The sequence below is a fragment of the Muntiacus reevesi genome, chromosome 3 (genome assembly GCF_963930625.1).
Source record: "Muntiacus reevesi chromosome 3, mMunRee1.1, whole genome shotgun sequence".
NCBI classification, from domain to species: domain Eukaryota; kingdom Metazoa; phylum Chordata; class Mammalia; order Artiodactyla; family Cervidae; genus Muntiacus; species Muntiacus reevesi.
In genome coordinates, this window is record NC_089251.1 from 224,977,889 (window position 1) to 225,049,977 (window position 72,089).

The following is a 72,089-nucleotide window of genomic DNA, read 5'->3' on the forward strand; positions in this document are numbered from 1 at the left end:
CTTTTTAAAACTTGGCTCTGCAAACATACAGCATCCATCATTATAAATATTGACAGTTTAAACATCTCTAATTTTTTTTCTCACAGTGTATATATGTATGTATCTAAATTTTTGAGACAGAATTCCGTTAGATCTGGTGTTTGTGTGTTGGGTTTTGAGGTACTGCTCATCTAACTAAAGGAAAATGATTTAAAATGCCAATAAAAAGTTTGACAGATTTCCCTGGGCATGTAATGACTGATTAAATCTAAAGCAGTGAATTCTATGATTACCTAAGTTAACACACTATCTGTGTATTAACAGCTAGTGGGAGTAGTCCTTTTATTTGCTTTGGATGTTATGAATTGTATGTGATGGTTTTATTTTTCCTTCTCCAAAGTTGTGGTTAGATTAAGTACTAAAGTGTTCTGCCAAGCACACCTCCTTTTGAAGTGGCTTTATACTTCTAGGGAAATTCATTTGGGGGGTAATTTTTATTGTTTAGATGTTCACAAAATTTGCACACAGCGATTAGATCATAATAACAGCTAAAATTTGCTGACCTTTTCCTTAGGGAATGGTAGCAAATGACTTAAATATATCATTTCTCCTAAACCACACAATCTTCCCATTAGATGGGTGTTTTCAGAGACAGAAAGTAACTTGTCCAAGGTTGGAAAACTTCTAAGTGGCAGAACTAAGATCTAAATCCTAACTCAGGTGTCTTCCAAAGTCTATTACTTAATAGCAATGATTCTATAAAGCTCTTTGATTTCCCTTAAGTGTCTGGATATCTGAACTCAATGATATTTCATGGCATGGTGTAATGCTGAGAATTTCAGAAGCCCAAACCGGCTGGAACTTTTAAAATGAGCATGAAAATATTATAAGTCACTTGATTTCCTAGTGAAAGTGTCGGTTGCTCAGTCGTGTCCAACTCTTTGCGACCCCATGTACTGTACCTCCAGGCTCCTCTGTCCATGGCATTCTCCAGGCAAGAATACTGGAGTGGGTAGCCATTCCCTTCTCCAAGGGATCTTCCCAACCCAGGTATTGAACCCGGTTTTCCTGCATTGCAGGCAGATTCTTAACCATCTGAACCACCAAACTCTGGGTGATTTCCTAGAAACAAATAGAAATGAAAATATCAAATTGCCATCAAACATCAAACATGAGAAAATAAAAGACAAGTAGAATATTGCTTCTGAAAGCTCTGGTGAGGAAGTCTGTCAGCATTATTCCCAATGAGGCTGAAAATCTTTGTCTTGATCCCACATCCAGCCACATCCCCTCCCCCGGACAATGGAAAGTCAATGGGTTAAATTCTAATCTCAAATTCAGTAAAAAAGTGTTTTCAATACTCAAGTTAGTTGAGTGAGGGATGCATAGCATTCAATTCTGTATCTTCAATACTGACTGTTCTCTGAATGCTAGATTCCCACCTCCAACTACTTGCTAGATATTCCCATTTGGATATTCACCACCATTTCAGCTTACTGTACCTAAATTTGAGGACCAGTTATAACCCACAAACTAGTACTTATTAATGAGACCTTCAGGACAGGCATTAGACTGTGGGGCCTGATTGCTTATGTTCCAGACCTGGCTGTCACGCATTATCTGTGTGTCTAAATATATCATCTAAGCTCTCTTTCCACTGCTTCAAGTTTCCCATCTGTGCAGTGGAAAGTATGTTTATTTCATGGAGTTGTTAAGAAGATTAAATGAATTATTATGTGTAAAGCACTTAGACAAGTGCTGGGCACATAGTAAGCACCATGGAAATGTTGGTGGTTATTGCTACTCTTATTCTCCATCCTCCAGGCTGAAAACTACAGTCTGTATTTGGGTTGCTACTTGTGGGAGCAAGGTGAGAGCCTGGTCAAGGGAGCAGGTAGCCTCCAACTACTTTTGGTACTTCTTTTGGAATATTTATCCCATTTTCAAAAGCCACCATCTTTATTTAGGTTTTCTCCATCACAATAGTAGTCTTCCTGTTGCCAGTTACTTCTCTCCTACAATTCATGCCCTATCCCACCAGATCTATCTTTTTGTGTTGATTTAACAGAATTATTCTCCTACTCAAAAAACTTTGTGTTTAATGCTACAGCATATATTGCAAATTCCTTACTCTGGGACAGAAAATCCTTTCAATCCAGCCCCAACCTACTTTTTTAACCTCATCTCTCTGGCTTGCACGTCAAAGGAGCTACAGGCAAACCAGTCCACTCAGTGCTATGTGCTCTTCTTCACACAACATTTGTGGGGCCTGAATATCCTCTTCTCACTCTTCAAATCCTACCTGCACTCTTGGGTCAGCTCAAATTTTGTCTTCTCCGAAGACTCCAGACATGCCATAAGCACTATGAATTAGAGCAGACATAAAGGGCATCAGAATAAAAAGTCAAAGTTTACTAATCCAGAGTGCACATGTGTGGGAGAGGATGATTAAGTAAAAAGCAAAGAAAAGGTATGGGTTTTTTTTTTTTTTAAATAGTCAGTGAATTATAAAATTTTAAAATGACTCAATTATTTTCATATTTATATAGTGACCAAATAATGACCAAAGTAACTAGCAAAGGGCTTGCTTGCTGTAACCTAAGTATTTTAATAAATACATCCCATGTATAATTGACTGCTTGAAATCACTGTTCAAGATTAAATTAACAGCCCTCTCTATCTCCCTTGCCCATTCCACTATAATGTGAGTTACTCTCCTAAGAAATTTTACGTGCTCAAAAAAAAAAAGAAAGTCAGTGGAAAAAACAGGAGTTTCAGATTTATAACATTACTGAATAAGGAATTTCAACAATAAAGTTTACTTGCTTATAGCCATAGATGTATGGTTATAAAATATAGACATTACTGAGCAAATATAGTATTTTATTATATCAAAGATATTGGTCTTTCCATCTAGCATCAATAATAGAACTTCTTACCATTCCTAGCATCTTTGATATGATAAATTAAGCAGAACTGCCCAAGTAAAGCAAGAATGCTGTGGGCAACTTATAGTTTACTCTTCGAGAATGGGGCCGGTTCCTAATTAAAATTACAAATAGATAATCATGTAATGCAAATTGATGTCATAAAATTCTGTTATACTTGAATATTCTTTTGTTCATAGAAAATAAAATAGTAATTTCAAAACTACTTAGCTGAATTATCAGAAATTGCCAGTTACAGAAGGAGTTCCAAAGACTAAAGACTCAAGAAATCTGGATTTTAATGTGACCTTTGGCAAGTCACTTAAGACTCTAAAGATCTGAGTTTTCTCATCTAAAAAATAAAGGGTAGGCTAGATGGTTTCGCTATATCCTAAACACATTAATATTTCTATGCCTTTTTCTTTGCTTCCCTGTATACCTATAAACTATTTTATGTAAGGTTCTATTACTCACTTTCCATGACCTTAATGTTCAATGAAAGTGTCTATTCCCACATACCTTACTTTTCAAAGAACTAGAGTATAAATTCTTAATATTAAAATAATTATACATTTTGAATTTTCTTTTATGATTCAAAAGACATTTTGCATTTTGATACTTTGTTCCAAATACTGCATAATAACATAAAATATTCAATAGGCTCATTTTTTCATACTTTTTTCTGTATTTTACAGTATTCTATATTTTTAATGATTCTAAAACTGTAATATATTACTATATTTCCAAAGCCTAATAGTTTGCCCTTATTAATTTTTTGCTTTCACAATATTTCAGAGATAAAGTCTCTTTTATTAAGAGACAGGAGATGTCAAATAATTGCTTAACAAATGGAAATTAATATGAAATCTGAGACCATATCAGAACTTTTGGCTAAACTCAGCATTCCCTGACTACCGCAGGATTTCTTGGTTTGCCTTGCTGGTGAGTACAAGTCGACCGCCTCACACCAAGTCTCATCGCTGCCCCTTCCTTTATGTATTAGTAGCTAGAAGCCCTCCCCAGCTTTCTTTTCTGATTCTAGCCACTACGTGCATTGTGACACGCTGATACTTTTATAGGAACTCACAACTTAAAAAAGGAAAAAAAAGATGTTTATAACTGTTTGACAATTTGACTAACTGCACTGGAGATTTAATTTCTGTTTTCAAGATAATATAATTAGCTTCACAGACCAAACAATGGCATGTGGGTAATAGCATTAGGAAAATAAAATAGGCCAAGAAAAGAAGTCATCAACGACGTACAGGAATGTTTCATTCTAAACAAAGTAGTTTAAATTTCAAACTGGCAGAATTGATAAGGTAAGATATTCTTTACAATATCAGAGATCCTAAGTGCTTTGCAAAAGTAGAAGTCACAAATTTGAGAAATTCTAGGTAATCAGATGGCGACACCTATTGTCCAAATTGTATCACTGCAAGCCTATCATTTTAAATATCTGTCAGCAGAGGGTTGAATAATGTTGGTGAAGTCTCAGGGACAAAACCAGGGTTCTTACCCATATGAGATATTCACATTGTGGATACATTTTAATGTAACATTTTAAATTATATAAACATACCTCATATATCTAGCTATTTTGCTCTTAGAAGCTGTTTTGTCCACAAAGTGCGTGTGTATGCGTGTAAGTATCTATGTAAAAGGACACTCATTATTACATTAGCTCACTTTGAGCTATGAAACGCAAGGGCACAGTGGAAAGGCCAACAGCTAAAGGCAACCCTGGGCATCCAATAGCTTCTTCTACTGGTTGGAATCACACCATCGAGGACCAACAATAGAGATCTACTATCAGAAATGACTGAATGAAATTTTTTACATCTAACAAGAAATGTATTAACTTCAGTGCTTTTTAAATCATCCTTCATAATAATCCTAATGTCTGAAAAGTGGCTATATTCTACAGAGTTTTTAACTTGCCAGTGAAAACAAATTTTATTTTTTTGTTTTTATTTTTTTTTCATTTGTTTTTATTAGTTGGAGGCTAAAATTTTATTTTTAAAATGGAAAACAGGATTAGTCTGAGAAGCAGGCCAGGAGTTCTGAGTGTATCTCGTCTTTTTACTTTATTGCCACATTCTAATTTGCTTGCCAGAACCTGTGTCAACTGCTATAAACAAAACTTCCAAAACAAAATCCATAAAACTTCTTATAGTCTCAATTTTTATACTAGTTGTATCACCATTGTAGAGTCCTTGACCAATTTTCAGTTTTTTTCCAATATGCTAAAGCAATTTTTTGCCCCTTAGAGACATAATTGTCTTGAATCAGTGTAGTTTTGGGCTTATTTGCATAAAAGTGTTTAAACACTGTGTGTTGATCTACATTTGATTCTAAGGGAATTATATGAGTGAAAGTCTCTCAGTCATGTCCAACTCTTTGTGACCCCATGGACTATAAAATCCATGGAATTCTCCAGGCCAGAATACTGGAGTGGGTAGCCTTTCCCTTTTCCAGCGCATCTTCCCAACCCAGGGATCAAACTCAGGTCTCCCGTATTGCAGGCAGATTCTTTACCAGCTGAGTGACAAGGGAATTATAAACAGAGAATAAATCTAAAAGCCAAGTGCTCACCCAGTTGAGATTAATTGCCTCTTCCGGGTCACTAATTCGTACTCCAGTGTCCCAGTCGAGTTAATTTACCTCCCATGAGTGACCCCTTGACTCTGCAAAGGTATTTTAATGCACCCAGGCTTAATACAGGATAAATCGTTATTACTCTAACAGAGTTACACTGCGGTAAATATGGTTTCCCCTTCTCTTCCCCAGCTTGCTCACCCAGTGCCAGAACGAAGTCTTTCTTTTGACCCTACTGGTGATTTAACTCAGTTTGAACTGCTCCAAACCCAGTAATTTACAATTAAGATTGTGTGACATTAGAGGCGGAATTGGTATTATTTAAAATGACTTTAACTAAGGGTAAATGGAGTCACATGCTCTGTAAGCAAATTACAAATGGATCTCAAGCCTTCTATTACTAAACCGGACTGTGGAGAATAAAATTCTTCCACAAAATATTGTTGATTCCAGTATTAAGGATCTAACTTAGTCACAGTTTTAAAATGAACAGGAGAAATAAGCAATCAGTGAACAGCACCATGAACATTCAAAGGTAAAAACCTGAAACTGAAAAATGATGACAAGTCATGGAGGTTTAACCCTGCAAGTGCTGATTCTCCAGGGTGCTCAAAGCCTGTACTCTTTTTCTGTAACAGTGTGTATGTTTAAAAAATTTAGTTTGTAATTCTATTAAAATTCCTCTACAGTCTCACCATTAAAAATAAGTAGTGTTTGATAGCAGTGTTGTCATTCACGTAGAATAAAACAGAGGACTCAGGTAAATTCGATTTTCAAAAAAAAAAAGAAAGTAACTTTTTAGTGTAAGTAAGTACCATGCAATGTTTGGAAGGTAGGCAGTATATTCATTAAGTACACTGCCCCTATTGCACAGAAATTGCAAAAACAGATTGAAATAATATGAAACTAATTGGAAGATCTCTCTGTCCAAGGTTTTTCAGTGAAAATGGACACAAAGTTCCAATTTGATCCCATGAAATCTGAATTACTGTTCTGAACCATCATTAAATTGGTTAGTGTTTATTATATAATATCTATTACTGAACATGTGTTCAGTAATGCACTGTGCTGAAGCATTCTTCCAATAACAAAACTCAGCCTTTGGTAGGAACTTTTGCATGAAGTTTGCAATAAGTATGGCTTTTTACTGTTCAAAAACTATTGATTAATTCAATTTACAGCAGAATGGCCTAGACTGTGAGTACAAAACAGTATTTAAAAAGCTCAGTGCCTATTTTTGTATCATTAAATTGCTGTTTATGTAAAATATAGGAATATTGTTCCTTTAGACTGGAATGGGCAAGAAGTTGTAACTTAAATATAATCTTACACAAAACAAAGTCAAAGCAATTAGAGCCTCTTTTTGTATAGGACAATAAGATCAAAGCAGAATATAGCATCGCGACCTTATCTGTATGCTTTTGTTTTAAAAAAGCAAACTTAATGACTACGGCGTTTCATGTAAACACACTACAGTAAAATTTTAAGTATGACAAAAATGAAACATTTCATGAAATAATCAAATATGATGAAACATCTGTTAGATCAATTAATAATTAAAGAGGGATAATCTACAAGGTTGATGGAATGTTAGGAACTCTAAAAGAGAATGATTAACTATCCAAGGATTAAGACATTCTTGGAAAACTCTTTTGGCTCTTGGCAAAATTGACCATGTTATAAAAAGTATAAAATGTCTAATATAAAGGTGTAAGAAAAGTGAAATGCTTGAAAACTTGGTTCTTCATTTAATCTAGAAATTAATGTACAGTTGAAATTATACCTAAATATTTAAAAAGAAAAGCCATAATTTTGTTTCAGAGTTTCTCTGGGTTAACTATAAATTGTAATTCCTTCTTTAAAAGTAGATTCAATTTTCAGGGTCTTTTAATGGTATCAGTTATCTTTGAAACAGGTTTTACTAGTATCTTATGAGTGGATTTGGTAGTATTTTTAAAAAACTTTTGAAGTAAAATATGCATACAAAAAAGTGCACTTATCTGTATGAATTTGTACAATTAAAGCACCCATGCAATCTGTACTCAAATTAAAAAAAAAAAAAAGAACATCACCAATACCCCAGAAGTCTCCTTTCCCTTCCTCTCCGTCACTAGGCTTCCCCTTATAAGGGAGGGCATCACTCTGACTTCTAGCAGCAGTGTTGCTTCTATACTTCCTATTAGTGGAATTATACAGGACACACTGTTTGGTGTCTGGCTTCTTTCATCCTTATTAGTGTCATCACTTTGTTGCAAGTAGTCATAAACCATTCATTTTCATTATTATGTAGCATCTCACTTTGTAAGTACACCACAATTGATATATCCCTTTCAGTGCTACTGGGCATTGGAGCAGTGTCCTACTTCTGGTCATTATATAAAGGTGCTGGTATAGACTTTCATGGGTATGTATTTTGGTGATCAGATGTATGCATTTCTGTTGGATCTATTTACCTCAGAGAGAAATTGCTAGGTCCCAGATAAGCTAAGCTTTAGAACCAAAAAGTTTTCTGAAGTGTTTATATTACATTTTCCATCAATAAAAAGTTGTAATTACATTACATCTTTGTGACTTGGTACCTTAATTTTAGCCGTTCTAAGGACCTGCAGCGATGTGATGTTGTGGATTTAATTTGTATTTCTGAGGATTAATGAAGCAGAGCACCTTTTCATGTTTATTGGTCACTTGCATAGCTTTCTTTGTAAATGTTTGTCTTTTTTCTGTTGGGTTTTTTGATGATTTTACATGTTCTTTATATATATTTTGGAAACAAGTCCCTTGTTGGATATATATCTGGATTGATGAAGATATATATGAGATATACATATATATATATAGGATATATATATATATGGATTGATGAAGATATACATATATATATATATATATATACACACATATCTTTAATTCTGTTGGTTGCCTTCTCCTTTGTGATGTCTTTTGATGAACTGAAAAGTTTTTAATCCTAATATACTGTTTTCTTCCCTTGTATGGTCAGTGTTGTGTCCTGTTTTTAAAAAAATCCTTACCTCCTGCAGTGACAAAGATTTCTTTCCCCTAAAACTTTGTCTAATGTTTCACATTTAGATTTGTAACTCATTTGAAAGTGATTTTTGTATAGTGTATGATAAAAGCAAAAAATACATTCTTTTCCTATATAATATCCAATTGACCCCACAATATATATTGAAAGGATCATTCTTTTCTTACTGTACTGCAGTGTCACCTTTGCCATAAATCAAGTAACCAGTAACATGCAAGTCGATTTCTTGGACTTTTTTTCCTATTCATTGGTTTGTCCATCCTTGTGTCAATATCACTTTGTCTTAATTACTGTAGCTTTATAGTAGCAACATTGTTTTAAGTGGTTATAGCTTCTAGTAATATGATCAGAAGGCAAATGCTCAAAGTCTGAATTTGAATCTGAATAACTAAGATATGACTCTCATATATCCTACTGACACAAAAAAAGGAGGGAAAAGAATACTTATAAAAAAGTTTAAAATATCCTGGGTAGTAATGAGATGAGAATGAAGATTATTACTGCATTTTTAGTGTGGTGTTTATTAGGGAACTGGATGCCTACTTTTCAGGTATGGGAAGACAAGAAAAAATATAAAACAACTGTGTACAATTAGTAAATCCAAAATGGCATGGTATAAACCAAGTGCTCAACAAAGGAAGGGAAAGGAAAGAAGGGATGGAGCCGTTAGCAAAGCCTTAGTAGAGGAAGAATCCTTGAATTTGAACCCAACCAGGTCACTCTTAATGCAGAACATTAGAGACTTCATTTTTTGTTTCCTGGATCTCCTTAAATCCATGATCATTTCCTGCTGTTATTCCTTTAAATGCTTCTTTAATCTCTATTGTTTTCAAAACAGACTTATGGTTTGAATCTTGACTGTACATCTGAATCATCTGGAAAACTTTTAAAAAATGATGATGCCCAAGACTCTCCACACTAACAGAACAATCTGTGAGTGTGGGAGTCAAATCATCAGTGTGTTTAAAGGCACTCCCACCTGATTCAAATGTACAGTTGAAGCTGAGGACTGCTGAGTTAGAAGGTATACTCAATCAGTGGTTCTCAACTGCGGATAGGATACTGTCACATAAAATAAAGGACACGTTGGTTAAATTTTTTTCAGATAAACATTTGGCTCCTTGGGGAAAACTTGGTCACTTTAAGAGATATTTTTGTCATGACCAGGGGTTGCTACTGGCATCTAGAGGATGGAGGCCAAGGATGCTGCTGAACATCTATAATGCACAAGAACATCTCCCAGGACAAATGATTATCTGGTTCAAAATGTCAACAGTGTTGAGGTAGATAAATTCTACCTTTGTTGTTTCAAAACAGAATTTATCTACTTTGGAAAAATAAGAGAACCAGTACTAAGAAGAGGAAATAGAGTCTGGAACTAAAAGCAGAACTTTGTTCAAATGTAAGGATTATATTGATGGTACAAGTGACAGAAGCCCAAGAAATGAGTTTTAAACCTGAAGTTACAGCTGAACTATTGTGTGAAGTGTAAGATCTGTAATTGAATTTTTAGATACACTTCAGTAAATTTTCGAAGAAATTCAGAGCATGCAGACTTCAAGGGAATGAACTCAGAAGTTTATCTATGAAATGTGGCAGCAGTATTAGTTAACCTGAAGTTAAATTCTACAACTCTTTGATATTTTTAATTGCCAAATAAACTTCTTGATAGTGAGTATGAAGAGTCTCTCTTTATATATGTATGTATGTAAGTCACAGCCAAATTCCACCATTGGGTCTTAACACTAGCTTATGTAATCTGATGCATATTCCTGTTTTTCATTCTATTATAAAAGGATGGAGGTGGGTCAGGTGATCTGAAAGACTCCTTTCAGCATTTATTTTCTAAAAATTCTTGTCAAAATGCAAATTTTACAACAAAAACGTACTTTCAGTGATAGGTCTAAAATCAATTTCAATGGCTCAGTTTTTAAAAGGTAGCAAACTTCTGTTTAAGACAATAAATTTTACCAATTCTTCCTTTATGAGGTCCTAATCAGACTGTGAAGAAAGCTGAGTGCCAAAAAATTGATGCTTTTGCCAGCTGTGGTGTTGGAGAAGACTCTTGAGAGTCCCTTGGACTGCAAGGAGATCCAACCAGTCCATCCTAAAGGAGATCAGCCCTGGGTGTTCAATGGAAGGACTGATGCTGAAGCTGAAACTCCAGTACTTTGGCCACCTCATGCGAAGAGTTGACTCATTGGAAAAGACCCTGATGCTGGGAGGGATTGGGGGCAGGAGGAGAAGGGGAGGACAGAGGATGAGCTGGCTGGACGGCATCACCGACTCGACGGACACGAGTTTGAGTAGACTCCGTGAGTTGGGGATGGACAGGGAGGCCTGGTGTATTGTGATTCATGGGGTCACAAAGAGTCAGGCACGACTGAGAGACTGAAATGAACTGAACCGAACCAAACAAGTGTGATTAAACTAATACCGACAATATTTTCTTATTGTAGTACATAAAAGTTAAAACTACTTTCTACTAGGATTAGTAAGAATCCCTTGGATTATGTATCCCAAACCTAAATCTGCTTAAAACATTTCAAGGAAAATAAAATTAGTTACTGCTTCTTAAAAGTTTTGTTTTTGCAAATCCTGTTAGAAATCAAGATGAGAAAAGGAGCCCCAGTACTCTTTACCCTACCCCTGAAATAATACAGTACACAGCCATAGCCATTGATAGGGAGGAAGTATGCTTTTCAACCAGTAGACGGCACTTCAAAACTGTTAAAGCAGAGGGTGAAATTTCAAGGAACATGGCTCAAAGAATGGTGCAAGGTCAGAAATGCCTGAATAAGCAATATGCACACCAGAAATGAGTGATGAAAGGCAGTGGATCAAATAATTCTTTTTGTGGGAGATGTCCTTTGCATTGTAGGGTATTTAGTAACATCTATGGCCTGTACCTATTGGATGCCTACAGCACTCACCCACTGCAAGCTGTAACAAGCAAGAACTATCTCAACATTGCCAAATTTCCCCTGGGGGCAAAACTGTCCCAGTTCACTGAGAAGACAAATGCTATGCAAATGGACAATCTATAATTACGCATAGTAAGGAGGAATCTCGCATTGCTGAGTGAAGGAAGCCAGAGTGAACATGGTATATATTTCATATATATATTAAGCATCAGAACAGAAAACCAACTTATACTGTAGGAAATCAGGATAGTGGTTGCTTGTAGGAGGGGTAAGGGGAGGAAGTACCTGAAAGGGAAAGAGGATGACCCTCTGAGGTGCCAATAATGTTCTGTATTGATCTAAGTCCTCCTTACACAGATGAAAATTTACTGAGCATTTATACTTCAAAGTTTTTTTTTTTTCCCCAAACACTAGGGGAGTCACTACTTTATCTTTGTAACGAATGAGAACATTGTAGGTCTTACTCTGTGAATCGTAAGTAATACTCATTACCAGGCTATATGTTAATTAAGCAAAGAATTTTAAATGAAGTTATAAAGTTGGTCATCTCCATATGTTCATTTAAAACACAGGCATTTAATTAAAAAAAATACAGAAAAATCCATTTCAAATAATTCATTTGGTAGAAGCTACTTGTTCTCCTGAGATTTATCTCTATTTCTATTGACAAAAGACAAATCAAAGATAATTCTGAGTTTAAAATATTGTAAAAACAAGTTCTGTCCCCCATGAGGCATTTCTGTAAACTACTGCAGTTTCTATCTGTTGTTAAAATTAGAGAAATAGACTTAGCAGATGAGTTATAGTTTTGTCTGAGAATAAAACACTTATCTGTCTCAACCAAGGAGTTAAGAATTACTTTTGACTATTATATAAAGTTGAGATTCAAATTCTTTTATATGTAAAGATGTAGTATTATCCTTATTCTTCTTTCTCTGCACATAACATTTCAAAGTAATACTCAGACTGGTATCAGGACACTTGACAAGTAATAAAGAAAAAAGAAATTTTAACAAGTTAAATCTATACTGAATCCAGAATTCCCAACTGCATTTATTTAAAAAAAGAAAAAAACTTTAAGAACTGTATTTTAAAAAGACTGCAATAAAAAAACACACATATGATCATAGCCAAATGTATGATTTATTTTTGGAGAGGTATAATTAAAAGTGAGGTTTTTCCAATTAAGGGGAGAAATAACAATATGAGATCATACCCTGGTTACATGTTAATTATCACATTCTGTACAATGTGGATGTGCTCAACATGTATTTAATGATAATATGAGTATTTGAAATTTAAAAATTATAAACCACTTGCCAATATTGTAAATCCATAATGTTGAAATAAATACCTACAAGGGAGTAAATTTTAAAAACGGAAGCCTTTGACAATGCTTGTGGATCATCCCAAATGTTACAGACAAGCAGAAGATCAAATTAATTGACACTACTGCTAGTTTCCACTTAATTTCTTCATAATATGGCTGTCTGGTGTAGCATTAGTAAAGATACTTCCTACAACCACATGGGTACCCCAGAGACTGTGACGAATCACTTTACAGCAGCCAAGATCATCAACAGAGAATCCTAAATGTCGATAGCGTTCATCTGTTTCAAAAAGAGTGTTGTTTGTATATGGTCCAAAAAACTGGAAGAAATAAAAAATGAAGTCATATTTTTATTAACAAGAAAGATAATGGAGTATTAACAATTTTTATGTAAACATGAACACAGATCTGTATAAATACTGCAAATATTTAAAAGGTCAAATAATAAATAAAAGGGTCACATGCAACACCTAATTGCCCTAAAAACCTCTCCCCCTCAGTACTTGTGTATTCTGGAAATGTGAAATGAATGATCTAGCAGACTGCATGTTATCTAGAACCAAATGTATAACTTCACATGACTTTTAGAGATGAAATAAGTCTTAGGCAATCATCTATGGTTCACCTTTGTAATTTTTAAAGTAAGAAAACTATAGCCCAGGGTGTTTTTCATTTCTAGTACTCACTAAATCTTAACTTCGAGAAGAAACAGTATATATTTCTATCTTAAGATTAAAATAAAATTTATTACTATTTGTAACTGAAAGACATACACAGAATTTAAAATGTGACAATAGTGGCTCATTATTTTTTTAAAGTATAGCTTTATAAATGTTAATTTCCAAAAAGTTACTTTTCTTTACCATCCAAATTTTCTTAATTCTAAAAATAATTTTTTCTTCCTTAATGAAACTACTGAATGCTAATTTTTAACTAACAGTAAGCACACTAATTCAATGTAATTCAAATAATGTCTATTAGTAAGGATGGAAAAAGTAAAACTTGAAATTATTAAAAAAAAAATTTAAAGTGATGGAAAACTTTAACCAGGAGTGACAGAGATCCCTCAAAGTTGTGAATTCAATTGATTATTGGTACTTCTGTGCATAAAACTGTGAGGTTTTCAAGAAGTCCTAAATGATTTATTTTTTACCCAGGCTATAATTATAAAAAAGTAATTCCTACTTCAAATTTCAAATGGCTTTCAAAATGTATTTAATTACTCACTGCCAAACCAGATGATGGGTCAATAAAGTCAGCCCAATAGCCTTCAGCTCGAAGGGCATAGCAAATTTCCTTAGCACCGCTGATGAACTGCAAAGAAAAAGACACAAATACTATGCTCAAGATAGCATCACTACAGACTGTTTTATTTTTCAATAAATTTCTAAAATAAATATGTTTTGCCTCAGATAGAGAACACAAGATTAATAAAAAATTAAAACTAATGATAAATTAGGACTTATAGTCTTAAGACTACTTTCACTAGTCTAAACGATTAATGGTTGATATAACACTTTCATTTTTTTAAGGTCTAAATTGTACGTTTTTTCTTCTAAATTATTTGTTTTAGAAACTATTTCTAATCACTTTTGTGCTATTAACTCTAAAATTTGTCAAGGATTATAGACTATAGTTGGATTATAACTATAGTTTATACAGTTAAACTATATAAATTATACTTTATATAATTTATATAAACTATAAATTATTTTATATCATTATGGAAATTTCAAAATAAGGTAAGAAAGGGAAAACAAAATATTCATAGTGAAGAGATCTGAATCATTCATTAATTTGAATGGAAGTTGTTTAAAAACAGGTACTTGTTTGTATGTCCTTCAAAGATACACCTATCCAGTCACATAGTCATGAAATATTTCTGACAAAGCACATGTAAATAAGATAAATGGATAGACTGGGTACAGGGCTGGACAGCATACTTACTTTTCCCTATACACGTCTCTATTTTTCTATGTAGTGTATAAATATTACATACCATGTACATGCATTACCTATTCAAAATCCTGTGATGTCTAACTCCTATGATGCAAAGACTAGCTTTACCAGAACTCTAAGCAGTGAAAAAGACAACAAATATTAGAACCAGATTAGAATGTTAAAAAAAAAGGACAGACCATAAGTGCTTAAAAACAAGGGCACAACTCCACTTCCAGTCATAATAGAGTAATAGTTATCAAACTTGTCACCTGCTGAAAACTATAAAAACGACTGACATACATGATGCAACTGTTTTCAGACAATGAACAGGCAGACACAAAACTGTACTCTTCGAGAGAAGGGAAACAAAGTGATCCCCATATATGCTCCAGCCTTCTGTCTGAGGACACTTTCCTGTTGCAGGACAAAGAAGTGGAGCCCGAGCAAAGTGACACTGTCTGGTCTGCTGAAGCATCTGGACTCTGTGGGGTAGGGTGCTGGAGAAGAGGGTGAGGCACAACAGGGTTCCAGAGCAGTCTGCAGAGCAGTCTTTCCTGGTTCAGGAGCCTCATGCTAAGCTGTGCAGACACAGAGTGAGATTCCTTGAGGTCTAGCAGAGTGCCAGATGCAAGGCTGCAGCTGAGTAGTGTTATCAGGGGTCATGCAGCGCTGGGTAACATGAATTTCAGGCCCACCCTGAGTGATGAGACCTCACTGAGTATCTCTGGCATTCAGCTGGCTGAAAGTCCAAGCTAAAGTTAGGCACATGGGCCATTCTCTAAATAAGGGATGAGGAAGCGATAGTCAGAGGGCCATCAAACTGAGTGGCTGCCTGTTGGTATAAATACAATTTTGCTGAAATGTAGCCATGCCTATTCATTTATATACAGTCTATGGTTTCTTTAACAATACAAGGGTAAAACTGAGTAGTTGAGAACCTATGACCCACAAAACCTAAAAAGTTACCATCTGGCTCCTTAGAAAAAGTTTATTGATCCGTTCTATAGATATACAACCTAAACTAACCTATGCTCTCTAAATACAGGCATATCTCACTTTCTGACTTCACTGTGCTTCGCAGATAACATGTTGTTTTACAAGTTGAAGGCCTGTGTCCAGCAAGTCTATTGGTGACATTTTCCCAGTAACATTTGCTCACTTCATGTCACTGTGTCTCATCTTTGTAATTCTCTCCGTATTCCAAACTTTTTCATCTATTATTATATTTATGATGATCTGCAGTCAGTGACCTTTACTGATGTTTTACTGCTATGACTCACTGATGGCTAAGATGATGGTTAGCAATATTTAGCAACAAAGTATTTTAAAATTATGGTATGCATTTTTTAAGACATAATGCTATTACACATTTAATAGACTACAGTATAACATAAACATAACTTATATATGCAGTGGGAAACCAAAATATCCATGTGACTCACTTTATTGCTATATTTGCTTTCTTGTGATGGAGCTGAACCAGCAATATCTCCAAGGTATGCCTAAACTTTCTTGTAAACTAATGAAAAAATTGAAAAATACTGTATTCTTTAGGTTATCTACATAATATTTGCACTTACTGCTGTATTTCATTAATCCTCACAATTCTTAAAAAGCAGGAAAACTGAATATGGTCTAGAAGTCATTAAAATTATGTATCAATTTAATAAGACATACACAAAAACTACAAGGTGAACAAAACAATGTATTTAAATGTTTGCAAAGATTAAGAATGCCAAATGATCACAAAAAGAACCAGTTTAAATATTTATCTTATTCTGCTCATCAATAGGAAACACTGACATCTGCTGGAAAAAACTATAATAGATTTAAACCATAAAAGATAAAATATCTACTTGGACAGTAAAGTCATGTGTGATCCTAAAATAATCACAAACATATCTAAAATAGAGAGATGTTTTCTTTTCCATAAAAAATAAAACAGCTTAAGTCACTATAAAATTAAAAATCACATGAAAAAGTATAGTGCCATTTCAAAACCTGGAAATTGGTTATAGAAAACTGAGTTATATCTATACTGGGGTCAGTATCAAATGAGGCTCAGAATCTTAGACGAATCAAAAAGTACGACTTACGATGCAATATATATGTGAGAGCAAACTCACCAGCATCTAAATGATAGTGATGATAAACTACTCCTGGTCTTAATATATAAACAGAAAATGTTTACTGAGTTATTGTATATTGAAATTTCAACTCATCAAATTCAGATCTTCTAAAAATCAGAGATAATGTCTTATGCCTCTCTGTAACTTCTTTGTTAACTAGCATATAATTCATTCCTGACTGTTAATTACTACCTGGAATTTATTAGCAAAGCTGTATTTGGGATATTTAAGTGTGAAGTGATTATCATAAAATACTTTGTTAAGTATGTAAACAATATATTTATAAGTTGTGAGAACCATACATCCAACACTAAATAAAACATTAAAAAACTCCCAATATTATTCTGCATGTAAATTAGTAAAGAGAATTTTTTCAATTGTAGTTAGGTGAGCTGATCTTGTCATACATACAAAGGAATCAAACTCATATAATTTCTAAATATGAGATTTTAAGTTACTACTGATTTCTCAGGTTGATAAAAATGAAAAATAATGCTAACATCCAGGTTAAGAGTAACAACTTATATACTAGGATGATCTTTTTGGTGGACAAATTGGCAGTATATATTATAACTTAAATATACCCTTGATTTAGCAATTCCCTATTTAGAAATATGTAAGTATGAGCATAAAAATAAATGTACAAATATTTTCACTGCCTATAAAAGCAAAGGCTTGATTTTCAACTCACAAAAGACTAAAACATTTTTTAATAATTTAAAAAATTTATGGTTTGCCCATGTAATCTAATATTATACAGATTTTACAAAGAACGAAATATAATCTATGTGTAATGTGAAGGAAAGGTGTCAAAACAGATTTTTTAGCAAAGAATGGGAAAAATGTGGGTATGTACAATTATTATATTATTATTGTACTGTACACTGTTATTGTTTACACTATGAAGAAGGATTAGGTAATTTTCACTTTTTACTTGACATGCGTAAGAGACAGAAAGAGACATGGAGGGAGAGAATAGGATAAGAGAGGAGACAGGGATGGGTATGAAGAGTTAATTTTACATTTTTGTTGTTTACTGTATTTCCAAACTTCCTAAGATAGACATAAATTAAAAAAAAAAAAAAACTGACGAAGTACTGGACAGAATATAAATTTTTTAAAGATACTAAAAAAAACAAAAACAAAAGACCTGGCATTTTTATTTTCAGAAAACGTGTACATTTTAATACTGACATACATTAGGAGAGAACTAATAATGGTAAGAAAAGAGAGCTATCATTTTAAAACAGTATTCACTGGTGTTTAAATAAGATTATAAAACTAAACAGTCAGCAGTTGAAAGAATTACCTTTTCTAAGAGCACTTCTCTTTCATTTTCTACCTCCTCACTCCAAACAGTCATATCATTCTTAGTTTTCTGTGTTACAGTCAGAATCATTAGTTTGTTGGTGGCTACTTCTGGAAACAGTGATTCAAAATCTATAAATAAGAATAAAATTCCAGGAAAAAATTATTTGTTTTTTTTTGAAAAAAGAAACAGCGCGTAAAACACTTTAGAAAAATGACGATTAAGTCAAATCGCTACGGCATCAAGCTAGGTTTATAAATGCACATTATTGTTAAAAGGATGAAATAAATTTAGCTTTGGTTTAGTTCTGCTCCTTTTGGATGAACCAAAAATATACTACCGACAATTCCAAAGAGTAAGTTGGGTTACATATTGTTAGCCTTGGAATTAAAAAAAAGTTTATTATTAAGATTTTTCTCAGTAATCACTTGCGAGTAGGATGACTTTAGGGAAAAAGTTACTAAAAATTCTACTAATCCTATCTAATGGCAGCATGAGATCAGATGTCAGGGGACACTGGCTAGTCTTTTTCTTGGCAAGGCAATCATCATTTCCAGCAAGACATATTAAAATATTCAGTTACAAAACATTATAATTCCTAAGGAGTATATTTTTCAATATACTTAAATTAGTGACAGAATCTGATACACATTAGTGTAAAAATGAATAAAGCACAACATACCTCTTCGCAGCAACTCTGGACATGTTTGGATTGCACACTCTACTTTGGCACTTTCAAAGTAAGTTTCTGCACTGTTAATTTCTTGTTCAACAGGTGTATCATTACCCTTTAGGGGAATAAGAAATATAGATAAACAAAATCTGGAGTTCAAATAAAATATCCTGCACATTATAATCCTGTTTGTCTTAGAAAGCTTTTTCAATAATCTTAATCTAGCTGGTGATTAGGTAATAATCAGTATATTCTTACATACTCAAACTTTTCTCTATGATGAAAGTAATTTGAGAATTTTTAAAAAACGTTGAATTAAAAAAAAAGGAACATATACCTACTGATATTCTAGACATCATAGAAGTTGGTTAAAAAACTTAAAAATGCCATGATTGTATCTTATAATGTTACCTCTTCTGATATTTTGTTATATCTAACTATCCTTTCTTTTGTTCTGTAAAATGGGTATAAGAACATTAACTTACAAAGCAACGTGATTAAATATATAATCTGTCCAACAAAAAAAGCCTAGAGGCTCTTATTCAACTGAAATTTAATGGGTGCCTATTATACATCGGCCATTATAACAGGAGCAGACACTACAGTGGTAAAAATCCAGTCTTCACTCTTGGTATATAGGGGTTAGTAGAAGAAGAATAGCATGAACAAATAAATGCAATCCAATATGAAAAGTGCTACAGAGTTGTGAAGGAAGTCTTCTGGAGGTATAAATGGGGAAGAAACTTGCTTTGTTGGGAGAAATCAGGAAAAGGTTGAAATCACATTTGAGTTATATGTTAATTAATGTATGTGTCTGACATATAAAAGAATGGACAGAATACAGGTTAAGAATCCCAAAGGAAAAAAAAACAGTCTAGCAAGAAATAATAGTGCAAAGGCATGCAATGGTCAAAGAGAACAGTGTAATTTTCAACAAATGAAAAGTATGCTGTGATTAGAATGCAGGAGTAGGAAATCATGGGAGGTAAGGTAAGAAAAGGATCAAAACTATGGAAACCAATTTATGCCACATTACAAAATTTTGACTTTTATTTTAAAATTATTAAATAATATTAATAAATTATCCTTATTTTACATATAAAGAAACAGTCTCAGAAAGGTGAAGTAACTTTCTCAAATTTAATTAAATTTCTCACAAAATTAAGTATCAATAAATAAGAGTTAATCTCTGTATACAAATTTATCCTATCTCCACAGTCCATCCTACTATAATGCCTCTAAAAACTGAGGTAAGATAAGAAGGTGCTGAACTCTAATAGTATTAGTGAGAACTAAAGTGACACAAATTTAAAGGCTACTTTCAGAGATGAAAGCAATGTAATTGTCACTATTTATGGGGGAATGATGAAAAGAGGAGTCAAGGCTGTCATTGTAATCTTTATTTTTGGGACAGTACGAGGATGACTAAGTCACTTATACTACTGACAACATGGGAATAAAGACAAGTTTTGAGAGAAAAAAGGACTCATTCAGTTCTAGATGTGTACTAGTCCTAACTTTGGTACTTCTGAGACATCCAGATAAAGATATTTGGCAAGTGATACAGAACCAGAAATGTCAGAAACAGAAACGCTAAGTTAGGAAATATGAAGACAGCCTATGGAGAAAGCTGAGGACTGAAGTGACCAGGGAGCAAGTCAAAGCAGAAAATGAAGAACAGACATTTGGGAAATATCATATAACTGGTAGACAGAGGAAGAGCCAAGAAGACTGAGAAGGAATTATCTGAGATAAAAAGGGGAGGTCAACTGTGTCCCAGTGTTAGGTTACTGATATAACCCATAATTGTGAGCAGTTATTACTTTTAATAATATCATTTTGATCAAAATCTTAACCTGAAACTACATAGAAATATGAAAAATGATAAGGATCAGGGGTTTGACAAACTCTGAAATGCATGTAACTTCCCATTTGAATGAGCAATGATGCAATAATAGTTTTAAAACGCATTTAAAGAATTCATATGCAATACCAGTTCTAAAAAACTCATTAAAAACCTCTCAGGAATTGTTTTTACAAAACCTATTTAAAAATTTAAACTAAACTTAAACTAAAAATAAAACTAAAAACTTAAACTAAAAATTAAACTAAAATTTAAACTAAATCCTATTTAAAAATTTAAACTAAACTTTTTAGTTTAGTATTTCTGAAGAATTTTAGAGATCTCAAAATTTTTTTAAGTTTCTAAATGGCTAGAGGAATATAAAACTAGTTGGAATTTGGTCCATATATAAATTATAATTACTGTTTGTAAAAATGAAAAAAAAGAAAATCTAAATTTCCAGTTACAGAAATTAAGTTATTTATATTTACAATAAATATTTATTAAAAAAGATATTTTGAAGAATTCCCTAAGAGACTGCAATGTGAAAAATTATATAGCAAACACTATGTATAGGACAACACCAAGGTTTTAAAAACTATATATTGCTTTTCCTGTATATATTGGACTTTAACAGATTTTTTTACTTTTTCAATGAAAGTAATACTCTCGTAGTTATCAGAAATAAAGCTTTAATAATTAGAAAACAGAATAAATGATATTAACAACATACCTGAAATTCATTCACATATTGTGCCATAACAAACTCATGTCTTTCGCTCGATAAAGGTTCTGCTAGAACATCAGGTAAAGTTTTATGAACCTGGCTTTTCTTCTGTGATGCGGTCCCATTGAGGTGACAGTCAAAACCTATGTTCCCAGGAAGCTGGAATCTCTGATCCTGAGGTCCAAATGGTCCCATGGTTTCATCAGGCCAAACTGTTCGAGAGCCTGAAGAGGAACAACAAAATGAACCATTTTCTCCTTACAACTTAAATGCACTGGTAGACTGAAAGAATGTGAAAGATGCTGTTCTTCCAATAAGTTTTTTTTTTTTTTTTTTTAACCTAAACAAGAGATCTTTGAAGTTTGCTTTACTGGTTGAATATGTTAGTTGGTTTCATGTTATTTCCAAAACACTAGTTGAAGCAACCAGCTGCCAAGTCATAGGTAATCCCCTTATTAGGGAACGGATTCAATAAAGTACTGTTAATCCATACTATGTAATTCTTTTTTTTCTGGCTTCAATGTGTGGCTTGTAGGATCTTCGTTCCCCAAAAAGGAACTGAACCCAGGCCATGGCAGTGAAAGCCTGGAATCCTAACCATTAGACCATCAGGGAACTTCCATACTATGTAATTCTTAATAGTCATTAGTAAATCTTTACATATGATGAAAGAAGTTCACAGGATAAATGACACTAAAAGAAAAAGCTAAGTCCAAGAACAGTATATGTGACATTTATTTTACATGCTTATAACAATGCTTTAAACAAAAAATACTTGAAAGTAAAGATACCAGACTTAGGAGTGGTTACACACCCTGGGGTGTGTGTTTATGTTAATCGCTTAGTCATGTTTGATTCTTTGTGACCCCACGGACTGTAGCCCGCCAGGCTTCGCTGTTCACGGCATTCTCGAGGCAAGAATACTCGAGTGGGTTGCCAGTTCCTTCTCCAGGGTATCTTCCTGACCCAGGGATCGAACCTGGGTCTCCACAATGCAGGCAGATTCTCTACCATCTGAGCCACCAGGGAACCCTTCGGGAGAGGCATTCAAGTGCTGTTACCTGGTGGCACAGAACATTAATGGACTGGGAAAAACTTTGTAACCAATGTGACATAATGCCCTGTTTACCAGTCACATGCGTGAATATGGATTAAATACATACAGAAGAATACACATTACTTTATTCCTATAAAATTAAAAAAAATCCTAATGTGAAAAATTTAAAAAGATCCAGAAAAAAGTAACTTAGAAAATCAAATGAAGAAATACTCAGAGTAGGAATTTTGTTTAGAGAAAGCAAAGGATGGCTGCAGACTTTAGTTGGCAATAAAAGTAGTTATAAATTTTCTGCCAGAACTAAGTGACTAAAAATGGTCATGTCATTACGGCTGCCCTTATGTGACACCCATATCTCTCTTCCATACCTATGACAGATATTACCTATCAATTATGGAACTTTTCCCTGCTGAAGCCCAGACACTGTCACATAATTCTCAACCCAAACACTCTAGCCCAGCACATCTCAAATTATTAAGTATTTAAGAATCATCTGAGAACTTCTCAAAATGCAGATTCTGATTTACCAGATACGGAATGGGGCTCAAAACTTGCTTCTAACCAGTCCCGGATGATTCTGATGCTATACCATGCCATGCTATGCTGGTCTGCAGATCACACTGAGGGATGAGGCTCTAGACAGCCACCAATGACCGACTGGAGTCAGTTCACAAACTAAAACTTACCAGCTGTTCTGAACCACCTGGGTTTTATAGATTATTCAGATCTGTGTCTTCAAATAAATACTCAATATTAATACTGGATATGAGCATATTTTCAAATGTTTATTGGTCATTTAGGTTTTCTCTTACAGAAACAGCCTGTTCAAACTCATTTTTGAAATTGTTTGGTTTTCTACTGGGTTATGTTTTCCCCATTGATCTACAAAAATTATTTATTTATTTATTTTACAAAAATTATTTATATAGTTTTCCCTAGGTATTCACAGGGCAATGCTTCCTGGATCCTCATGGATACCAAAATCTGCATATGCTCACGTCCTTATATAAAAAGGGTTTAGTTCAACTGACCTTTGAGCAACTCAAGAGTTAGTTGTTCAAACCCTGCAGTCAAAAATCTGAGTATAATTTAGAGTCAGTTCTCTGTATAGTCATTTCTACATCCTCAGAGTCAAGGAACCGAGAACTGTGTACTACTGTAGTTAGTTATTATTGGAAAAAGCCCTGTGTATAAAACAGATATGCACAGCTCAAACCCATGCTGTTCAAGAATGAACTGTATGTGCATATATGTAACCTATGTACATCCTCCTGTATACTTTAAATCATCTCCAGATTACCTATAATATCGAACACAGAGTAAATGATATGTAAATAATTGCTGGCACATGACAAATTCAAGTTTTGCTATTTGGAACTTTCTGGAATTCCCCACCCCCCTCAAATATTTTCAATCTCTGATTGGTTGAATTTGAGGATGCAGAACCCATGGACAGGGAAGCCAAGCTGTATATTCACAATACAAACCCTTAACTATTCTGAGTGACAGACCTTTCATTTATGATAGATCTATGTTTAGCCTTCAGATCAAGAAAACTGAGGAATAATCAGAGATAGAGTTCGAAAACTGAGGTAAGAAAACTAGGGGAGGTTTTGCATGCCCAACTGAATGGACATTACACTGTAAGTAATGCATTGAATGAAAAAAGGATTCCATGGGCAATCACTTTAGAATACATTAGATAAAGTTTCTAAAAGCCCTCCCTTAATATTTTAGTGTGCTTTATAAACCTCTAAGATAGGACTTTGGCATAAAGCAGTTCTCAAAGTTAACTAATTACAGAACTTAAAAAAAATTTTTTTTTAGATCTTGAACAATGATTCATAGTTTGTGGATAGTTTAGGAACGGCTACTGAAAGCAATGGGAGATAATTGAGGTTTATGATGGAAATTTCATGATTTACAGTATTTTAGAATGATTAATGTGATATAGTGGTGTGCAAGGTGGATAAGAGAAAGCAGACTGATTTAATAAACACTCGTTAGTAAAAAGTGATGGCTACATTTAGGAAATTCAGCAAAGAGTGGCAAGAAGTAGTAACATAGTTTAATAGGATCAAAAGAAGATTTGTTTCAGGGAAGACTGTGTGTGTTTGAATATAGATTAGAAAAAAACGTAAAGTTCAAGAAAGTAAATTTTAGAAATCAATATTCATTCTTTTTTTTTTTTTTTTTAAGTATTGTAATTTCCTGGCATAAATATTTAGGCAGAGCTCTGATTTTACTTTCAAAGGGATAAACTCAACTTTAGAAGATCAGTAAAACTTCAAGAAGAAATATTACAGGAAACATAACAAATCTTATGAAACAATTGTAAGTAAAACAAAAATAAGTTTTACTTACAGATATCTGGAGGTGCAGTGGCCACATGAGACTCATCAGAACCTGAAGATCCTGCGGTTGAAAAGGCTCTGGGATTGACAACCCTTTTAACTAAAGAGCAAAATCCTGGGAGATAGGAAACCAGTCTGGCTCTGTTACAGAGTACCTAAGAATGACACAAAAACCAAAATTATTCTGGATATAAATGTTATACTAACACAGACAATCTTGGGCAAATCCTCACATTGCAATGTATCTTTTAAAACCAACATTGATTCTACTGTTATTGAGCACTTGCCAATAACACATGAGCATCACACATATTTATAATTTTAAAAATAAACACAATTATTAAAAAAAAAACAACACAAGTACTAAGTTATTTGGGTAAAAATATATGGCTTTCCTAGCAAGGCCAGAATCAAGAGTGCCATACGGAAAGAACAGGAACTTTCAAAAGTTGCTCCGTTCAGCAGCACCACTAAAAAAGTGGCACAGCTAGCAAGTCTTCTATTCTCAAAATAAAGAACTTTCAAAACCTCTCCTAGGAAAAAAAAAATCGACTTACTTTCTAACTCTTCTTTTACTGCTATCAGATTGTGCTGATTATCTCCCATGCTATCTTTCTCTTGATTTCATGGCAATGTCCACTTTCCTCCAGTTTAGCATACATCTTTATGATACCTTTTCTGCTCCTATGTTCATTTCCTAGACTCAGGTCAGTTACCATATGAATGTGTGAACATCTTTCATGTATAAACTTTAATCAAAATAGCAGAGTCAGAATAACTTTGATGCAGGGGTTGGCAAACTATAGCAGACTGTAGCCTTCTGTCTGTTCTGGTGAATACAGTTCTACTGTAACACTGCCCCACCCATTTATATATCGTCTATGGCTGCTTTCATGTCATAATTGCAGAGTTATTTCAGAGACTCTGGCCTACAAAGCCTAAAATATTTGCTACCTGGCCCTTTATATTTAAAAACACTGCTGATTCTTAGATTAGAGGAAAACACTTAAGAACAAATACCATATCATCTGTGAAATTCTATTAAAAGATTCGAACAATTAAGACGTCCTTGAGGTCATAGGAAAAGTTTCATGAAGGATATACTGGGTTGTGAAGAAACAGAAATTTAGGTACTCATTTCAATGAGTGCCTTTCAGGAAGAAAGGTATGGAGGTCATTTTCAAAGAGTGGCAGGTTCACTGAAGGTGGATATAAAGTAATGCAGTAAAGAACAGGCTTGAAATTTAACTTATGAGCAACTATAAAAGGCTTTATACTTTGTGACACAGATAGGAAAGGGCCTATTACAACAAGATAATACATCAGAATTTTAACCTGTAGGCAGGGAGGAAGAGAGTTAACTGATAAAAATAAAGGATGTCTTAAGGAATGTACAACTAAGGGCAGTGGAGAGAAAAGAGTGGGACTAGAGGGGTGGTATGGAAACTAGTTACCAGGAGGCTGAAATAGTCTAGCCATTTGATACTTTGGAATCATTCTTCTTCCCTTTCATAGAGTATTCTGAAATCCAACCTGTCTGTTCTTTGACTGGTCTTGTCTACCTCTCTGACAGAATTTCTTACTAATTTATCTTCCCTTCTCTTACTCCACTTTTCAGTCACATAAAAATACCTACACATTTCCATATTTCTGTCTTTTATACTGCCATAAGATTTCTTCCACTAAAATACCCTTTTCCTTCTCTTAGGCTGGATAAATTCCAACTTTTTCTTCAAGATCCAGATAAACTGAACCTCCTCCAGATGTCTCCAAAATGCAAGGCCTGTCTCTAGAGCATTCTGTCCACCTGAAAATTTAAGCATCCTCCCCTGGCCCTAGAGTCTCATCATTAGATTATTAATGTATCATATTCAACTACAGGAATATTATCCTGGCTAACTGTTACTATATTAATTTTCCTAACACACAACTCTAATTAAATCACCAAAATTTAAAGACTAAAGTCCAAATTACCAAGTCTATCATTCAAAACTCTTTGCTAGTGGTTTAGTTGCTAAGTCGCATCCGACTCTTTGTGACCACACTGGCTGTAGCCCACCAGGCTCCACTGTCCATGGGATTTCCCAAGCAAGAATACTTGAGTGGGTTGCCATTTCTTACTCCAGGGGATCTTCCTGACCCAGGGATGGAACCTGAGTTTCCTGCTTGGCAGGTGGATTCTGTACCACTGAGCCACCTGGGAAGCCCCAAGACTCTTGTTACTTGATCCCAAATCCTCAATCCAACCTTATTTCCCACTCATCTCTTTCACACATCTTACATTGAGGAAGACAGAAATGACTTCTTGATTTTTGAAGGGGGGCGGGGCCAGGGGGTGTCTTTGAATATACCTGTTCTGGGTGAGGTTTAGATAATCTCACCCATCTTTCAAAATTCAAACGCTTCTCTGTTTAAGTGAACCCAAACCCCTACTTTTCCCTCTCCACAAAGCTTTGAATCTGTATTGTACCTCTGTGTAACTTTTAAAATTGTTTCTACTGTTACTATAATAGTTTTCATGTATGTTTTATGACCCCTATGGCACGATGCGTTTAAGTTATCACTGGACAGTTACCGTGAATAAATACCTCTGGTCTATAAGAATAATCTCTCTTGCTCTCATTTTGTAATAACTGTAAGGTTACTTCCTATACTAAAACTGCTACAAAATCTTCAGTTTACCTAAGGAAACAGAAACTGGCTTAAAAATAGATTCTAAGTATTTACAAAAATAATGCCTTTTAAAATTACTGAAAGGATGCTGGCACTGAATTTATTTCTCAAAAGGAATTGCATAAATAAATAAAAGTATTGGGAAATATGTTTGTGTTCAAACTACCTTCAAGGCATATTGACCTAATTTCACACCCCTTGCTTCCCTTGACATTTTTGATTCACCAAGTACAAGAAACATTATGCCATCAATGCCATTATAATTAAACCCGTCCCTCCATTTCTTAACGAGTGCCCAAAATAATTTACTACTGTACTGCTTCTTAAGAGACTAATTTACTCACATTGGCCATTTCTGGTGGAAAGGGCAGACGAAAATTATCTTCCCTTTTGTAAAGTTATTCCTGGGAAAGGACAAAACAAAACAGGCCGGTGACTGATTAAGCTCTAACAACAGATCACTCGGGTAATGTCCACCATCGCCTACTGGGTGTCCCTTCTTCCGCGACAGGACCAAAGTCCAAGCTGTCCCCGGACCCCAGGAGAGCGGAATTCGCCCCCTGCCCCCCACAGGGCACAAGTCGCTGCCCACAGGAGGCCTTGCAGCTCTCGGCCCACCCGGTGTGTCTGCAGAAGACAACTCCGACTAGGTCCGGGTGAGGAAAGAGGGACCGTCCACCAGGATGGAGTCCTGAGGCTCCAAGTAGGTATTTTAACACCGATCAGGGTTCTAAACAAGCTGTAAGCAAAGCGTCCAGTAAAGATGAAGATTGAGGAAGCGAAAATGATCTTAACGACAAGAGTGACAGGGCAACCGCGGACAGCGACAGGGGCCCTGTGAGTATAGGGGCAACACCGAGCGCTGTGGCCAAAAGATGGGCAAATCTGGAGGGGCTGACACGGGCGGAAACAGTCCGTACCGGTCGCCGCCGCCACAGCCGCCTCCAGCGGTCCCAGGCCCGTACTCTTCCCGTCTTCAAAATGGCGGCGCGACGGCAGCGGATGTAGCGCTGACGCTGGCAGTGACCAGACTGAACAAGTTGCTTTCGAGCGCATGGATGGGAATGATCCCCCCGAGCCGATGCTGCGCACGCGCACGGCAGGCCCACGTAGCACCACCCTTTCATTGGATAGTCCACCGCCCCCACGTAGGAGGAGGAAAGGTGAGATGTGGATAATGACATGTGGGATGGAGATCGAGGCTCCAGAGCTGCGTTCGGCACTCATTTAATTTCGATCATTAACTCACCACTGTATTTGAAAGCCTCCTCTTGCCCCAAGACTTTATTGCTCTTAGGAGGTACAGTTTTTTGTTCTTTGTATCTGTTTTTTTTTTTTAATGTCGAAAATAACTGTTTTTGAGAATAGAGCCCCCTGTGTGCCAGACTTTTAATAGGCACAATAAATATATATCCCACGACTTATTTATAAGGAGTATATCACTTTTAAAATTTATTTTTAATTGAAGGATAATTGTTTTATAGTATTGTGTCGGTTTCTGCCAAACATCAACGTGAATCAGTCATAGGTATACCGATGTCCCCTTCTTCTTGAACCTCCCTCCCACCTGCCTCCCCATCCCACCCCTCTAGGTTGTTACAGAGCCAAGATTTGAGTTCCCATTGGCTATCTATTTTATATAAAGTAATGTATGTTTCCACATTACTGTCTCGTTCCATCCCACCCTCTCCTTCCTCCCGGTCTCCCCGGAGTGCTGTCCATAAGTCTGTTCTCTATGTCTGTGTCTCCACTGCTGTCCTGCAAATAATTTCATCAGTACCATCTTTCTAGATTCGATATATCTGCATATATTGTTTTTTCTCTTTCTGACTTCACTCTGTATAATAGGCTCTGTATAATAGGTTCATCCACCTCCATTAGAACTGGAGAGTATATAATTTTAATTTGTCATTTGTATTTTAAACAGTTAACTGAAGTCCATACTTTATTCATACTGATATTTTTTGATGGGTCATGTTGGGCAAGTTAGTCTCTTTAGGCTTTTAGTTTTCTCTCTTCTAAAATGGGAATAATGTAATAATAGCACCCAACTCATAGTTCATGAATATTAAATCAGTTAATATGTAGTTAACACATATAGAACTGTGCATACACACACGCGCACACAGACACAGACACAGACACACACACACACACACACACACACACACATACACACACCCGCTCATGCCTTGGGAGTCTCAGAGGCTTCTGAGAAAAACCAGTGAGCTGGGTATTTGAGTTACTTACAACTCATTCTCTTTTCATTCCTGATAATTTCAGCTTCAAGTCAGCTTACTAGTCCAGGGTATATGACAAGATTTTTGGCTGAATGATGATTGTAGGCTTTTTGAGACTGGGAACCATATGTTATTCATCTTTGCCAGGATAGAAAATCACCTGTCAGATAGAGGTGGGAGTGAACAGCGGTATGGCAGAAGGCTGTCAGGATTAACTTCATAGTGTAGGTGATGCTTGGTCAGCGTTTTGAAAGATGAGTAGTTGTTTGTCTGAATGCCAAGAAAAGACATTACAGGGGTGAGGACGTTCAGTCAAAGGAAGCAGTGTGGATAGAGATACAGAATCCAAAACACTATGGGCAGTTGGGGATATCCACAAATAGTCAAATGAGTGAGTTGGAGGTAGACAGGGGCCAGATCAGAGTCAGTCTTCAGCGAACTGTTAAGGTAGATGTGGCTCTGGAAGCAAGGGGATACTGGGCAAATTTAAGCCATCGTAGCATTATCAGAGATGTGTCTTGGGGAGATCCTTGGGCTTCAGTATACAGGATAGGTTGGAAGAATATGGAATTCTTTAATTCTCATAACAATCCAGAAAATGGACATACTATTATCCTCATGTTAAATATGAAGAAATTAAAGCACAAGTGGCTTACGTATATGTCTGAAGCTTCCAGGGCTGGATTTAAATCTCGGTCTGTTAGGTTTAACAATAATGTTTTCTTTCCCATAGGTGTTGTCTCCTAGGAAGAAAATAGGCTTTAGGGGAATAATAATGAATTTGGCTTGGGATATCTTGAATTCTAAGATGCCTGAGGGGCATTCATATGTAGTTCTTAGTAAGTTATTGGACAGTAGGACTGTTGCTCAGGAAAGTGGTTTATGTGGGAGACAGACATTAGAGAGTCATTGATATATGGATAGCAGTTAAAGCCATCAGTTCAGTTCAGTTCAGTTCAGTCGCTCAGTCGTGTCCGACTCTGCGACCCCATGAATCACAGCACGCCAAGCCTCCCTGTCCATCTCCAACTCCCAGAGTTTACTCAAACTCATGTTCATTGAGTCAGTGATGCCATCCAGCCATCTCATCCTCTGTCGTCCCCTTCTCCTCCTGCCCCCAATCCCTCCAAGCATCAGGGTCTTTTCCAATGAGTCAACTCTTCACATGAGGTGGCCAAAGTATTGGAGTTTCAACTTCAGCATCAGTCCTTCCAATGAACACCCAGGACTGATCTCCTTTAGGATGGACTGGTTGGATCTCCTTGCAGTCCACAGGACTCTCAAGAGTCTTCTCCAACACCACAGTTCAAAAGCATCCATTTTTCGGCGCTCAGCTTTCTTCACAGTCCAACTCTCACATCCATATGTGACCACTGGAAAAACCATAGCCTTGACTAGACGGACCTTTGTTGGCAAAATAATGTCTCTGCTTTTTAATATGCTATCTAGGTTGGTCATAACTTTCCTTCCAAGGAGTAAGCGTCTTTTAATTTCATGGCTGCAATCACCATCCGCAGTGATTTTGGAGCCCCCCAAAATAAAGTCTGACATTGTTTCCACTGTCTCCCCATCTCTTTCCCATGAGGTGATGGGACCAGATGCCATGATCTTAGTTTTCTGAATGTTGAGTTTTAAGCCAACTTTTCCCCTCTCCTCTTTCACTTTCATCAAGAGGCTTTTTAGTTCTTCTTCACTTTCTGCTATAAGGGTGGTGTCATCTGCATATTTGAGGTTATTGATATTTCTCCCAGCAATCTTGAGTCCAGCTTGTGCGTCATCCAGCCCAGCATTTCTCATGATGTACTCTGCGTATAAGTTAAATAAGCAGGGTGACAATATACAGCCTTGACATACTCCTTTTCCTATTTGGAACTAGTGTGTTGTTCCATGTCCAGTTTTAGCTGTTGCTTCCTGACCTGCATACAGGTCTCTCAAGAGGTGGGTCAGGTGGTCTGGTATTCCCATCTCTTTCAGAATTTTTCACAGTTTATTGTGAGCCACACAGTTGAAGGCATAGTCAATAAAGCAGAAATAGATGTTTTTCTGGAAGTCTGTTGCTTTTGGAGAAAAAACAAGTCTCTTGTTTTGCCAACATCCAGCAGATGTTGGCAATTGATCTCTGGTTCCTCTGCCTTTTCTAAAACCAGCTTGACCATCTGGAAGTTCACGGTTCACATATTGCTGAAGACTGGCTTGGAGAATTTTGAGCATTACTTTACTAGCGTGTGAGATGAGTGCAGTTTGAGCTTTCTTTGGGATTGCCTTTCTTAGGGATTGGAATGAAAACTGACCTTTTCCAGTCCTGTGGCCACTGCTGAGTTAAAGCCATAGGAACTCCTTAACCTGGAGTTCAATAATGGGCTTTAAGAGAAGAACGTCTGTGAAACTCCTGAAAATGTATGCAAATTTTTGTATATTTGTAAGCAGATCCATTTCCACCCCCTAGGAAGTCAGCACATAGCTTCTTCAGATTCTTAAAGTTAGTGAGTGAAAAGATCAAGAACCACTAGTGTAGCGTGTAGAAGAAAAAGGGCAAAAGTCAGAAGATTAGGTTATATTAATTAAAGGGGTAGTGGGCAAAAAAAACTAGTAATGGAGACTGAAAATTTTCAGTTAAAGGGTAAAAGGAAATCAAGAGAGAGTATTCTAGGCATGAAGAAGATAATTGCTCAATTATATTAGATGCTAGAAAAATGTGTTGTTGAGGGCCAAAACCAATCCATTTTATTTGATAACTGAGGCAATGGTGACTTTGCCAGAGAAGTTTCAGTGGAGTAGTGGGTGGGGGAAATGGAATTTTGATAACTGGGTAGTCAAAGGATGAAACAGTCTCTTGAGGAAAGAGACTTTTCCTGTTTGTTCACTGAAGTCCTGGGAGTTCACTGTATTCCTGTTTTTTGTTTTTTTCATTTATTTTTATTAGTTAGAGACTAACTTTCCGGGAGCCAGCACACGAGATCCCACCCATGATAAGGTCATGAGGAGAAGGCCTGACAAGCAAGGCAGATCAGGACCTCAGGGATTTCGAAAAGCTGCCCCGGCGCTCACCTTAAAGATGATCTCTGTCCTTCTGATGCTTGCTATATTAGACTACTCCCTAATTTCTGTGACACGGGTAGAAGGCCTTCCCCAATTTCTCTCCAAACAGAATCAACTTAGAACTTTAATCAACGTGTCCCCTGGACGGCGGTATCCTATAAGATTATCCAGGATGAAAGGAGTGTTTCAATTTAGACCACTTTGCTGGCATTCTAGCCTGCTTGGCAAATGCGTGTTAATGTAACACAAAAATATTATATTAAAAGTGGTTAGACTTGTTCATTTTAACCAGGAATGCTAGACAGGGGTTGCCTCACCGGAGCTGCAGAGTCTTTGTGTTGTAAACCTTTTAGATAAATTCAACTAATAACTTCTGCAAAGGACTAACTTTTGTGTTCATTAAAGAATAGATTACAGGAAAACAGCTTTGCATTCACCTAGGTCATAAAATGTCAATAGGCCCCGAGGTCAGAAGATAATGTCTAAGACATAAACAAAGAAGTATGCAGAAAACACCCTGGTTTCGTGAAGAACAAGCTGATGTAATGTTAAACTATCTTCCCCTTAGAAATATACTAATTTAGGGTATAAAAGCCACGGTAAAAAATAAAGCATTGCCAGACTTTTCCAGAACCTACAAACACCCCCGTCTGGTCATTCTCTCTCTCTCTCTCTCTCTCTTTCTCTCTCTCTCCCTCGCAGACTTGGCCCTATCAAGGCTGGTCTCATGTCTCTCTCTCGCCGATGCCGTTCATCCTGAGGGTACCCCTGGATCCTGCTGAGGCTGGACCCCGGCACTAACTACTTTACAATATTGTAGTGGTTTTTGCCATACATTGACTTGAATCAGCCATGGATTTACATGTGTTCCCCCTCCCGATCCCCCCTCCCGCCTCCCTCCCCATCCCATCCCTCCACTGTATTCCTGACATAGAGAGACGAGAGATGATCAATAATTTGTTGAAAGTTGAACAGATGAAGAAGTGATGGCCATTAATCGCCAGCATGCGTGTGTGCTAAGTTGCTTCAGTTGTGTCTGACTGTTTCTGACCCTGTGGATTGTAGCCTGCCAGGCTTCTCTGTCCATGGGATTCTCCAGGCAATAATATTGGAGTGGGTTGCCATGCCTTCCTCCAGGAAGTCTTCCAGACCCAGGGATCAAACCAGCATCTCTTGCATTGTCTCCTGTATGGCAGGCAGATTCTTTATTTCTGAGCCACCAGCGAAGCCCCATAGCCAGCATACCCCAGTGGTAAAAAATCTGCTGCCATGCAGGAGACTTGGGATCAGTCCCTGGGTTGGGAATATCCCCTGGAGAAGGAAATGGAGCCCCACGCAAGTATTCCTGCCTGGGAAATCCCATGGAAATCTTGGGATTAGCCAATGGTGGGCTATAGTCCATGTGGTCACAGAAGAGTTGGACACAGCTTAGTAACTAAACAACAATAACCGAAAGTAACAGCCTCTTTCTGTTCTGTTTCCAGGCTTGATCCTACAGGAGCGTTTATCTGCCCAACAACTGGGCTGGGGGAGCAGTAGTGTCTCCATAGCATAAACGAAGAAACTGTGACTCAGAGAGGCTGAGTGACCTGCCCGATGCCACACAGCTACATGCAGTGATGAATGTGAGTTTCAAACTTGGATGTGTCTGGCTCCAAAATCTCTGTGTCTTCCATGACAGTAAAACAAAGGAGAAGAAGAACGAGAGGTGAGTATGTCTCTCAACTGTTATCCCAGTTTTCCCTTATCTATTTGCTTTCTTCCTTTATCTGTCTCTTGGATTATTCTTATTCTTCGGAGACAAAGCAGGACCTTTATACAGCTATAATGATTGATCAAAGTACCAGATTATGAGTTTATTCAGAGGCCTATATATAATCCTTGGGGCTTTCTTTCTCATCTTTCTTTCTCACAGCTGCCTGCACTAATACTTTCTGATAAACACAGCTTTTAAAAAAAATTTACATGGCTTCCACTAGTTCTCACTAACAAAAGATACATACTTAAGCACACAGAAATATATAGTCATCACTGCATGCTCAACTTGGAAAGACTGTTGTATTGCAGCTAACACTTTCTGTAAAAACAATAGGATTATAAAAGCAAAGAGACAAGAGGGAATATTTTCTGCTCAGCCACGCATATCTAAGGCACATTAGAAGTTTAGAGACAATATTCTGTGTTATTTTTTAAAAAATGGTATGTGGAACTATTAGCTGGTTGCAAGAAAATAATGAGTAAAAAAGGATAATGATATAAATTAAAAAATGATATGAATAAAAGAAAAAATGTGTGAACACTTGGTTTTTATTCTTTGATTTGGTTATAGAACACAACTAGTGAGAACACATATTTTTAAGTTGCCTGTATCTGCTATAATAGCTCTTTAGTGTTAGATACATTAAGACAGGCATAGTTTTGGCCATTTCTAAAACTCAAGATTTTCCTGGAAACCCCTTGTATGTTCCAGCTATCCATTGCTAGGTGGTGATATGTGGATGTTATAGAGAAATGTTACAGAGTAAATGTTATTTGTCTCTGGGACATAAAGGGGGAAGAGCCCTCAATTTAATATTTTGTTTTTGAGCTTGAATGTGATTTATACATGCTGTCAATGGACTTTAATTAAATATAAAAATTGCCTATGTGCTCTTCTCTGTCTCTCTCCTCATCATTACAATGGAGACAATGTTATCTATTTCTAGATGTATATGATATATATGAGATAATCCATGTAAAGATAGTCCATGTGAACATATGAGGTTGTATGATACATACAATACATACAGTCCCTGTAAAGAGTTTAGCACAGTGCCTGGCACTTAGCAAGTGTGCAATAAATGTTAGCTGATATCATCTTCCTTGTCATCATCATTTGTCATCATCTTTGCCCTCCATCCTCATAGGGAGATGATAATGTGGTAAGGAGCTGTGGTTCCCATATATGTGCACAGGCTTATCAGGGGTGATGATGCTGCCTAGGCCCTCCTCTCTATTTGGTACTAGGAAATGGTTTGGTCTAGAAAGGAACAGGCATGGATTTATGTGGGACTCACGATGTTGGCCTGTTTTGTTCTGAGCTACTTCTTTTTGAGGTGATGGTGGTTGTAGTTTAGGACTTAAAGCGTGAAGTCAGAGCAGAGAATAGGAGTGAAAAGATTTAAGCAAAATCTGATTAAACACTGAGTGAGAAGCATCCATAAATCACATTTTGTGAACTGATTCAGGCTGTGGTGATCTAGCTACATAGAGAAAGTGGGAATGCTTCGATTTGAAATGAGGGTAGAATGCTACCTGGGAGCTTGTTAAAAAGGCAGAATCTCTGACTCCAGCCCAAAATTGTTGCCACAGGATCTGTGTTTTAACAAGATCCATAGCGATTCACATGTACAATAAAGTTCTCTTGAATGAGATTCACCAGGAGGTAGAAAAGAGACGGTAGCATTGGGCCTTGCATAATGTACATACTCCATATATATATAGAATCAGAATCTACAAGAGGCTAAGGAAATTATGTTTTAACCCTTCAGGGAACTTTTGTTTTTTATGAACACTGGAATTTGAGGACCACAAGTAAAAGATAAACCTGTGCTGGGGAGAAGTGCAATACACGTTGTGAACACTAGCTGCCGCTACTCTACAATTGAAAAACGGCCCTGATCATTAACAGCTAAAAGAATTGTTACAAGAACATCTAGATTTTCAGTGGATAGGTCTAGGGAAAATGAACTGTAAGTTAAACAGAGTTGGATTTTCCTGTGATTTTATTCAAGACCTCTAGGACATATGAATGACTTACAAAGAGAAGTGGTTGGAGATTTAGAAATTTTGGGTACATGTGAATAAAAGTACATCTAAAGAATAATGTCTCTGTACTTGGGTGAGTGTATGTGGTTTAAAAAGCCAAACTGGAGTCCACAGACAAAGTATATAAGGCAGCTCAGTGACTCATTTAGAATATCTTTTCCTTTTCCTGACCTTATGTTACAATGTTAATTTTATGCTGGGTTTGCCAGATATATTATTTTTATCTGCAGCTTAGGGATTGAAAGGCTTGTGTGCTGTTGATGTGAACATTGTCTTTATTTGTGAACACTGCACCATACTCAGGGACTTGGATTCAAGTTCTGTCTTCTTCGTAAAGTCCGTGTGGATCAGCATGATGATGCCTTAACATCTGTGAGCCTTGAAACAGGCATAAAAATGCCCACATGAGGGCTGTCATGAGGAGGACCCAGTGATACAAAATTTATGAAATGTTTTATAAATTTTAAAGTATTAAATAAATGCAAAATATTATTTGAATGCTTACAACATTGGGCCTCTGCTCTGGCGTTGGTCTTTGAAGCCCCCACCAAAGCACCTTTTCCATAAAAATGACTCTGGTTCTGCTAAGAGCCTAGTTATTTTCCCCAACGAGATCTTTTAGTCTACTTCATATAGGGTTGACTGATGAAATATAGGACTCTCGGTTACATTTGAGTTTCAGATAAACAGTGCATAATTTATTAGTATAAGTAGGACTTAGATATTGCATGACAGTCTGGCAAATTTAATTCAAAGGCAAACTAAGGAGATTGTTCCATGTTTATACTTCTACACCTGACCCTTCTATTTTGCCTGATATGGAAAAAACTGGTTCAAAAAAATGTAGATCTAAAAATGGTTTCAGAGAGTTATTGCTAACTGAAAGCTCACATCTTCAAAATGTTTATATTTCCTGTCTAGAAATGGCTTGCTTGGGCTTATACTCTAAAGACTGCTTGAAGGGAAATAGGGCCTCTTAATTAATCCTTGAAATTATTTGTCATTCCTGTGATAGTCTGTTACTCTTTTGATTTTTGATTATTCATTAATATCTCTTTCTCCTCCTGTGTGGCTGTGGGACTAGAAGGGGGGAAAGCCTGAATCGCCAAAATGAAAGCCACCCAGATGTTGGTGTTACACACAATCCTGATGCGTTCCTGAGACAGCCTCTCTTGCCAATTATAATCATGCAGCAAATGATGCTATTAAAATGTATAGACTGGATAGAGAGAGTCCATGGCCCAATGAAAGAGAAGCATAAGAAGGAAAGGGGGGAGTGAGGTATATGCTAAGTGTTGAGAAAGAGTTATCCTGAGGAATTATTTGCAATTTCAAAGTACTTGAGGATAATATACAAAATGGGGCTTAATTTAATAAAAGAAATCCAAAATTACACTTTCACGGGTATACCCTGGGGTAGAATGAGGAATCACCCTAGGATTCCTGATGTGCTGAAGAGCCAGATCTGACAGGAAACCCTGGGAAGGTAACTGCAGAGAAATGGCACCTTTGGGATAGAGGAGCTTGGTGGGCTACAGTCCATGGGGTCACAAAAGCCTCGGACGCGACTTTGTTCAGTCACCAAGTCGTGGCTAACTCTTTGTGACCCTGTGACCTGCAGCACGCCAGGCTTCCTTGTCCTTCACTATCTGCTGGAGTTTGCTCAGACTCATGTGCATTGAGTTGATGATGCCATCCAACCATCTTATCCTCTGTCACCCTCTTCTTTTGCTTTCAGTTTTTCCTGGCATGGGGGTCTTTTCCAGTGAAGTGGTCATGACTGATCAACTAAGCGCTGCATAGCACAGTGACTAAATAATAATGTTAATATCAGCCTCTGGACGCCGGGTGGCGATATATAGCAACATGAGGATTTTGGAATCTGTGGAAGAGATGCTGAATTAGTGGGGGAGGGGTTGTGAGATGAGTTTTGGTTTCCTGCTGTTAGCACAGAGCTTTTCAATTTATGGTAGATTGTACCTTCCGCTGTGATCTTATGAAACGTCAATGGGGGCAGGGATTGGGTCAGAACCACCACTAGTGATTTCCTTCTTTTTATTTTCTTCCATTTTAACAGGTAACTTCACACTTCTGCAAAGCACTTATTTAGCCTCATCTAGCACCCAAACTTGATACCTGTGTCCAAATTTAGATACCGATATGGTGAAGTTGTTTACTTGGTATTTGGGGCCATTAGAGGGAGCCAGAGAGGAAAGCGACTTTGCACTAGGTGATCGAAGCCACCAATGAGGGGTAAGGCTGTACTCCTGGACTGCGTGTTCCTGTCACTAATAACATTTGTTAATCTGCTGACCGACTGCAGTGGGAATATCCGCTGGACATGCTGAAAGCCCAGTACCCTGTCATTTGAGTGGAGCAGGCCCTTCACCAACCCATGGGAATATCAGTGATTATCCTTCTCCGGCATAAGGTTCTTGTTTTCTTTACAGTTTGATGATGTTGGGTGGCATCAGTGATGCATGCTTGCTCATTGTTTGAAGAAGCTTTTGTCTTTAGAAAAATACATAGAATCTTGGATCAGATGAATTTTTTTCTCTTTTTATTTGTATTGATATTTCTTGAATTCCAAGAAAATCACGTGCATATCAAATGATGATTGAAACCTTTTCTCCATTGTTTTGGGAATTTCCTCTTGTATTTATGCCCCTTTTCCTGCCTAAGTAAAACAGAATGATTTAATTAGAATTTGGGGATGAAATTTACTAAGCCTACATTTGCAACAAAAATTCGAGATTTAAGTTAATTTTCATGCCCCAGTTTGTATCCCTTTTGCCGCCTTTACATGGTCAGTTTTATCTTCAGCTGTCTTCTAAAATTACCTACTGTTAGCTAAGCAGATTATGCTTGTTCTCATCTGAGCCTTTCTCACCCTGTTAATACATGCTGGCATGCCCTGTCTCCCTGCTTTTCAGTAGTCAGCTCCAAGGCATCTCCTTTAAGACGTATCTCTGGGTAACTCACACTAATCTGCTGTGAAAGCAGGAAACTGCAGGAAACTGCACCGTATAATAATACTCAAGGTAGCTCATGATTGTAACCTAGGCTCAGTTACTTTCTGATTGGTTTACACGTGCACATGTGTACACATGCACACACACACACACAGAGCTAACTAGATTACAAGTTTTTTAAACGTGAGGGCTACAACCTAATGACATCTAGCAGTATGGTGTATATTGAATATACATACTCAATAGATGTCCTTTTATCCATTTCTGTGATCCCAAAGTGTGAAACATAGTAGGTGTTCAATAAATGTCCATTGAAACAGCTGAAGATTTGATTTATACTGCTCTGCTGAAATACTAACTCTCTGATAATGTTAGATTGTGATATCTATTGTGAAAAACTTACTAATCGTCAGCGTAGACCTTGCAAGAGCTAGTTCAAGCCTTATCTCCTCCATAAGAAATTCCCAAGGCCACTGCAATCCTGTTTTCTTCTCCTATTTTTTAAGTACTCAATTATCTTGTCTACCTTCATCATATCTCTATTGATCAAATGCATAAGGTTAAAATCTGTAGTGTAGGATTAATACTGGTGTCTACCTGTTAGGGTTGTGATGATTGAAAGACTTATTATATTTAGAGTACTTAGAACTTTTCCTGGCATTTAGTAAGTGATTTGTTGTCGTTGTTTTTTATTGCTATTGATGTAAGGTTGCTCCTTGTTTGTAGAGCTTGTCTTATCACCTAGATTATAAACTTTCAGGGACAGGCATCTGCATTTTAATCTCTTAGAAAATGTAATTGAGCCCCCTTTTCATTCTAATTATTGGTAGTTTGTATCTTTTTTCTTTTCCTAATTAGTCTGACTAGAGGTTTATCAATTTCATTGACTCTTCTCCTAGTAATAGTTTTTGGTTTTATTGTTTTTGTACTGTTTTTCTATTTTCAATAGCATTGATTTCTGCTCTTTATTACTTTCCCCCACTTACTTTGGGTTAGTTTTCCTTTCTTTTTCTAGTTTTATTATAGTGAAAACTTAAATAATTGATTTGAGACCTTTCTTTTCTAATATTAGCATTTGCTATATTTTCTCCTCTAAAATCTGCCTCAGCTGCATTCCATAAATTTTGATTGCTTTAATTATTTGGTTAAATTTTTTTCTAATTTTCCTTACTACTTTATTCATGAAGTGTGTTTGATTTTCAAGTAGTTGGGGATTTCCCATAATATAGCTCCTATCAATTTCTAGTTTAACTCTTTGATAGACATAGAACATACTCTATATCTTTGCAATTCTCCTAAGTTTACTGAGACACTTTATGACCCCCGAATAGGATCTGATTTGGCAAATGTGCAGCGTGTGCTTGGAAAGTTTGTGCTTTCTGCTGTTGCTGAGAGTGTGTATGTGTATGTGTGTGTACGCTCAGTAATGTCTGACTCTCTGCGACTCCCTAGACTGTAGCCTGCTAGGCTCCTCCGTCCATGGGATTTCCCAGGCAAGAATACTGGAGTGGGTTGCCGTTTCTTGCTCCAGGGGATCTTCGTGACCCAGGGATCGAACCTGTGTCTCTTGCATCTCCCTCATTGGCAGGTGTATTCCTTACCACTGGGAAGCCTGTTGTTGAATACAGTGTTTTATTCATTTTTGAGCTCAGATTAGTTGATAACCTTGTTCAAATTTTCTGTGTTCTTCAGACTTTCTGAATCTTTATTCTATTAATTTCTGAGAGATGTCAGTCTCCAACTATAACTAAGATTTGTTTGCCACCTTTCAGATTTACATTTTGTATTTTGAAAGTCTGTTAATAGTTATGTACACATTTAGGATTGTTATAGCCTCTTGATGAATTAACCCCTCTATCATTGTGAAATGTCCTTTATTCATGATAATATTTTTTGTTCTGAGGTATACTTTGTCTCACATTAATATTATCACTCAAGTTTTCTTTGGATTAATATTAGCATGTTATATGTTTGTCCATCCTTTTTGCTTTTAAGCTATCTATGCCTTTTCTTTAAAGGGTTTTGGTCATTTGTGGGGGGTCAATATGGCAATCTCTGCTTTTTAGTTGGAATGCTTAAACTATAGTCATTATTCATATGGTTGCATTTGAATTTGCCATTGTGCTGTTTATTTTCTACTTGCCCCACCTGTTCTTTGTTCATTTTTCCTTTTTCCCTTCCTTTTACTGAAATTCATTGACTATTTTTATAATTACATTTTATTTACATTGTTGGATTATACCTTTGTTTTGTTTTTTATCAGTCTCTTTTGGGTTACCGATATGTACTTTCAACTTCTCACAGTCTGCTTTCAAATGATATTGTACGTTTTCACGTGTAGTATGAGAGTCTTACAGTAGTATACTTCTATCCCTTTATCCTTTGTGCTATTGTTGTCATATATTTTACTTCCACCATTGCTGTACATCCCAAAGTATAATGTTCTCAGTTGTGCTTTAAGCAGCCAATTATATATATTTTTTATATAATTATTTCATGTTTATAACAGTTTCATTTAAAAAAATTTAAATTGGAGGATAACTGTTTTACAATTTGTGTTGGTTTCTGCTATACAACAATGTGAGTCAATCATAATTTTACATATATATATACACACACAAATATATATATACACACACACTCCCTCCCTCCTGAACCTCCTTTCCCCCTCCCATCCCACCTTTCTAGGTCATCACAGAGCACCAGGCGGAACTCCTTGTGTTATAGAGCGGCTTCCCACTAGTTAGTTACCTATTTTTACACACAGGAGTGTTTATATGTCAATGCTACTTTCTCAATATATCCTACCCTTTCCTTCCCTCACTGTGTCTACAAGTTCATTCTCTATGTCTCCATTTACATTTCTTCCCTGTTAATAGGTTCATCAGTAATATTTTTCTAGATTCTATATATATGCATTAATATATGCTATTTATTTATTTTTCTCTTTCTGACTTGACTTTTGTAATAGGCTCCAGGTTCATCTACCTTGCTACAACTAACTCTAATTCCTTTGTGTGTCTGAATAGTATCCCTTTGTGTGTATGTATATGTACTGCATCTTCTTTGTCCGTTCATCTATCAATGAACGTCTAGGTTGCTTCCATGTCCTGGCTTTTGTAAATAGTGCTTCAATGAACATTAGGGTACATGTGTCTTTTTGAATTGTGGTTTTCTCAGGGCACATGCCCAGTAGTGGGATTGCTGGATCATATGGTATTTTTATTTCTAGTTTGTTAAAGAATCTCTATACTGTTCTCCGTAGTGGCTGTATCAATTTATTTTCTACCAACAGTGCAGTAGGATTCCCTTTCTCCACATCCTCTCCAGCATTTACTGTTTGTACTTTTTTTTGATGATGGCCATTATGATTGGTGTGAGGTGATACCTCATTGTAGTTTTGATTCGCATTTTTCTAATTTGCAGCCAAAGATGGAGAAGCTCTATACAGTCAGCAAAAACAAGACCAGGAGCTGACTGTGGCTCAGATCAGGAACTGCTTATTGCCAAATTCAGACTTAAATTGAAGAAAGTAGGGAAAACCATTAGACCATTCAGGTATGACTTAAATCAAATCCCTTATGACTATACAGTGGAAGTGAGAAATGGATTTAAGGGACTACATCTGATAGACAGAGTGTCTGATGAACTATGGATGGATGAACTATGAAATTGAAGAGGAGACAGGGATCAAGAGCATCACCAAGAAAAAGAAATGCAAAAAGACAAAATGGTTGTCTGAGGAGGCCTTACAAATAGCTTGAAAGAAGAGAAGCAAAAAGCAAAGGAGAAAAGGAGAGATATTCCCATTTGAATGCAGAGTTCCAAAGAATAGCAAGAAGAGATAATAAAGCCTTCTTCAGCAATCAATGCAAAGAAATAGAGGAAAACAACAGAATGGGAAAGACTAGAGATCTCTTCAAGAAAATTAGAGATAGCAAGGGAACATTTCACGCAAAGATGGGTTTGATAAACAACAGAAATGGTATGGACCTAACAGAAGCAGAAGATATTAAGAAGAGATGGCAAGAATACACACAACTGTACAAAAAAGATCTTCATGACCCAGATAATCACGATGGTGTGATCACTCACCTAGAGCCAGATATCCTGGAATGTGAAGTCAGGTGGGCCTTAGAAAGCATCACTGCGAACAAAGCTAGTGGAGGTGATGGAATTCCAGTTGAGCGATTTCAAATCCTGAAAGATGACGCTGTAAAAGTGCTGCGCTCAATATGCCAGCAAATTTGGAAAACTCAGCAGTGGCCACAGGACTGGAAAAGGTCAGTTTTCATTCCAATCCCAAAGAAAGGCAATCCCAAAGAATGCTCAAACTACCGCACAGTTGCACTCATCTCACACACTAGTAAAGTAATGCTCAAAATTCTCCAAGCCAGTCTTCAGCAGTAAGTGAACCGTGAACTTCCAAATGTTCAAGCTAGTTTTAGAAAAGGCAGAGGAACCAGAGATCAAATTGCCAACATCCACTGGATCATCAAAAAAATAAGAGAGTTCCAGAAAAACATCTATTTCTGCTTTATTGACTATGCCAAAGCCTTTGACTGTGTGGATCACAAGAAACTGGAAAATTCTTCAAGAGATGGGAATACCAGACCACCTGACCTGCCTCTTGAGAAACCTATATGCAGGTCAGGAAACAACAGTTAGAACTGGACATGGACCAACAGACCGTTTCCAAATGGGACAAGGACACCAAGGCTGTATATTGTCACCCTGCTTATTTGACTTATATGCAGAGGACATCATGAGAAGCGCTGGGCTGGATGAAACACAGGCTGGAATCAAGATTGCCGGGAGAAATATCAATAACCTCAAATATGCAGATGACACCACCTTTATGGCAGAAAGTGAAGAGGAACTAAAAAGCCTCTTGATGAAAGTTAAAGAGAAGAGTGGAAAAAGTTGGTTTAAAGCTCAGCATTCAGAAAACTAAGATCATGGCATCTGGTCCCATCACCTCATGGGAAACAGATGGGGAAACAGTGGAAACAGTGTCAGACTTTGTTGTTTTGGGCTCCAAAATCACTGCAGATGGTGATTGCAGCCATGAAATTAAAAGACGCTTACTCCTTGGAAAGTTATGACCAACCTAGATAGCATATTAAAAAGCAGAGATATTACTTTGCCAACAAAGGTCCATCTAGTCAAGGCTGTGGTTTTTCCAGTGGTCCTGTGTAGATGTGAGAGTTGGACTGTGAAGAAAGCTGAGTGCTGAAAAATGGATGCTTTTGAACTGTGGTGTTGGAGAAGACTCTTGAGAGTCCGGTGGACTGCAAGGAGATCCAACCAATCCATCCTAAAGGAGATCAGTCGTGGGTGTTTATTGGAAGGACTAATGCTGAAACTGAAGCTCCAATACTTGGACTACCTCATGCGAAGAGTTGACTCATTGGAAAAGACCCTGATGCTGGGAGGGATTGGGGGCAGGAGGAGAAGGGGATGACAGAGGATGAGATGGCTGGATGGCATCACTGACTCGATTGGCATGAGTTTGAGTCAACTCCAGGAGTTGGTGATGGACAGGGAGGCCTGGCGTGCTGCGATTCATGGGGTCACAAAGAGTCGGACACGACTGAGCGACTGAACTGAACTGAATGATCAGCAATGTTGACCATCTTTTCATGTGTTTATTGGCCAATCTGTATGTCTTCCTTGCAGAAATGTCTGTTTATGTCCATCTTTTGACTAGACTTCTTGTTTTTCTGATGCTGAGCTGTATGAACTGCTTATATATATTGGAAGGTAATCCTTGTCAGTTGCTTCATTTGCAATTATTTTCTCCCATTCTGAGAGTTGTCTTTTCAGTTTGTTTATAGTTTCCTTTGCTGCACCAAAGCATTTAAGTTTAATTAGGTCCCACTTGTTTATTTTTGTTTTTATTTCCATTAGTCTAGGAGGTGGATCAAAGAGGATCTTGCTATGATTTATGTCAAAGAATGTACTGCCTATGTTTTCCTCTAAAATCTTTATAGTTTCTAGCTCTACATTCAATTCTTTAATCCATTTTCAGTTAATTTTTGTGTATGGTGTTAGGAAGTGTTCTAATTTCATTCTTTTACATGGTAGCTGTCCAGCTTTCCCAGCACCACTTATTGAAGAGGTCGTCTTTTCTCCATAGTATATTCTTGCCTCCTTTGTCAAAGCTAAGGTACCCCTAGGTGCATTGGTTTATTTTTGGGCTTTCTATCTTGTTCCATTGGTCTATATTTCTGTTTTTCTGCCAATACCATACTGTCCTGATTACTGTAACTTTGTAGTATAGTCTGAAGTCAGGAAGATTGATTCCTTCAGCTCGATTCTTCTTTCTCAAGATTGCTTTGGCTCTTCAGGATCTTTCGTGTTTCCATACAAATTGTGAAATTTTTTGTTCTAGTTCTGTGAAAAATTGGTAGCTTGATAGAGATTTCATTGAATTTGTATATTGCTTTGGGTAGCATAGTCATTTTCACAATATTGATGCTTCCCAGTCCAAGAACATGTTATATCTCTCTATCAGTTTGTGTTATCTTTGATTTCTTTCATCAGTGTCTTATAGTTTTCTGCATACCAGTCTTTTGTCTCTTTAGGTAGGTATTTTATTAATTTTGCTGCAGTGGTGAATGGGATATTTTTCCTTAATTTCTCTTTTTGATTTTTTATTGTTAGTGTATAGGAATGCAAGGGGTTTCTGTGTATTAATTTTATATTCTGTGACTTTACTAAATTCATTGATTAGCTCTGGTAATTGTTTGATAGTATATTTAGCGTTTTCTATGGATAATATCATGTCATCTGCAAGGAGTGAGAGTTTTACTTCTTCTTTCCCAATCTGGATTCCTTTTATTTCTTTTCCTTCTCTGACTTCTGTGGCTAGGACTTCCAAAACTGTGTTGAATAGGAGAGGTGAGATTGGGCACCCTTGTCTTGTTCCTGATCTTAGAAGAAATGCTTTCAGTTTTTCACCATTGAGAATAACATTTGCTGTACTTTTGTCATAAATGGACTTTATTATGTTGAGGTAGGTTCCATCTATACTTATTTTCTGGAGAGCTTTTTTTTTTATTATTATAAATGGTTGTTGAATTTTATTGAAAGCTTTTGCTGCATCTGTTGAGATGATCGTATGGTTTTTATCTTTAAGTTTGTTATTATGATGTATTACATTGATTGATTTGCAAATGTTGATTGCATATATTGCATCCCTGGGATAAAGCCCACTTGATCATGAAGTATAATCCTTTTAATGTGTTGTTGGATTCTGTTTGCTAGAATTTTGTTGAAGATTTTTACACCTATGTTCATTAGTGATATTGGTCTGTAGTTTTCTTTTTTTGTAGTTCTTTGTCTGGTTTTGGTATCAGGATGACGTTGGCCTCATAGAATGAGTTTGGGAGTTTTCCACCCTCTGCAATTTTCTGGAAGAATTTGAGCAGGATAAATGTTAGCTCATTCTATTTTCGGTAGGATTCACCTGTGAAGCCATCTGGCCCTGGGCTTTTGCTTGTTGAAACATTTTTAATCACAGTTTTGATTTCAGTGCTTGGGATTGGTCTATTCATGTTTTCTGTTTCTTCCTGGTTCAGTCTTAGAATGTTGTACTTTTCTAAGAATGTGACCATTTTTTCCAGGTTGTCCATTTTATTGGCATATAGTTGCTTATAGTAGTCTCTTATGATCCTTAGTCAATTATATTTTTCAGATAGTTTAAAAGTAAGAATTTTTTCTTTTACATTCTTCTGCATATTTATCATTTATGGCTTTATTTTATCCTCTGTGAAGTTTTAACTTCCTATCTTGTGTTATTTTAGGTATGCCTACAAAGCCTCCTTTACCATTTTTGGAGTGTTGCTCTATTGGTGAATCTGTTGGTGATGAATTCTTCACTTTTATTCATTTAAAATACATATTTATTCATTGTTTTTGAAAGTTATTTTCCCTTGATAAAGAACTATAGATATACAGTGTTTTTTTTCTTTTTCTTTTTCCCTTCTTCCAATGTATTTGGCTTCAGAGTCTGGTGTTATTCTTTTCTTTAAAGCCCTGTAGGTAATGTGTCACAGAGTGTTTTATTTTTCCTGCATAATTTTAAGATCTTCTTTTTATCATTAGTTTCCCAGCAATTTGATTACATTGTGCCTTGACATGCAGTACCCTTCTGAGAGTTCTACTTGATGCTGTGTGTGTGTGTGTGTCTGTGTGTGTGTGTGTGTTCCATTTGGGCTTAAGGGGAGATGAACTATTTCTGTGACCCCACTGTGACTCAGAGGGGTTTTTCTGACTCCTCCTTTCTTGTGATTGTTTCTCTAACTGGGACCCTTTTCTTCAGATGCATGCACAGATGGGTACCCAAAGTCTCAAGTGGACCCCACTGCAGATCTCTGGACTTCTTTTGTTTGCAGCTACTTTCTCTGAAGTATTATGTTCTACAAGTTCTAACTTTCTTGGTGTACCTGAAGTCTGATCTCTGCGTCTTCAGCTCAGGAAGACTGCTTGACTCTGGGTTGTTGCCTTAAAACTGCATCTAGGAAGTAAGCTGATGAGTGTTGAGGTTCCATTGCATGTTTTCTTCCTCTCAGGTCACAGTCTTATACTGTCTCTTCTCTAATGCTTGTAAGTCTTTGTTTCCTAAATTTTGTCTGATTTTTTAATTAGTTTTTAACACAGAGAGTGATTGTTGTGGTGAATCCATCCTTTTTTAATCTCCATTTTGGCTCGGAGGCAAAGTGTTTGGGTACATACTGATGGAGTTGGAAGATGATTCTTATTTGTTGACATACTGTTATTAAAGACCAGTGAATACCCCGGAATTTATGATAGAAGAGAATAGCCAGCAAATTAATGATCAGACCAGCACATATATGAGTAGTCCAGTAATTCTCCAGCAATGATAAATAAAAGAATCACAAAGATCCTCTGAATTAAAGTTGTTCTCTAGACTGTACATCAGCTATAGTGGAAAAATATCATGAAATGTGGAGTCCTTTTCTTCTACAATCTCTATAAAGTATTAGAATTTTAAAACGTATTGCTTTCCTTATTTTAGATGGAATAACTGAGGTCCAAAAAGTTCATTCATTACCTTTCTCTCTGGCAGACAGTTGGCAGGAAGGGTCAGAAAGTATATCTAATATACCAACTTCCTTAATAATGTGTCCAATGGTATAGGTAAATGAAAAGCATCTTTAGTCTTCTGACTTCACATTAAAAGATTTATGTGTTTAACTTCCTAATAGATGAATACTTTATTGCCTTTCAATTCTACTTGCTTAAAGAACTGCAAGGAAATCAAACCAGTCTATCTTAAAGGAAATAAATTCTGAATACTCATTGGACAGACTGATGCTGAAGCTCCAATACTTTGGCCACTTGATGCGAATAGCAGACTCATTGGAAAAGACCCTGATACCGGGAAAGATTGAAGGCAAGAGGAGAAGGGGGCAACAGAGGATAAGATGGTTTGCATGGCATCACTGACTCAATGGACATGAGTTCAGCAAACGCTGGGCAATAGTGAAGGACAGGGAGGCCTGGTGTGCTGCAGTCCATGGGGTCTCAAAGATTCAGACATGACTTAGCGACTGAGCAACAATAAAGACTAATGTTTAAGTCCCCTAAAAAACAAAACAAAACAAGAACAGCTTCTCTTAGAATTTTACTTTGGTATGTTGTTTTAATTTTGATTAAGTGCAAAGCTTAGTATCTAAATCTCCCTTAAAGAGAGTACTACCTTTTTATGAGCATGTTAATACCATTCACAATGATGTAAATGTACAAACATGTGAATGTGATAGCTTAAAACTCTGTAAAGGATTATAATTTTAACATTTTCTTTTATTTATCTTTTAAAGTGTCTTGAATTTTCAAATAAAACTGCTATTATTATTCATCTTGAGATATTTTTCTAGGAAATAGTATGTAAATTCTTTGCTTTTTCAGAAGTTGTTATGGTTTCCCAATGTTATATTGAATGTTATATTGGGAGGATTTTTCTGTTCTGTGGCAGCGTTTGCTGTTTTGAAAAAATGGTTCATATCCCCAGTCACAATAAGTTAGTGTTAAATAATATTTTAAATGTTCTGCAAAAGAAAAATCTTAGGATTAATAGAAAAAATTCTTATATTGGTCAATTGCAATTTTTAACCATGATTCTTAATATATTTCTCTTTGACATGAATTTCTATATACCAATTATAATGAATCTGCCTCTCTAAATCAAAGGAGTTGTTAAAGTCAAATGATCCAATAGACAGGTTTATTTTTATTTTTATTTTTTTTCAATTATTTTTATTAGTTGGAGGCTAATTACTTCACAGCATTGCAGTGGGTTTTGTCATACATTGACATGAATCAGCCATGGAGTTACATGTATTCCCCATCCCGATCCCCTCTCCCACCTCCCTCTCCACCCGATTCCTCTGGGTCTTCCTGGTGCACCAGGCCCGAGCACTTGTCTCATGCATCCCACCTGGGCTGGTGATCTGTTTCACTATAGATAATATACATGCTGTTCTCTCGAAACATCCCACCCTCACCTTCACCCACAGTGTCCAAAAGTCTGTTCTGTACTTCTGTGTCTCTTTTTCTGTTTTGCATATAGGGTTATCATTACCATCTTTCTAAATTCCATATATATGTGTTAATATGCTGTAATGATCTTTATCTTTCTGGCTTACTTCACTCTGTATAATGGGCTCCAGTTTCATCCATCTCATTAGAACTGATTCAAATGAATTCTTTTTAATGGCTGAGTAATATTCCATGGTGTATATGTACCACAGCATCCTTATCCATTCGTCTGCTGATGGGCATCTGGGTTGCTTCCATGTCCCGGCTATTACAAACAGTGCTGCAATGAACATTGGGGTGCATGTGTCTCTTTCAGCTCTGGTTTACAGGTTTATTTTTAAAATGAATAAATAAAGAAAGCTTTTTATCTGCTTAAGATATGATTGCTCTTTTTACAGAATGTCAAAAAAGTAATCGGTCTTCCTTTGATTAGGCTTATACCTTATATTTCACATCTCTGGAGACTTTTTATTTGTAAGGGAAGAAAGTTAGAAAGCTATGGGGGGGGGGGCGCAGTGAGAGAAAACAAACTAAGGATTTTCAAAGGGTTTGATGATAGAGAAACAGGAATGATGCAGGTAGCCATTGCACTCAGAATTCTAGTGTATGGGCTACGCTCCCACAGTCTTACTATGGTCTTTAAGTGTTGAATTCTGGGCTTCCATATAAAGAAAGGTGAAGATACAAATGTGTTTGATACAAACAAATGCTTGTAAATAGAAAGAATAGTGAGATTTTCAGTAGCTTTCATACTGAATTGTTTCTTTTTCTTTTTTTGACTATTCACCAGAAAACATGGTCAGATAATACAATCTTTTAATTATGTTTAAAGCTTATGTTTTCTTTCATATTATATTGTAATTCTTCTGTGAAGAGAATACCATAAGCAGAATTTAAAAAGTTAGTTCTAAATTTTAACAACTACTTTCAAAATAATTTTTAATCACTCCAGAACTACTTCTGAGGAAGTTTTTACATAAAGTTAATATCAAACATTTTAGCATTGGTGTATAGTCCGTCTTCAAATAAACAATCAGGTAGTGATTTACCATAAAATATTTTCCTTAGCATCTTTAATATGGTCAACATTGTGCCCCTCCTATAGGAACACAAAGAAAGTATGAGTACTTACAAAGTCAAGGGAAAGAGACTTTAAGTGGAAAATATTTTTAGCATTATGTTTTGACTTACCACTCTGGAGGATGAGGATTAATGCTTTTCAGCTACTTGCTTTGACCTTACTTTAGTCCTTTTCTGGTCCTGCCTGCCCCCTAACATGACTGATTAGATCAGTAATCAAGGTATATTTATACCTTTATATTTTTATGAGTATGTTATTTATTACTCATGGATGAGCCAAGTAGTGTACCATGATCACTTTTCTTTTCCCAAACAACATTTTGATCTCCCTCAAGTTCAAGTTTTATTGTTCTTATTCTTTTATTTTTCTATGATTTTATCTCTTAACTTAGACCAAGCTCTTCCCTGATTATGAAAATATCATCTCAAAACTTTCAGGCCTTTTAGGGTTCTATCACATTCATCTTTTTCAATAAATCTCTCCAGATACATTTTACCTGCTCCAGTCTTGTCCCAGTTGCTCTCTATCTCTATAGCACAGTGTCATCCTGGGATTTTCCTTCACAGGCCTCCTCTTTTTTATATTATATCCCTTGTTTCATATGTTTCTTTTTTTTTAGTTCACTTTCTTTTATTAGAGGAGTGAATCTTACAGTAACTTCTTGAGAAGCTTATGTGCCAAATAAAATTTTTGATATTTTTGTAAACAAATGGGACCTAATTAAACTTAAAAGCTTTTGTGTAGGCTTTAAAAAAATTTGATAACATTCTTATTGAGCTATAATCCACATACCATGAAGTGCATCCTCCTAAACTGGAAAATTCAGTGTTTATTAGATGTACACAAAATTGTGCAACCATCACTAATTTTAGAACATTATTACCCTGAAAACAAACCACCTACTGTTAGCAGTCACTCTCCATTACTTCTTTCATACAACCCCTGGAAACTATCAATTTACTTTTTATATTTATTAGTTTGCCTATTCTGGACACTTCAAGTAAATTAATCATATAATATAGTCATTTTATGTCTGTCTTCTTTCACCTAGCTTAGTATTTTCAGGGTTCATTGATGTTGTAATATGTATTAGTAATTATTTCTTTTTATAACTGAATAATATTCCATTGTATGGATATACCACAATCCAGAATATTCATTGGAAGGACTGATATTGAAACTGAAGCTCCAGTATTTTGCTCATCTGATGCGAACAGATGACTCATTGGAAAAATCCCTCATGCTGGGAAAGATTGAGGGCAGAAAGAGAAGAGGGCATCAGAGGATGAGATGACTAGACGGCATCGCTGATGCAGTGAACAGAAACTTGGGCAGACTCGGGGAGATGGTGAGGGACAGGGAGTCTTGGCATGCTGCGGTCCACGGGGTCGCAGAGAGTAGGACACGACTGGACGACAGAACAACCAGCACTGTGTCCCTTCATCAGTTGGTAGACTTCTGTGCTGTTTGCACATTTTGGCTATTATGAATGCTATAAGAATTCATGTGAAAGTTTTGAATATTTTTGTTTCTTGGGCGTATAAGTGGAATTGCTGAATCAGGGGGTAAGTCTATGTTTGACTTTCTGAGGAACTGCCAAACTATCTTCTAAAGTACTGCAGCATTTTATGTGCCTATTATCAATGTGTATGAGGGTTCAAATTTATCCATATCTTCACCAATACTTGTTATTGTTTGTCTTTTTTACTATAGCCGTCCTAGTGTCAGTGAAAGTGAAGTCACTCAGTTGTGTCCGACTCTTAGCGACCCCATGGACTGCAGCCCACCAGGCTCCTCTGTCCATGGGATTTTCCAGGCAAGAGTACTGGAGTGGGTTGCCATTGCCTTCTCCGAGTATCTGTGAAGAAGTATCTAATTATGGTTTGACATACATTTCTCTAATGAATAATCATGTCAAGCATCTTTTTATGTGCTTATTGGCCATTTTATATCTTCTTTGGAAAAAAATGTTTATTTCGTTCCTTTGCCCATCACATTATTTTATCTTTCTAGTGTTATGTTGCAAGAGTTCTTCTTATGTTATGGATATAAATCTCGTGTGAGATGTATAATGTGAAGTTTTCTTTCACTTCTGGAGTTGTCTTTTCCTATTCTTGATAGTGTCTTTTGATGTACAGAAGTTTTTTAATTGAAGTATAGTTGTCCATGCACCTTGTAACAAGCCTGCGGATTCAGCTGCAGACCCTGAAGTGGACCCTTGTCCTCGTGCTAGCCCTAATGGAATGGTCCTGTGAACAGTCTTGTACACTCGGAGACCAAACAGGACTCATTCCACCTGAATTCCTGGCTGATAGGTCTGACAACATGGACCTCACTGTGGAACTAGCAGCAGTCATGTGATCTGGCTCCAACCCCACTGAACTTCAATTCGAGGGGCAATACAGTCAGTCCAGGGACGCAACAGAAGAAGGTCTTTATCTGCTAAAACCAGTCTATAAAGCCTGGAAGAGAGTTTGCTCCTTCAAATGCAGAGACACCAATACTAAGCTACATGGATCATAAGAGTCAGGCAAACATGACAGCACCAAAGGAAATACTAAAACTCCAGTAACCAATTCCAAAGAAGTGGAAATCTGTAAATTATCTGACAAACAATTAAAAATAATCATCTTAAAGAAGCTTAATGATATGTAAGAGAATGCAGATAGACAAATAAAATCAGGGAAACAATGAAACAGCGTATTTGAATAACAGTGTAAATCAAATGGAACTGATCAACACTTGGAGAACATTTTTATCCAGCGGCAGTAGAATATACATTCCCCTTAAGCATACATGGAGCATTCTTCAGGATATTTCATGTTAGGTTACAAAACAGATCTTAATGATTTTAAGAAGATTAAAATCATATTAAATACCTTTCTGACCACAGTGGAATAAAACTAGAAATCAATAACAGATAAAAACTGGAAAATCCACAAATAAATGAAAATTAAACAACATATTCCTGAACCATCACCAGTGGGTCAAAGATAAAAGTCAAAAGGGAAATTAGAAAATACCTTGAGACTGATGAAAATACAGCACACCAAAGCCTATGGGATGCAGTAAAATCAGTACTAAGGGAAGTTATTAGTAATAAATGCTTACATTAAAAAAGAAAGATCTTAAATAAACTACTTTACGTTTCAAGGAACTAGCAAAAAAGAACTAATTCCGAAATTAGTAGAAAGAAGAAAATGATAAAGACTCAAGCAGAAATAAATAGAATACAGAATAGAAAAGCAATATAAAATTATTGAAAATAAGAGTCTTTTAAAAGAAAAACAAAATTGATAATTTAGAGACTAAGGGAAAAAGAGAAGACTCAAGTAAAATTGGAAATGAAAGAGGGTACATTACAACTGATGCTACAGAAATAAAAAAATTCTGAAGAGACTATTGTGAGCACCAACAAACTGAACAACATAGAAGAAATAGAAAAATTCCTGGAAACATACATCTTACCAGACTGAATCGTGAAGAAATAGAAGTCTGAACAGATCAATAATGAGTATGGAGATTGAATCAATAGTCAAAAACCTCCCAACCAAGAAAAACTTTTAGGACTTGGTGGCTTCACTGGTGAATTCTACCACACATTTGAAGAAGAATTTATGCCTTTTAAAATGTTTCCAGAAATTGAAAGGAAGGGAATAATTACTTTATGAGACCAGGATTACTCTGCTACCAAAGTCAGATAAAGACATCATTAAAAAACTACAGACCTGTACTTCTAATGACTATAGAAAAAAATCCTCAACTAAATACTACCTAAATGAATTCAAAAGCAAATTAAAAGCTCAAACCTCATGATTAAGTGGAATTTATTTCTGGGATGGAAGAGTATTTCAACTTACTAAAGTCAGTTAATGTGAAATACTGTGTAAACCAAATAAAAGCTAAAAGTCACATGATTATCTCAATAGATGCAGAAAATGTTTGATCAAGTTCAACACCTCTTCATGATTAAAAAAAAAAACCAAGCAACTCTCAACAAACAAGGAATAGAAGGAAATCACCTCCTCATGAAAAGGCCATCTATGAAAAGTCCACAGCTAACATGGCATTCCATAGTGAACAGCTGAAAGTTTTTCCCCTGGAACTATGAACAAAGCAAGGGTGCCCACTCTCACCACTTCTGTTCAACAAAGTACTGGAAGTCATAGCAAGGGCAACCAGGTAAGAAAAATAAACAGCATCTAAATCAGAAAGGTGATGGCTCAGTGATAAAGAAGTCAATGCAGGGGATACAGGTTTAATCTTTGGTCAAGAAGATACCCTGGAGAAGGAAATGGCAACCCACATCAGTATTCTTGCCTGGGAAATCCCATGGACAGAGGAACCTGGTAGGCAACAGTCCATGGGGTCACAAAGAGTTGGACATGACTTGATGACTGAAAGACGACAACATCAGAATCAGAAAGGAACAAATTAAATTGTCGCTGTTTGCAAGTGACATGATCATATATATATATAATTCTAAAGACTGCATTAGAGAAACTGATAGAACTGATAGACACATTCACTAAAGTGTCAAGAAACAAAATAAACATATAAAAAGCAGTTGAATTTCTATACACTAACAGTAACCTGCTTGAAAAGGAAATTAGGAAAACAGTCCCTTTGCAATAGCAACAAAGAAGAATAAAATACTTAGGGATAAACTTAATTAGAGGGGTGAAAGACTTATACACTCACTACTATAAAACACTGATGAAAGAAATTAAAAAAGACACAAATAGAAAGACATCGTGTGAGCATGATTTGGAGGACTTAATATTGTTAAAATGTTCGTGCTTTGCAAAGCAATGTACAGATTTATGCAAATTCTATCAAATCTGAATGACATTTTTTGCATATATATAAAAAACAATTTTAAGATCCATATGGAATCACTTAGGACCCAGAATAGCCAAATCAATCTTGAGGAAGAAGAACAAAGCTGGAGGCATCACACTTCCTGAATTTCAAAATATAATACCAAGTTTCAGTAATTAAACACAGCATGGTACTCCCATAAAGACAGACATATAGATCAGTGGAACAGAGTAGAGAGCCCAGAAATAAATCCATGCATATATGTTCAACTAATTTTCGACAAGGGTGCCAAGTATATACAGTGAGGAAAAGATAGTCTCTTCACATGATATTGACAAAATTAGATATTCACATGAAAAAGAATGAAATTGGACTTACCTTACACCATATATAAAAATAAACTCAAAATGAATTAAATATTTGAAAGTAAGACCTGAACCTGTAAAACTAGAAGAAAATGCAAGGGGAAAGTTTCATGACATTGGCTTTGGCAATGATTTCTTTGGACATGACACCAAAAACACAGGGAACAAAAGCAGAAATAGACAAATGGAACTACAAATGTCTAAGAAGTTTTTGCACAGCAAAGGATACAATCAACAGAGTGAAAAGGCAACTTGTGGGATGGAAGAAAATATTTGCAAACCATATATCAAGTTAGGAGTTAATTTCCAAAATACATAAGGAACTCCTACAACTCAATCGCAAAATGAAACAAAACAAAAAACCCGTGCCTGGAAAAGTGGAACCCTGAGATGGAGAGCAGAGCAGGACAGGGAAGAGCACAAAGTGGCAGGAAATGGGCCCATTTAATAAGGGTTTGAAAATTGAGATTGTGTGAAATCGTTTACTCCCCCCATTCCTCTGACTTGTTCTGTAACACACATGCTCACTCCTTAGCATTTTCAGCCTGTGTGTGTACATGTGTTTGTATATGAGTATCTTAGATCTTTTTTAGGTTTGTGTCCTAGTCATGAGAGAACTACAAGGTGGATCATTTTAAGATTTTATGTAAAATGACAGCTAACACTCCTGTTTCCAATTGGCACCTAACATTTATGTAATGCCAAAACATCTGGTCTTGTCTATTATTCCAGGGAAGAAGTTAGTCCAGTTGATTGCTTGGCGTCATGTACAGAAAGCAGCTGGCTGGTTAACTGGGGTTTTGATTATGGCTGAATTGGCTGGATGTTGGTGTCATGTAGACTCATGTTATGACTGGATATAAAAATGGAATCATGCCAGTTACAAGGAAAAGTGATAAAAAAATATGTGAAATAAATGTTTGCATGGACTTTCATTGGAAAAGATTTGTTTCTAAGACTGACTCTCAGGAACTCTGAGACGTGATATTGTTTATCTCTAGTGTCCCTCCGTTCCCATTCTAGCTCCTTGTACCTAGGTGTCCCCGATACCCTCAGGCTACCCGTGGTCATTGGCTCCAAAGACACCCCACTCCTGGGATTCTTCCTCTCTCAGGAAGACCCCCAGCTTCTCAAATTTTGAGCCTTTGTGTCTCTTTACCTTTTGCCTCTTTTATCAAATCTTATTTGCCCTGTATTTCAGAGATCTGCTGTCTGTTGTAGGGTAAGCTGGTCTCAGAATCTGGAGGACATTATGCTTAGTGAAAATAAGTCAGACACAGAATGATAAATACTGTATCATATCACTTATATATGGAATTTAAAAAAAATCCAACTCACAGAAACAGAGACTAGAATGGCGGTTGCCAGAGGGCGGGGGGGAATGGGAAGATGTTGGTCAAATGGTCATCTTATAACAACCTTTCAGTTGTAAGATGAATAAGTTCTTATATAGCATGGTGACTATAATTAATGATACTGTATTGCACAATTGAAATTGTCTGAGAGTAGATGTTAAGTGTTCTCACCATACACACACACACACACACAAATAAGAAGTTATGTGAGGATGTGAATGTGTTAATTAGCTTGATTGTGGTAATCATCTAAGTGTTTACGTGTATCACATCATCACATTAAGTATATATATATATAAAATATTTCTATTTGTCAATTACATCTCAATAAAGATGGGAAAAAGCAATCTAACTTTTCATGAAGATGTTTATCGATGTTATTGTTTTAATATTTATTACTTCTTTTTTTCACGTGTGGATGTGGTCTCAAGTGAGATTGAAATTCAGGCTTGTCTGGCAGTGCTTGTCTTGTGCTTGCCAGGAGTGTATTTGCATGAACACTGAGGAATGTCTTGGGAGAAGAAGATAGGCTGGGTGGGTTCTTGGCAAAGGGTCTTGGCTGTCAGGATGGTCAGAGTGCACCATGGATTTGGTCACCTGGAGCTGTCCTCTAGGCCTGCTGGAAGCATATGTGAGCTGTGTGGAGAGGACAGGCAGTGTAACTAAGATTTGAAGAGAAATTAGAGAGGAAGAAAGAGAGAAGTCTGTAGATGTCTCCTGGGATCAAGATGGAAGTGTGAGGTTCTTTGCTGTGACACCATCCCTGGCACAGATCTGGTTTCTGGATGGCTCTGTTAGGGACTGAGGTACTTGCACGAATGGGGGTGAACCCAGTCAGGGTCACTGCAGGAGCCGGGGGAATAGGCCTCTTTAGGAACAGGTCTGAGAGGACCTCTGAGGACCCAGAAACGTTGGAAAGGAGTTTTCAGGGGGTGGGTTGGAGCAATGAGAGAGTTGCTGAAGACCTGAGGGCCTGTCTATCACAAGTGGATATACAAGCCAGGAACATTTACATTTTTCTTTTAAATAGAACTTCATTTTTTTTTTCAGAACTTCATTTAAGGTGTGAGAAAATTCAGGTTATGTCTGTGACACACCTGTGTTTTACCAGAGTATTGAGTGCTTTGAACCCTATAAGTACATTGATAATGGCAATTTCAGATCACACCAGTGGTAAGATGGTGAAAGAAAATTACTTTCAGGCAATCCTTTAAGTATTCTTCAAATAATACTTAATAAATTTTCTTCTTATCCTGCTGCTTTTATTTGTTAGCTTAAGACATGAGGACTAGAAATATCGCTATGCAATTATTGACTGAGGCCTGGCTGCTGCTGGGTAAGAGAAGGGTGTGAAATCCTAACACTTATGAAATCTAAGTGCTCTTTCTATATTAGCTCACAACTAACAATATTAAAGCAGGAAGTATTTTAGTTTATACAAATGATTGGGCTTCCCTGGTGGCTGAGCAGAGAGAATCACCTGCCAAAGCAGGAAACTCCAGTTTGATCCCTGGATTGGGAAGATCCCCTGGAGAAGGAAATGGCAACCCATTCCAGTATTCTTGCCTAAAAAATCCCATGGACAGAGAAGCCTGGCGGGCTACAGTCTGTGGTATCACAAAGAGTCGAACATGATTTTAGACTGAACAACAACAACGAATACAAATGATTAAGGAAAAACTTCAATTAGACAGTGGGTTTGCTGATAACTGTTCATTTAACAAAGATATTCTCAGTGCCTAGTATGTGTTATGCACTCTTCTGGGCTCCGGGTAAATTGGTGAATTCAGCAGATTTAAAATCTAGTGCAGGTAAATCAAACTTAACTTCCCCTGTTGTCTAGTTGAAATACCAACTGAAAAATATATTTTCACAAACTCTTGCCATATTTATAACTGCCCCCTCCCAAATTGTCCTTAAGAAGGATTATACTTGATAGTATCAGAGACTATGTTCCCACTCCCAAGATCTGGATATGGGAAGTATATATCAATGTTTAGTGTGTGCATGTGCGTGCATGTGTGTGTCTTATTATTTGGATTTGTGTCCACCAGAGCCTTATATGGCTAAAGAAAGATTTCAGAAATGCAAACATCAAATACATAGGTTTCATCTGTAGAAAAATTCCAGCTCATTTAAACTACCAAAATTGCAGTCAGCTGCTGGGAGAAAAACAAAGACAAAGATCCTGTTTACAGGCAGCTAGAGTTCAGCCATCAGATGGTTTTGGTTAAGATGTATTTTCTCTTTATGCTGATGTTTCTATAAGACATTTTCTATGACTTGGTGATGGTCCAACTGTCATATGTTTTCCTCCTTCTTGTGTTTCTATGGTGTCTTCTTAGTGATACTGTTAATTTTTAAAAATCTTTACTGTAAACTTATTCCTCTGCAGCTCTTCTGCCAGTGTGTAGAATTGCCTTCTGTAATGGGCAAATCCTGGGAAAGATTGAAGGCCAGAGGATAAGAGGGCGTCAGAGGGTGAGATGGTTAGATAGCATCACCGACTTAGTGGACCTGAGCAAACTCTGGGACATAGTCAAGTCTGCGTGCTGTAGTCCATGGGGTTGCAAAAAGTTGGACACAACTTAGCAACTGAATAATAACAACAAATGGGCAAATTTCTGATTTTTTTCTTTTTCTTTTTTTGGTGTGTGGTTTTCCCATTGCCCCTCAGGGGCTCTTTCTGCCCTTCTCTTACTTCTGCCAGCAAGGAGCTGGTATTTAACTTTTACCCCATGAAATTATTAAGTATTTAAGCTTATAAGGGACTTTCCCTCACTACTTTGTCTATGTTTTCCTGAGAGTGTGTTAGAATGTTTACTCATTGAAGCTACCCTGCCATGCCTACAATAACTAGGTGATCAGTCACACCATATCAAGTTAACCTTCTGCTTGATGGGAAGTATGCTCTTGGGTGAAGTCTCCCCTGCCACACCGAAGGTAGGGAGGAAAGCTGAGCGTTTGCTAAGGGCTCTCAGCATTCCCACGTGTGTGCCTGGACCCACAGACAGAGCAGCCCATCTTGATGAGCTGCCGTGAGTTCCCCATGCTTCATGCGCTTACACATCCAGTGACTGACTCCTCCCACATCCAGTGACTGACTCCTCCCACAGAGGCAGGTTTGTGTGTTTGCCTTGTCCTCTTTGTCTAAAAATAAGAACCCTTAGGCACTTGCTGTTGTAAGGAACCCAGTAGACCCATCTGTGTTATTTTTTGCATATACCCTCTGTTAAAAATATATTTTCTACCTAACAGTTGTTGTTGTTACTTAGTCGCTAAGTCACGTCCGACTGTTTGCAACCCTATGGACTGTATCTTGCCAGGCTCCTCTGTCCATGGGGTTTTTCCAGGCAGGAATACTGGAGTGGTTTGCCGTTTACCTCTCCAGGGGATTTTCCCAGACCAAGGGTCGAACCCATGTCTCTTGCATTGGCAGGCAGATTCTTTACCACTGAACCAGCTGGGAAGCCCACATAGAGAGTGAAGCCACTCAGAATATTCAGGCTCATTTGTGTATTAGATGTAAAAAAAAATTTGTGTGACTACCATTGTTTGTCCACTGTATATTTATTTGCCTTTTATCATCCTCTCTGAAGCTGAAAGTGATCATTCTGGATCAAAGCTTAAGATGTACCTGCCCCCTTTTCAGTCGAAAAAAATATATTTGAATTATGGGAGAATGTAAAAAAAACCTTCTGCTCACAATTCTTGGCTCCTTTCCTTTGGTGAAGAGGAGGGGTAGAGAGTGGGAAAGAAAAAAAGACACCAAAGATAGACATCTTGGGCTATTCCTGTAACTTCTTTCCCTGGAGTCATTGAAATAAATGTATTTGTTCATTAAAGAAAATCATATTCATGTATAAAAATCCTATTTGTCATACTTCTCTTATTTTTCTTTAATTCCAAAAGGTATTAGATGAAAAATGCGTGTTTCTTTTTCTTACATCGTTTGGTGATCAATTCAAATAAAACTGTAAAACAGTATGTTCTAGTTTCTAACCTTGTGCAGAATTCAGCATCATATGTTCCTCAAGATGCAGAGTGAAAATGTTTTACAATCACCACTTCTCTGTTTTGGCTCTCATTTCAGACAGCAGGTATTTATTGTTAGACTTGAATTTGGTTAACAAGTAGAATGCTAACTCTTAACAACTATTTTCACTACAGGTGTTTTCTAGTATTTGTAATTAAATGATTTATTTATATAGTGCTTTATAAAACTTGATGTCTTAACTGTGTATAGTGAGTGTTAAAACAGGTGCTACTGTCTCCATTTTACAGATGGTGAATTGAAGGCCAGAAGTTTTTATGACTTGTTTTAGATTCCACATTACGTTAATAGCAGATCCAAGATGAGAAGTCTTATTTTTTACAAAGGTTGGTCAACCAAATATGTCAGAGGAGAGGCCCTGGTCTTTGGTTCAAAACTGTGCAAAATATAATTGTCCTCTCTTCTGCTTTTTCATGAAGATAGGAGTTTATCTTGTTCACAGTTCCAACCCTAATAATTTGCATAGTACCTGGAATAAAATAATTATTCAGTACATATTTCCGAATGAATGAATAATCAAATCGAGGGAATACAGAAAGATACTGAGTATTTACTTTGAATAAAAATACAACACGCCTCCTGTCCCATCCTTCATGCTTCTTCTCTCATTAGGCCTAGAAAAGATTTTGAAGTTTGAAGCAATAGAGTTCGACACTGACTAAGTACTTCATATGGTTGTCAGGCAAAAATGACTTCATTTAAAACCCTACATCTTGACGTTTTACCCTGGAGAATTAAACTAATCTTTTTGGGTCTTGATATCCATGTAGAACTTGGCCATAATCTGAGAATGATTTGTGACCCGACTTTCTGCATTTGGGGTCTGCGTTAGAGGGTTAGGACTGTATCTTCATTGCATTTCCTTCAGTTTAACATGCTGGGGATCTTCTCAGAATTAGATTCTTCCCTTGAAAAGGGAAGATGCTGGGCACTTTAGGATATTACTTTCTAAGGCTCCTGGGGGGAACTGGTTAGTGGGCATTTATCATCAAACTCAACCCCTTGCTCAGATATGGTAAGTGTCTTTGGCCAAGATATATCATTCACAGAAGCCACACTCTATAAGGTTTTTGTCTGGAGTTTTCTCTGGTCCAATTCTGTGTCTTTGGAATATTTTAGGCAGGTGTGAGATCTTTTTTTGGAGGTTTTACTTAAATGATTAGTATGTACTTGAAGGAGGGGAAGCAAGGTCTGCTGCTGCTTGAGATATCATGGAGATTAGTAGATACTGGGTTACTATTTCCATTGTTTCATTCTCCCACTCTAAATGTGGTAGATACTGAGATAAATTAGACCTCTACAAAAGGAAGGACAGTTATCCTCTTTTTCCCCTACCTCACCTTTCTACCCTAGAAAAGTTTTGCAGACTCAATCCAAATTTGTTGGCTGGGAGCCCACAGGGGTTCCTCATCGTGTGGCAGACTGTTGTAGCATTTTTATGATAGAAAGTGTTTCTTTTGGTCTGAAACCCAAATATGTGAAATATAGGTCAGGTGTTGGGAATTAATTCCTACTTGTCATGTGAGAAGAAATAATTGGCATGAAATGTAGTCAAGAATGCTTGCCATCCTGGCAGCATTGGGTCATTTTTTTTGCTATTGGCTTTGGCTGCTATTCCCAGAAAAATAATGGGCAGGTTCATAATTCTTAGAGTATATCTTTATTAACTCTGTCAACTTGTGGTATGAAGGGAGCCCAAGAGACAGTCAGCCTGGAAGTCTCTACTTGTGCCGTTTCTATGCAGAGTATGTGACTATACACACCGTAACAAGCTAATACAGAAGGGATACTGAGTTTCTCTTATTCCCATGCCAGACCTTCAGAGAAAACTTCCTCATCCTTTGAGAGACTTGAGAAGTTCTACATAGAGGTTATTGTTTTCAATAAAGATTTTAATTTTACTCTTACATGGACAGTCCCTGCTGGAGTATGCACATATTGCAGGAAAACAGTCTCCAAAAGGGTTGGGTACCAACCATTGATTTTGGACTTTAAGGAATGTTATAAGCAGTGTTTGAAATCCTAGGACTAGCCCACTAATAGGGGATTAGAAATACATTGTATACTTGCAATTAAAAACAGTAGGAAAAACACAGTTTTAACACTAGTAATTAGACAGGATAGAGGAACAAAACACTTGAGAACCTTTTGCTTTTCTTGGAAAGTAGGTGCTTATAGCTTGCTTAGAAGCAGGCAAGCCAGTGCCTTCAAGTGTTGTAGACTGGCTTTGGAAACATTCAAGAGCTTGAGAGTTGGAGGCTCCTTTTTTTTTTTTTTCTGTTAAGCCTGCCACTTTTATATTAAAATAGTGGACTTACTAGAAAGAAACCACTTAAAGCAACATTACTTTTTTTCTCACTGTTTCTTTTACACATTCTGTTGAATAGCTTTTCTTTCAGTTCTTAGATGAAATTTTGAGCAGAACTCTAACTTTTTAAGGTACTGTCTGATAAGTAATAGTCTTGCAGTAACTCTAAAACTTCAAAGAGTTCAGTTTATTATAATCTAATAATATGAACTTCTTGTCCTCTTTAAGTTTTCTCCCACCCCAAGCAAGGACCCAACCAAGAACTGGAAGTGTGGAAAAAAAGGAGGGAGATGGTTGGGGGAAGAGAGAGAGGAGAGGTGGGGAGAGGGGGAGAGAGAGAGAGAGAGAGAGAGAGAGAGAGAGAGAGAGAGAGAGAGAGAGAGTGTGTGTGTGTGTGTGTGTGTGTGTGTGTGTGTGTGTGTGCCATTTCTGGCCTCTCCAGAACTGGATTAGGATGAAGCAGGAGAGATCTTACTGATGGATTCAGATTTGACTTCCCAGATATTCAGAGCTGACTCTTTCATGGAGTATTTTAGGGTGATCCTCCTCTGGAACTCTCAACTATAGCTAATTCCTGTGAGTTAAGTGATGCTTCAGGCATGTGATTTTGACACTGTGACCTCTGTTCCTAGACTTCTGGTGACTGCCCATCTCTTGATTCACTTGGTTACTCTAGGCAGTGTTTTCAGGATGGCTGCTGGTTTGCCCCTGTTTGTGTGGCCCACATGTAGTCTACGGAAAACTTGGGTCTTCTCTTCCTCTCGTCATTGCTTCTTCAGGCCAGTCTAGCCACACCTTCTTATGCCAACACTTAAACTCCCTTTAACTCTGAGAGATACTTGTCAAACTCTCCAAGAATCCCCTTGAATTTACTCTCACTTGACTTAAAGCAAAGAAGTTGTCTTTCTTCCCTGGAGCAACCATGTATATAACTCGGCAAAGGATTTTTCTCCAGTTCTTCCAACTCAAAGATTTTTATTGGTTGGAGATGCTGACAGAAGTGGTTCTGTAGTCTTAGCAGTTCTTCACTGGGCTCTTCTTATCTTATTATTATATAATAACTTTGGAGTCTTGGACAAAGCTTGTAATAGAACAATCTCATTTATCATTTTGTTGAATGTCGATTTTACTTTAATACATATACTTTGCTATGTAGGTATTAATAATAGTGGTCTCATCATCCATTGTTCAAGTTCTTTATGCTCACCAGTAATATGAGATAAATGGAAAGAAATTGGCAAAAAGATACTATTTTCTCTGAGATAAATCTGGCAGAGGTATATGACAGTTGTTGTTTAGTCGCTAAGTTGTAACTGACTCTTTTGCAATCCCATGAACTTTAGCCCACCATGCTTCTCTGTCCATGGGATTTTCCAGGCAAGAGTGCTGGAGTGGGTTGACATTCCCTTCTCTGGGATATTCCCAACCCCATGATCTAACCTATGTCTCTTGGATTGGCAGGTGGAATTTTTACTTCTGAGCCACTAGGGAAGCCCATATATGACGGGGAAATGATAATGGCAAAAAATGCTAAAAACCTAGATTAGTGTGATATTGAGGGTAGAAAAATGATGGTGGGGAGTGGAATTTTCCACTAAGAGGCACTGTCAAATGAGGACAGCTTGGTGCTTGTTTCAGGTGGCCCCTAAAGGGGAAGGAAGGAGTCCATCCATTGCCAATCTGGAAAATATATATATTCATAGAGAAAATTATTCCTCAAATTAATCACTTGATTCTTGTCTCCTTGTGCCAGTACTTCTCATAACTCATTCTTTTCCATTATCTTATCACATACCCAGGCTACCGCCAGTGTTACCTAAGAAAACCAGTTGTTCTTAAACTATTTATGAAGCACCAGTTAAAGGCAAGGCACTGTACTTGGTAGATTGAAGATATATGTTATGGTATAGCTTATTCTGATTCCTAGAATGTTGACATTCACTCTTGCCATCTCCTGTTTGACCACTTCCAATTTGCCTTGATTCATGGACTTAACATTCAGATTCCTATGCAATATTGCTCTTTACAGCATCAGACCTTGCTTCTATCACCAGTCACATCCATAACTGTGTATTGTTTTTGCCTTGGCTCCATCCCTTCTTTCTTTCTGAAGTTATTTCTCCATTGATCTCCATTAGCATATTGGGCACCTACCTACCTGGGGAGTTCCTGTTTCAGTGTCTTATCATTTTGTCTTCTCATACTGTCCATGGGGTTCTCAAGGCAAGAATACTGAAGTGGTTTGCCATTCCCTTCTCCAGTGGACCACATTCTGTCAGACCTCTCCACCATGACCCAACCATCTTGGGTGGCCCCACACGGCATGGTTTAGTTTCATTGAGTTAGACAAGACTGTGGTCCTGTGATCAGATTGGCTAGTTTTCTGTGATTATGGTTTTAGTGTGTCTGCCCTCTGATGCCCTCTGGCAACACCTACCGTCTTACTTGGGTTTCTCTTGCCTCGGACGTGGGGTATCTCTTAATGGCTGCTCCTGCAAAGCGCAGCTGCTGCTCCTTACCTTGGACGAGGGGTATCTCCTCACAGCCGCCCTTCCTGACCTTGAACGTGGAGTAGCTCGCCTCAGCCCTCCTACGCCCCGCAGCAGCTGCTCCTTGGAAGTGGGGTTGCTCCTCTCAGCCGCAGCCCCTGCCCTCAGAAAAATATCTATTTCTGCTTTATTGACTATGCCAAAGCCTTTGACTGTGTGGATCACAATAAACTGTGGAAAATTCTGAAAGAGATGGGAATACCAGACCACCTGACCTGCCTCTTGAGAAACCTGTATGCAGGTCAGGAAACAACAGTTAGAACTGGACATGGAACAACAGACTGGTTCCAAATAGGAAAAGGAGTACATCAAGGTTGTATATTGTCACCCTGCTTATTTAACTTATATGCAGAGTACATCATGAGAAACACTGGGCTGGAAGAAGCACAAGCTGGACTCAAGATTGCTGGGAGAAATATCAATAACCTCAGATACGCAGATGACAGCACCCTTATGGCAGAAAGTGAAGAGGAACTAAAAAGCCTCTTGAAAGTGAAAGAGGAGAGTGAAAAAGTTGGCTTAAAGCTTAACATTCAGAAAACTAAGATCATGGCATCTGGTCCCATCACCTCATGGGAAAGAGATGGGGAGACAGTGGAAACAGTGTCAGACTTTATTTTTTGGGGCTCCAAAATCACTGCAGATGGTGATTGCAGCCATGAAATTAAAAGATGCTTACTCCTTGGAAGGAAAGTTATGACCAACCTAGATAGCATATTAAAAAGCAGAGACATTATTTTGCCAACAAAGGTCCATCTAGTCAAGGCTATGGTTTTTTCCAGTGGTCATGTATGGATGTGAGAGTTGGACTGTGAAGAAAGCTGAGTGCTGAAAAATGGATGCTTTTGAACTATGGTGTTGGAGAAGACTCTTGAGAGTCCTGTGGACTGCAAGGAGATCCAACCAGTCCATCCTGAAGGAGATCAGTCCTGGGTGTTCATTGGAAGGACTGATGTTGAAGCTGAAACTCCAATGCTTTGGTCACCTCATGCGAAGAGTTGACTCATTGGAAAAGACCCTGATGCTTGGAGGGATTGGGGGCAGGAGGAGGAGGGGACGACAGAGGATGAGATGGCTGGATGGCATCACCAACTCGATGGGCATGAGTTTGAGTCAACTCCAGGAGTTGGTGATGGACAGGGAGGCCTGACGTGCTGAAATTCATGGGGTCACAAAGAGTCGGACACGACTGAGCGACTGAACTGAACTGATAGCTTATTCTCAAGTTAGTTCAGTTGAGGTAAGTGATAAAAGACATGATCATATGAAGGACTTAATAGAATCAGACCTGTTAGTGGGAGGGGTTTATTTAGTGTGTGCTTGTTATTTTATAGATAAGAAAACTGAGCCCCAGGGTGGTTAAGTGCCTTTAGTGTCTTGTAATTAATAATGGCAGAGCTCGAGCCAGAACCCGTGTGTGCCTGTGTGCTAAGCCCCTTCAGCTGTGTCCGACTCTTTGTGACCCTGTGGACTGTAGCCTGCCAGGGTCCTCTGTCCGTAGGGTTCTCCAGGCAAGAGTACTGGAGTGCATCGCCATGCCCTCCTTCAGGGGATCTTTCCGACCCAGGGATTGAGCCTGTGTCTCAGTCTCCTGCATTGGCGGGCGGATTCTTTACCACTAGTGTCACCTGGGAAGCCCAGAACCAGAACCCAGTTCTGTTTCTGCTCAGTGCTGCTTCTACAACAGTTTCTCACGTCTCTTAAAAAGAAACTACAATACCTTGCCGCACTGTTGCAAAGTGGTGCAGATTTGGCCAGCTAATCTGATTAAATAAATGAATGTGCTGGAGCCAGCTCTTGTCAGCTCTCGAGAGCCGATTGTGGGCACTTTTCCAGCTCCAAGTTTTGAAATTGGTCATGGTAGGAGAATTTACCCCACAGAAATTGGCAAACACTATAAATCAAGTGTCTCCCTCTCTTCTATGGAGAGCCAATTAGTAAACATTTACCAATGCACTCCTGCTTATAAGTAATAAATATGATAGCTTCTTCATGAAGAGGTTGTCATATGAATGGATTTTATGGGATTTGGATAAAGAGAAAATGTGAGAAGCTATTTGAGAGTGGAATTATGGAGTGAATAGTTTTCTGGGATAGCAAATAAAATGGTTTGGTTGGGTGGAGGAAAAGTTGGATGGGAGTTCCAAATCACAGGTCTGTAGAGACCAGACTGAATATATGAAGGATTAAATCAGGGCAGGGTTATGAATAAGAGGGAGTTTTGGAGGTTATGGTAAAGTGGAAGGTGAAGGCTTGCTGAAATATATTTTTTAAAAAGTTTACTGTATTCTACCTACTTGGAATGTCCCATTTACACTAACAGTGTAAATCTAGAAAGCAGTGTGAGTCAAATAAGGCCCTGAGAAGGGACTGTCTTTGCCTTCTTAAAATAGCAGTAGTTTTCTTGACATAATGAAGGCAAAGTTGAGCATCCTAACTTATTTCCCTGTCTTCCTCTTTACCTTGTTTCCAGGTCTTCATTTGGAAATTCCTATAAATTATTTTTTCGTTGTTGTTTGTGTGCTCAAAAACTCATGCAATGTTTTCCTTCATTAGTATGGACAATGTAGAATTGAGTTTCTGTTGGTGAAACCATTCTCAGCTTTATCATCACATTTCAAGGATAATGATACCCCAAAGAGATAAAGATTCAGTTATATTTCCAAAAAGTATTCATTCATAAATCTAGTTTTCTGATGAAAAGTCCCACTACAAAAAAATAAAGAAATCATATGGTTTAGGGAAGGATCTAGAACATACTGGTTAATTGATTTTCTTTTCAGCATGTCCCCAGGTTAATTTCACATAGCCTTTTAAACATGTTTCTATTTTACACCTAACTATAAGGATAACTTCACATTGATCAGCAGTCATTTTTTAAAAGTGAGAATTGCCCCCTACAGAGATACCTTTATTCCAACATATTACATTCACAGTGGTTATAAAAAATGGAAGGTTAGTGGAATCATTATTATGAATCCTAAGGAAAAGTTTTCTGTATTAGCAAAGCATAATTCTTATATGAAAATGTCCTAATAAGTTTTAAAAATTCCCTAAGTATAATTATACTTCCAAGAAGCCCAACAAAAGCTATTGAATAGCTCTTTGCAAATGTTTCACAAGCCCCTCTAATGATAATAACATCCCTTGTGTCTGAGAAGGACCCCACTGAGGTTTTACCAGTACCCACCCCCATGATAAGCTTGTCAGGAGTGGAGCAGGGGTGGATTGGAGATAGATTGTGACATTCAGACACTGGAAAATGAATTGCAGTCCAGACGTGAGAATCTAATCTAGGGCTTAGCACAGGTGGGCTGATTGACAGATCTTCTAAGAGGGGTTTCAGCTCCTGGCTTGCTTAGTAGCCACTGAAACTCTGCCAAAGATGTGAAAAGAAAGTAAGTGCTTAAAACATGTTTGCAGAGGAAGTCAGGAAAGGTGTCGCAAGCTTTCTCACAAGTTTAGGTCAGCTTCCACCTTGACTCTGGACCTCAGCCCTCACGGCCCGAGGCCTCTCTCAGGGTTTCCACTATAGAGCAGGACAGCACCCAACACATTCTGTGTAGCAGACCAGAAGGATGCAGAAAATGCCATGCCAGTGAGTCAAGTTTCACCAAAGGACTTGTGGAGGTTAGAATTATTGGGATTTTCTTCAGAGAAGGAGAATTGCTTCTCAAGGGGAGTTCCAAAATGGCTTCCTCTTTCAAGACTCGGGAAAGTTTGGCTGGAAGTGCTTTGGGAAGTACTACATGCTCGATACCAGGGGTCCCCAATCCCTGGGCCACCCACCAGTATTGGTCTGTTGTGTATTAGGAACTGGGCTGCATAGTAGGAGGTGGGTCCCTGGCTAGTGAGTGAAGCTTCATCTGTGTTTACCCCTGCTCCCCATCACTCTTATTACCATCTGAGCTCTGCCTCCAGTCAGATTCTGCATTATATAATTGTTTCATTATATATCCAATGAAATAATAACAGAAACGTGTGCTCAAATCATCCCCAAACCATCCCAACCACCCCCGTCCCCATCCGTGGAAAAATTGTCTTCCATGAAACTGGTCCCTGCTGCCAAAATGGGTTGGGGACCACTCTGCTGTATACAATAGCCAGCCAAATAAAAGACACATGCCCAGAGACCCAGTTCTGCCCATATAGCTAAGAAAAGAACTTAGAGCACCATGAGTTTCTTGGTAGGAATGCACCAAAATAAAATCGTTTGGACTGAGATATATACTACGCCCACAAAGCCAAAAGTCCAACTTTCTTTTTGTGTTGCCGTCCCACATTACCATCCCACAAAAAATTGTCAGCCTTTTGCTTCCTCTTCTCAGATTCCTTTCATATAGTAGTTTTACTCGTGGGATTTATCCTGTTGCAAGGTGTGACTAGGTGTTAGCTTTTGTTCCCCTGGTTTTGGCGCTTGGTGCCCCGAGGCACACACCATCAGCGCCCCCTTCGTCCTGTTCTGATCATTCAGCAGGCTCCTCCTGCCTCCTCTCTCCCAGGGTTTGCATTTTGCTGTCTGGTTTCTTTTTCCCCAGCACTACAGAACGCTGCTGTGCCTGTGACCCGTGATGAACAGGACAGAACTGCCAGGGAATGAACACCCCTGGAAGGAGGGGTTGTTGATGATGATCTCAGGTTGTCATTGTTCAGTTGTGTCCAACTCTTTGTGACCCAATGGAGTATGCCAGGCTTCCCTGGCCTTCACCATCTCATGGAGTTTGTGAAAGACAGGGAAGCCTGGCGTAAAGTTGGGGGTAAATACCTTAGCTCCCTTGCCCCTTCAAAGTGCCATAATGTGAAAGTGTATGTTTTTCACTGACTCCTAGAGTTTCCTCAGTGAGATATAGCTCAAATCACCTTCAGTGGTAGTTGGATTGATAAGGCATCCTTTTTTGTCCCCCTTCCTTACTTTCATAGTATTATTCCCAGAATTTCCCAAAAAAGCTATTTGTACTTAGATCCTTGATTCAGTGTATTTTCCTGGGAGAACACAAACTTAGGCATACCTGTAAACATTAAGGTGCTCTATCTCTACCTGTTTACTGTTACTGTCTTTTTAAAACCTTTTGCCAAACCATTTAGATTCTATTTCTCTGGAAGGATGGGCAGTGGTTCAGAGATTTTTTAAAATGAAGTTATATAAATATGGAAATAATATATGTTCATGCTAAATATTCCATGATTTGAATCATTCCACCAAATCCAAAGAAAGAATGTTGAAAAATGAGGATAGCAAAAAAGAGTAGTATGATTGAGGTCTAAAGGATACCAAAGGACACCAATAATTTTTTAAGGAATAATAACAGCAAACCATTTATTGAACACTTATGTGCTAGTGATGATGCTAAACTATGTATACATGTGGCTTATACACCCCCACACACACTTCTTAAATTTGTCTCTATAATAAACCTATGAGATG

The 72,089-nt window shown here is 37.3% G+C and overlaps 1 protein-coding gene across 1 annotated transcript; it reads right to left on the reverse strand.

The window, feature by feature from the left end:
* Positions 1–12,595: 12,595 nt before the first annotated feature.
* MMADHC (metabolism of cobalamin associated D) lies at positions 12,596–28,530 on the reverse strand. Its single transcript, XM_065931516.1, has 8 exons — positions 28,428–28,530; positions 27,852–27,911; positions 24,845–24,989; positions 21,430–21,647; positions 18,863–18,968; positions 18,181–18,311; positions 14,029–14,115; positions 12,596–13,121 (listed from the first exon to the last, which is right to left on the reverse strand). Exons 2-8 carry the CDS (start codon positions 27,858–27,860, stop codon positions 12,927–12,929), a joined length of 891 nt encoding a protein of 296 aa, XP_065787588.1. The 5' UTR covers positions 27,861–27,911; positions 28,428–28,530; the 3' UTR covers positions 12,596–12,926.
* Positions 28,531–72,089: the final 43,559 nt, after the last annotated feature.

Excerpts from the sequence above, each read along its gene's own strand:
- MMADHC (XM_065931516.1), bottom strand. Across the intron at positions 21,648-24,844 it reads CACTGCACCTCCAGATATCT|GCTCTCGAACAGTTTGGCCT; the intron begins GTAAGTAAAACT and ends GTTCCTCTTCAG. Across the intron at positions 14,116-18,180 it reads GAGAAGTGCTCTTAGAAAAG|TTCATCAGCGGTGCTAAGGA; the intron begins GTAATTCTTTCA and ends TTTTCTTTGCAG.